The 72,089-nt window shown below is 33.3% G+C and overlaps 5 protein-coding genes, 1 long non-coding RNA gene and 1 pseudogene across 8 annotated transcripts in view; 2 read left to right on the top strand and 5 right to left on the bottom strand.

Moving 5' to 3' along the window:
- The window catches only part of LOC116004490 (protein DETOXIFICATION 29-like), a 9,744-nt gene extending 7,251 nt beyond the window's left edge, over positions 1 to 2,493 (bottom strand). The window contains exons 1-2 of the mRNA XM_031244553.1: positions 2,239 to 2,493; positions 905 to 1,446 (exon numbers count right to left, since the gene is read on the bottom strand). Coding sequence (XP_031100413.1) covers positions 905 to 1,446; positions 2,239 to 2,493 — 797 coding nt within the window. The remainder of the gene's footprint in view (positions 1 to 904; positions 1,447 to 2,238) is intronic.
- A 5,700-nt stretch (positions 2,494 to 8,193) lies between these two features.
- Positions 8,194 to 19,480, bottom strand: LOC116004488 (annotated as a pseudogene).
- A 5,247-nt stretch (positions 19,481 to 24,727) lies between these two features.
- On the bottom strand, positions 24,728 to 26,790 carry LOC116005258 (protein DETOXIFICATION 31-like). Its single transcript, XM_031245519.1, has 2 exons — positions 26,443 to 26,790; positions 24,728 to 25,006 (listed from the first exon to the last, which is right to left on the bottom strand). Exons 1-2 carry the CDS (start codon positions 26,696 to 26,698, stop codon positions 24,909 to 24,911), a joined length of 354 nt encoding a protein of 117 aa, XP_031101379.1. The 5' UTR covers positions 26,699 to 26,790; the 3' UTR covers positions 24,728 to 24,908.
- A 3,485-nt stretch (positions 26,791 to 30,275) lies between these two features.
- LOC116005257 (protein DETOXIFICATION 32-like) lies at positions 30,276 to 39,132 on the bottom strand. Of its 2 annotated transcripts, XM_031245516.1 has the most exons (8): positions 38,743 to 39,132; positions 34,488 to 35,029; positions 33,593 to 33,679; positions 32,904 to 32,960; positions 31,653 to 31,891; positions 31,451 to 31,569; positions 31,107 to 31,193; positions 30,276 to 30,594 (listed from the first exon to the last, which is right to left on the bottom strand). In XM_031245516.1, exons 1-8 carry the CDS (start codon positions 38,995 to 38,997, stop codon positions 30,517 to 30,519), a joined length of 1,464 nt encoding a protein of 487 aa, XP_031101376.1. In that variant the 5' UTR covers positions 38,998 to 39,132; the 3' UTR covers positions 30,276 to 30,516. The 2 variants fall into 2 exon arrangements, with proteins under 2 accessions (XP_031101376.1, XP_031101377.1); XM_031245517.1 differs by lacking the exon at positions 33,593 to 33,679.
- Positions 39,133 to 42,716: 3,584 nt separating this feature from the next.
- LOC116005261 lies at positions 42,717 to 44,546 on the top strand. 2 transcript variants are annotated; one of them, XR_004094920.1, is made up of 4 exons: positions 42,717 to 42,817; positions 43,684 to 43,787; positions 43,961 to 44,101; positions 44,224 to 44,546. It is a non-coding gene; the product is annotated as an uncharacterized LOC116005261 (long non-coding RNA). The 2 variants fall into 2 exon arrangements; XR_004094921.1 differs by lacking the exon at positions 42,717 to 42,817 and adding an exon at positions 42,943 to 43,089.
- A 10,469-nt stretch (positions 44,547 to 55,015) lies between these two features.
- Positions 55,016 to 56,233, top strand: LOC116004800 (putative FBD-associated F-box protein At5g53635). The gene has a single exon (XM_031244970.1). The coding sequence runs from the start codon at positions 55,016 to 55,018 to the stop codon at positions 56,231 to 56,233; it is 1,218 nt and encodes a 405-aa protein (XP_031100830.1).
- Positions 56,234 to 59,900: 3,667 nt separating this feature from the next.
- LOC116003540 (small RNA degrading nuclease 5) lies at positions 59,901 to 68,628 on the bottom strand. Its single transcript, XM_031243436.1, has 15 exons — positions 68,406 to 68,628; positions 67,933 to 68,078; positions 66,971 to 67,027; positions 66,809 to 66,874; positions 65,730 to 65,863; positions 65,542 to 65,645; positions 64,599 to 64,727; positions 64,447 to 64,517; positions 63,627 to 63,686; positions 62,889 to 62,944; positions 61,726 to 61,786; positions 61,288 to 61,555; positions 60,951 to 61,132; positions 60,548 to 60,843; positions 59,901 to 60,261 (listed from the first exon to the last, which is right to left on the bottom strand). The coding sequence occupies exons 2-15, from the start codon at positions 68,020 to 68,022 to the stop codon at positions 60,138 to 60,140; spliced, it is 1,698 nt and encodes a 565-aa protein (XP_031099296.1). The 5' UTR covers positions 68,023 to 68,078; positions 68,406 to 68,628; the 3' UTR covers positions 59,901 to 60,137.
- Between the last annotated feature and the right edge of the window lie 3,461 nt (positions 68,629 to 72,089).

The following is a 72,089-nucleotide window of genomic DNA, read 5'->3' as shown; positions in this document are numbered from 1 at the left end:
AAGAAGGAAAGACGCGATGACATTTTTGTAAATAATTTAAACATTAATTACAACTAATAACACTATAAAGTGTACTTAGCAATATCATAGAATGCATCCTGTGATACATATAGATGCAGTGAAATTGTCTAACTTTTACAATTATGATTTTTTTTTGATTTATGGTTTAGGTTTTTAAAATTGATTAAGTTCACTTTAGAGTTTAGTAGTTACGGTTTGTCTTTAGAGCACACCTAGCAATGCCTAACAAAAGTATAAAGTGCATTAAAATGTGAAAGTTAATTATATTAAGGGTTCAGATTTTAACCGTATAAAGTGTACCTAACATTATTATTAATTGTACTAAATGTGAAAAGATAATTTCGCTTAGAGTTCACCTTTTAAACTTTAACAATTTTTATTTTTTTTAAGACTTCACTTTTTACTATTTTGGAGATTAAATTTTATGGTTTAACTTTGATTATTTATTTATTTATTAACCGATGCACTGTGTGACTTGCACTCTTAAGTTCGGGTTATTTATAGAAATGTCACAACGCTTTTTTCTATAATTGTTTATGATCTGTTCGAACTTTACAAATTAACGGCTCTTATTAGTTCACAGTTCTCTCATATGCCCTAGTTCTCAGTAGAGTTTACCCCACCCAGTGGGTGTGTGGGCACGCGCAAATATAATTAAGAAATTAAAACAAGAGCCCCACCATCTCAACTGGTCACATGGATAAAGTTTTGAAGAAAAAGCAAGTGGCAAATTCTCACAAGCGTCAGTGAGTAGATCATTACCATGATTTACATTCTCTCAGATGCTTTGTCGGGCCGGGGTGTTGGGGGCACTTGGGGTTGAGAATTCAACTTTTTTGGGGGGAAAGAAATTAAAATAAGGATTAATATTAAACGAACTTACCAAAACATGACTCCTGATGCAAGAGATAGGCGAACAAAGCCCGTGAGATTCTCAAAGGCCCTTCGGGAAAATCCTTTCCAAGCATCCCCACACGCCCCGGAGAGAACATACACAAATTGCGCCACCGCCATGAACCACCACGTGGTGTTCAGAACAACCGCGCCGCCGGGGAGCCCCCACCGCAACTTGAGCATAAAAAGCCAGCTAAACAAGACGTGGCCGACAAAAGCCACGCCGGAAACACTAGCCATCACAATAATCTTGGTTTGTGATTGCAAGAACCTTTGGATAGGGAAAGTGAAAACGTAGGCGAAGAATTGTGGAATCATCCACAAGGCGAACGTGCCGGCGGCTTTGGAAATCTGTGGGTTCTGGTGAAGGAGTTTGAGAATTGGGGCGGAAAATATGTATATTGTTGTCAAGGGTATGGCTGTGGCATTCAGAATTACCCATGACCTTTGCAGGTAAACACCAAGCATTTCTAGTTTTTTTGCTCCAACAGCTTGCCCACAAAGTGTTTCTAGTGCACTTCCCATTCCATACTGTCAACATGTAATACATGATTTCGTTAAATTTTTGTGATCAAATCATTAAAGCAAACATATCATGTTAGTGGATTGGCATAAATTCTCTACCAGACCGTTTGGTTGCAATCAGGGAATTAAGGGGTTTTTGTACTTTATTAGTAGTTTGGCATAAACGTATTATGTACGGAGTATATTAGTAGAGGGGATCGTTTCAGGCAGAGTGTTGAGAAGAATCTTACAGAGTTCATTATTTTTTTATACATTGTAGATCAAACTATTATTTCATTGACCCAGAGCTTTGAGCAATATAACTGCTTTTTTGTTTAGTTATAACAAGTTAGAATCCAGGGCTGATATGAATTTGAAGTCTTATTGCATTTGTTTGGAATTGAAACAACTCTTAGAAAGAAGTTGATATCAAAAGTTTGGTCGATGATGTTGCGTCTATATATATATATATATATATATATATAAGCTAAAGACTTTGTGGTTTAGTGGCACCGGATTTACACTCCCACGTGGAAGGGAGTGGATTCCAGCTTCAGTGGAATATTATTCATACTACATTGGAATAGAGTCAGTACCACTCAAAAATATATATATATAATTTTTGTTTTTGTAGTGCGAAAGAGCTCTCAAATTCTATTCCATGACTTTTACTACATGACAAATAATAATATATTATATTTATTCAGTGGTCCCGATAAAGATGAGAACATCAAAAAATTGTGTGAGGTTATAAAAGGTGGGAGTAGATTTTAAATGTTAAAATAGTATTTTGCAATGCCAAAAATAATAGATATATACCATGATGCCGAAAGCAAAGCCACCAATAAGATTGTTTTGAACAGCAAAAGCTGCAAGTTGAATGTTTCCGACATGACCGGCAAACACCTGAGTGATGGCACCGATGGAGTATTGGGAAACAATTGTGAATATGGCCGGCGCGGCGAGATACCATAGCTTCTTCGATTCGGAATAGAATTCTCTAATGAATTCCCTCACCTTCTTAATCTCTTGGATATCACCTGCATCTGCATCAAATGAATATACAGAACTCATATTCTCGATATTTGTCTGTTTTGTCAGTTGATCATTGAATGGGTTTCTTCACAAGTAATATAGCCTATATACAAGCTTCCTCGGAAGTCCTAATCCTGGTACATAAGAGTGTGGATTATAACAAAAAATACATTTTTAATATACTAAATGTACATTATTTGTGTACTGAATGTACAAGAATTTGAATTTTTTTTTAATTGAATCTAAAATCCCTGATATTTTTTTCTGGAGTAAACGAACTGTTCAAATATATATATATATATATATATATATATATATATATATATATATATATATATATTATCTTTTAAATTGAACATATTCTAAATATTATGTTTAAAATATCACTCAAAATTTTGAGTAAATGTTATATTTAAAATGTTATATTTGAGTATATTTCGAAAAAGTTGAATTTAGAAAATAAACGTTGATAAATATGTTTTCCAAATAGAAAATAGAGAATAAAAATTAAAGTAAATGGGCTTTGCCTCGTGTAAACCCAAATGTGCAATCAGTGGCAACTCATGGAAGAAACAACCTCGGCAAAGTTGATCAGATAGTTGACTTAGTAATTAAAAGGTTCTAAGTTTGACTTTTTTTTTTTAGGATTTGTCTATTAACTTATTTTTTTGGATGACAAGGTAAACCTCACAACGCTTTCGAGTGTGAGTAAATTACACCTTGTGAATCTAGCCGGCAAATGACTACAAATAAACCAGCCTAGGTTACCCATAGCTGACCTGCTCAAACCAAGGGAGTAAGAATTCGAACTCGTGACCTTGTAGTTACAAGCATGGATCTATTGCCATCTTGGTTGGGATTATCATCTTTATTAACCTTCTTGGTTTGAGCCAATCTGCTATGGACAATTTAAGCTTGTTTACCTCGTGGTCATTTGCCAACTATAGTCATAGTCAATGTTGCAAAAATCCTGCCTATGCACCAATTAATCAGCGCCTAGGCGCTAGGCGCTGGCTGACTGCCTAGTGTATCACCATAATCGGTGGTCTAGGCGGCCGACCAGCTAGGCCGCCTAGGCCTCCTTGGCACTGACTAGGCCGCCAAAGGCACCGACTAGGTCATCTAGTTGGCCGATTAGCTATTGTTCCTTTCTTTTTTTAAATTGGGTTTTTCAATAAAAACAACATCGTTTTGAGCGAAATAACTCTAGATTTTTCAAACTCTAGATGTTTTTTAGATTCATATTTAATATTTTAGTATTAACTATTAAAAATATTATATATAGTTTATAATTATCGAGTCTTAAAATTTTTAAAAATTTGAACAAATTTTTAAAAAATAAAATAAAAAATAAAAAATATAAGGACGGCTAGGCGCCGATTAATCCCAACCTAGGCGTTCTAGCTGGCGCAAATTGTCCCTCTAAACGCCTGATGAGCGCCTAACAATTTTTTCAACCATGGTCATACGACAAACTTCATCTAAAATATATCTTGGGAGCGACCGTGAGCTTTCCCACAAATCAAAGTTGAAACCCATGGCGCCAATTTATTAATACTTTAAGTCTATAATACTTATGTACTTTGAGGTGTACCTAACAATATATTTAATTGTTTGTACTATTATTTATGTAATGTATGGTTCTCTTGCCCACACGTGAACATTGTAGTGTATGGTTCTCTATGTTAACACCCGAACGACTAATCTTAGGCAGTGTTTAGAAAGCATAAAAAAAGATTTTTGAAAAATATTTTTAAAAAATGAGTCATTTTTCAGAAAATAGGGCCATTTTCAATGTTTGAATGTATTCTGAAAAACAGTCTTTGTGTGTTTGATTCATTTTCTGGAAAATGAGTAGAATTGTATAATTATATATATTTTATTATTTTATTTAAAATATTAAAATATTTATTATAATATTAAAAATTTCTAAGCTGCACAAATCCACATGATATAGTGATTTAGCGAAAAATAATTCAAAATATTTAAAGTCGCATCAATTGACATTAAACTTTTTTCTCTCTCAAAATATTATTCGCTTGTCTAAACACATTAATTTTGAAGAATGTAATAATTTAAATATAAGAATTACAGTCAAATTAATCACCCTTTGGACATCCACAACAACGGTTTCTGAGGAGGTTTTTTTTTTTTTTTTTTTTTTTTGGCAGAAGAAAAAACTAGATTAAGGTTTTTGCACTGATGTGGGTGACGTTTTTTACCCTATAAATCAATTTTTTGTGGGCCCAAGCAGGCCGGTTTTTCTATTTGTGTGGCCCTGGTAAATAAGTGAGGCCCTATCAAAGTATAAATAAACTGCAAATTGAAGAAAAATTGCAAAGAAAAAAAATACAAAAAGCTTAAACAAATTCAAACTTTATTTATTATGAACAAAATTCTAAACATAATGCAAACTAAAATATTTTATTTAATAAGTTTATCTAAACATAACACATGTAAAACATAACCCAAGGCTGGACTAGGGGCCCCCAAAATTTTGGGGGCCCTGTGCTGTAGCCCATCTTGCACGCCCTAAAATCCAGCCCTGGGCCCAAGTTGTGGCGCACTACTGCGCCCAACATGGCGCGTGCATTGGGTCCTCTTTTCTTCTTTTTTTTTTCTTTTTTTTTTTGGGTCAGAATTGTTTTTCTTTTCTTTTTCTCTCTCTCCACTCTCCGAGTACATGGCCTGAAAAAACAAAAATAAACCAACATTGTTGAGGTTGCTCTTAATTAGAGCTTTTACATTTGAAATTCTATCATTTTCATATTCTGTTCTCGTTGCTTTAATTTGAATATTTATTTTAATTGAATCCAAAATTCCTAATTTTTTTCTGGAGTAAACGAACTGTTCCTTGTGTGTGCGCGCGTGTGTGTATGTATATATGTATATGTATGTATGTGTATATATATATATATATATATATATATATATATATATATATATATATATATATATATAATTTCAAATTTAACATATCCTAAATATTAAGTTTAAAATATCACTCAAAATTTTGAGTAAATGTTATATTTAAAATGTTATATTTGAGTATATTTCGTAAAAATTGAATTTAGAAAATAAAAATTAAAGTAAATGGGCTTGGCCATTTTCTGTGCTTGTGTAAACCCAAATGTGCAATTAGTTACAACTCAGGGAGGAAACAACCTCGACAAAGTTGATCGGACAATTGGCTTAGTAATTAAAATGTTATAAGTTTGATTTTTTTTTGGGATTTGTCTATTAACTTTTTTTTTTTGGATGACAGGGGAAACCTCACAACCCTTTCGAGCGTGAGTAAACTCCGCCTTGTGAATCTAGCCGGCAAAGGAACACAAGTAAACTAGCCTGACCTGCTCAAATTCCAAGGGGGCAAGAATTCGAACTCGTGACTTTGTAATTACAAGCATGGATCTATTGCCATCTTGGTTGGAATTATGTTCTTTATTAACCTTCTTGGTTTGAGCTAGTCTGCTATGGACAATTTAAGCTGGTTTACCTCGTGGTCATTTGCCACCGGCCGACCGGCTAGGACGCCTAAGCCCTGACTGCCTAGGCCTCCTAGGCGCCAACTAGGCCTCCTTGGCACCGACTAGGTCGCCTAGTTGACCGATTAGCTATTGTTCCCTTCTTTTTTTAGATGGGTTGTTTCAATAAAAATAACATTGTTTTGAGCGAAATAACCCTAGATTTTTCAAACACTAGATGTTTTTTAGATTCACATTTAGTATTTTCGTATTAACTATTAAAAATATTAAATATTTTATAATTATCGAGTATTAAAAATTAAAAAAAATTAAACAAATAAAAAAAGAAACACGGGCGGCTAGGTGCTAGTCGCTCCCCGAGCGCCCAATGAGCGCCTAGCAATTTTTTCAAAAATGGTCACAGAATAAACTTCATCTAAAATATATCTTCGGAGCAACTGTGAGCTTTTCCACAAATTAAAGATGAAACCCATGGCGCCAATTTATTAATACTGTAAGTCTATAACATGTAAAATAGTACCGGACTAAATTAGTCCCAGTTCAAAGGTTCTATATATAGGCTCCATGGCGAAATTAAAAGAAAGGGCCCCTATAATTTTACTGTGGACCGCGATCCACAATACATGGTAGTTCATGTATCAAAACGACGTTGATTTTATTAATGAAAAGAAACGGCAGAAACGGTTCCGTTCCGCGCCGTTAACTCTGTGTGTAACATATCTAGTTTCATTTTATATACATTGTAGTTCACTTTCAACAAAACTACAGTTTCTTTTCGATATAACTACAGTTTCATTCGACATTATAACACTCAAATATGTGAAACCGTTATTCAGTTTCCTTTCAACACAACTGTTATTGAGTATTTGAGTGGTTGTTGTGGCGTAAGCGCGGCCGACGACCCTTATACTCTTGGGAGACATGAGTGGTGGGTGTGCGACATCGTCTCTTTCAGTCTTCGTGAGTTCAGTTCTCGACTCCCAGAAATAATTAACGCTATTACTTTTTTAATATATATTCTCTTCGTCTCATTTTATGTGTCATGTTCGGCTAATGAGGCTTGATTAGAGCTATTTACAATTTATTTTTTCATAATATTAAGTTTAGAATTAATATGTAAAAATTTATATATTTAGGAACTACATTAAAAGTACTATTAAACACAAAAAATCAAATTTAAAAATTATAAAAAGATGCCAATAGAAATAAGCAAATAATAGAAAGTTAGTTTAACTAATGGATAGTAAATATGACAGATAAAATAAGACATAAGGAGTAATAAGTAATATATTTTATATATATATATATATAATATAATACTCCATATATCTTATGTCCTATGGGCCTCCTATAGAGATGGCCTGGGCAGGTGCCCACCCTGCAACCTCAGGGCCGGTCCTTGGACTAATATAGTTATGTACTTTGAGGTATACCTAACAATATATTTAATTGTTTGTACTATTATTTATGTAGTGTATGGTTCTCTTGCCCGCACGTGAACATTGTAGTGTATCACCTGAACGACTAATCTTAATAGATTACTTAAAAATTTGAAGCATCTAATATCAATAGTAATCTAAAAAAATTAGATAGATAGAAATAAAATTGGCTGTGGTGATAACACAGTGGCCTTGTTTGGTAATTAGTAAATAGTGGTTAGTGAATAACAGATTGTGTTAATAATTTTGATAAGCAAATAGTATTAGATTTGTAGAGAAATATTTAATAAACTAAACTATTTACTATTAGTAATTACATATAAAACTATTTATAATAAGGACATTCGTAATAATAGTAGTAGTACTACTATTAAATATAAAAAAGGCCACTGTGTAATAATTAGTAATTACATATAAATATTTGCCCATAAATAGTAATTACAAATAAACTGTAGGTGCGCGATATTAATACTTAAGGTGCGTCATTTTAACATTTAAGGTGCGTGTTTCTATCACTTAAGGTGCGTCATTTTTAGCTTATGCTTCTTTCTTCCAGACACGCGTTTTTTTTTTTAAAAAAAATTTCATTGATTTGAGCCGTTGATCTAGATTTGATCAACTGCTCAGATCTAACCGCACAAAAGACAAATGACCTCCGCTAGAATTAACTTTTTTTAATTTTGTCACATTACATTCATAACTTTTATTTGATTTTCACAATTAGTCATCCTTTTAAAATTTTGTTATTCTACCTTTTAATAAATATGATTAATATGTAATTCAATCATTCAATCAGAAAAATTTACAAGAGATTATGGTTCTTAATTTAGGATTGTCTTTATTGTCTCTATTGTCATGTATCCTTCAAGTACACTTCCACAATAAATTTATTACACGTACAATTCAACATGAATTGTGTTACATTATGTTTCTTGAATATGTGAATATTATGTACATTATTAAGCCCAGATTTGCAGACTAACAGTTTAATTATACCATCATGAGTTGCCAATACATGATGAGTTTCTAAATTAGCTGTATTCAACTGGCTGTGGATCAGCTTCCCATTTCTTTATCCTGTCCCCAGCAAGCAAAGCCTACATACATTTAAGCATTAATTAACCAAACCTTATGACTGTATAATGAGAATTGATTAATCAGAAGCTTATCAATTTCAATAATTGTGCTTGACATAACCCGTGACCGACCAAATCTAGCAATTGGTGGTTAAGGGATTGTTGGGCGGAGGCTGGTTTAAGGATCAAGTCCAGCCAATTGTTATATCATGGACCAGGGTCTATAGTGCACTGTGAACCCTGATACAAAAATTTTGTACCTTCAGTTAACACATTATGTACCTATAGTTAACAACTTTTGTACATGTAAACAAATAACTTGATAATTGCAGACAGATAATGTGATAACTACAGGTACAGAAACTGTCAACTGCAGGTACACAATGTGTCAACTACAGATACAAAATCTGAAAGTTTTTTTGGATTAGGGTCTACAATCCAAGGTAGACCCTAGTCCATGGTATAATTTGCCACGTTCAGCATTCTGCCTCTAAAAATTGTGGTGGCTATAAAGTTGCCTTATTTGCTGTGAGCTATAGCTTTTGGCACAGTAGATTAGTAGTAAGGAATTGAATCCTTGTAGCTGTGGAATTGTGGAAATAATTATACTGTACCTCCTTGTTCCAGTTAGTTCTGAGGACCATAACTATCAGAACAATGGTTTGAACTATTGTCCCTGTTATCATTCCATACCAAATACCCTACAATCATTCACAATATGCTTTCAGAGCTCATTGGTTAATTATGATTAACTTATTATAACCTATGGGAGAAGAAATGCATATATATATATACCTTGACACCCTTGTTAAAGACAAAGCCTAATATCAGACCAATGGGAATACCCACCAAGTAGTAGCATACAATGTTGACATATGCTACATAGCTTTGCCACCCTGCTCCAATGGCTACCCCTGCACTTCAGTGTTGGAATCAATTTCAAAATATTTCATCATAAGATTATGGGAAAATTATAATTTATGCCCCTTCATAATATGCCAATTATCAATGTCACCCCTGAATTATTAGTGGTGTAAATGTCGCCCCTCAATTTAAAAAAAGGTACATATATTGCCCCTCCTGTCGGTATGGGAGGGGCAACATTTACCATTTTTAAAAATTGAGGGTCAACCTAACCTTTACACCACTAATAATTCAGGAGTGACATTGATAATTGACATATTATGGAAGGACATAAATTACCATTTTTCTAAGATTTTGGGAGAGAGAAGAAGATGAGATGAGAGAAGAATTGTATGCATGCAAACCAGAGAGTGTTGGTTGAAGGCTGTTAAGGGTAATGGTGAATCCTAACAATGGTGTGAGATCATATACTAGCTTCTGTACTGACGAGCTTTTTGAAAACAATGGCGGATACCGGCTCCTAAGGAGAATAGGAATGAGTCCGAGAATGATTCCGGTGAATAAGGAAGTAGCTGTTGCCACAACTACAGAAAATTTTGCTGTCCGAGGATGTCCAGCGCCGAGCTCATTCGACACCCTCACGCTGCACACATTATGTTTAAAGCTTGAATTGGATTTCATTCCATAATTAAGCATTATATGTGTTTTTAAATCCTAAAATCATGGTGTGGTGTTATAGATGCTTAAATACAGCTTCAAGAAATTGTAATTTTAATAATCAAATTTTATTTCGAATATTTTGTCTAATAATATGACATGTTATAAATGATAATACGTTTTATAGTTTTGCGAATTAGCCAGAAGAGATGTCAAAGAGTCAGACTCGCAATCATTATATATCATGTATCATGGTCCACATTACAAGATAGACCACCGACATAAGGTTTATTATATTTTTAATAATAGGGATAAAGGTCAAATAAGCCTTTGAATTATTCATAAAAAATACAATTGAACACTTGAACTAGAAAAAGCTCCAATTAGACACTTGAACTTAGAAAAAAGTGTAATCTAATTAACCCGTTTGACCTGTATGTTATTGCAGATAACCTCCAAGTTAAAGGTGATTGGAATGTTACATAAATATGTTTTGATGACTTGGATGCCCAAATCACATAATAATAAATATTTTAACTGTGATTTTGAGAAAATCAATGTTTTGGTTCCTTAATTGTTTTACAAATGACAATTTAGTCCCTAATTTTCAATTTGAATGAATGTGGTCCTCCAATTATTTTAAATTTCGTCAATTAAATCCCTTTGGCACTATACCGTCACTCAGCCGTTAGTTTCCCTTATTTGAGTGGGCATTTTAGACTTTTCTCATTACCCAATTTTATCACCCTTCATTGTTAGTCTTGTCGAGTGACTCGTTGTTGTTAAGGAACCAATACAATAGCATCAAGTTCCATTACCGTCTTTGTTCGTTTTACAACCACAAGGTTGTTGGACAGTGGGTCAACACAATCGCAAAATAATCAAGAGAGAAATTGAGGTAGTAAGGTGGCAACGCTAATGCTAGAGAATTGAAAATTGAATCCCTTTCAATGTGCCCCGGAGGGGTATTTATACAAGGCTTACATGCTTTAGGAAAGGAAAGAGATATTAACAAAGTTGATCTCCATAAAGTTTCCTAAGCGATCAAATTTCTTTTCTAATGATGAAAAGGAAAATCTCAGCTCGCCCAAATTCGGTAGAAACCTCTAAGAAATATCTTTCCCCGCCTCAGGTCCAGCACCCGGTTTGCCATGCCAACCCCGACTGCCTGCAAAGTAGGTGGGTGACCAGAGTTGGCTTGGGTGCCCTAGCAAGAGACCTGACTGCCTGGTCTGCTTAGTGCCCCGTCTGCACCTTACGCGACCCGATTTGGGGGGTCCCCTCAGTCTTCTAGGTAGGCTGCGGGTCCTGAGTGTGTGGGTTCATTCCCGACTAGGTACCCTACTCGGGGGCATCCAACAATCTTGATCTAACCAAAGAAAACCCTACCTCTTGCGGTAACAACAAAAGAAGAAGAACCAACGCTAATGAATGCCTCTTTTCTCTTCTATGCACTATTGCCTTCTCCAACAACCAGCGCCACTCGAAAAAGTCGATGAACAGCGATGAGAGCCAACGCCACACGCCCGAAGTAGAAAACAACGATGGTCAGAGCTAGCACCGCCTAAAGGAAAGGAGACAACAACGATAAGCCGGGAACCCAGCCCACCTATGTTGTATCTTCTCGCGGCAATGCCAAAGCTTGTCGCCGTTGTCCTCAGTCTTGACATCGACACCCAGAATAGATGGTGTTTCGCCGAAAAAACGATGCATCGGTGGCATCAAATACCAATTCTAAGGTTGCTAGCGAGGTGCGATCGAAACCAGTGTCACCGCATCAACTGAAAAACAAAATGGAGGTAGGGTTTTTCTTCTTCTGCAGGACCCACTCTTCTTCTTCTTCAAAATAAACTACTACGCAACGAGACCCACTCGACGGGACCAACAATGAAGGTGATAAAGGGGTAATGAGAAAAGTCTAAAATGCTCACTCATATAAGGGCAACTAACGACTGAGTGCGTGATGGAATAATGCGGGAATTTAATTGACGAAATTAAAAATAATTGGAGGATCACATTCAATCAAATTGCAAATTATGGACTAAATTAACAGTTGCAAAACAATTAAGTAACCAATACAATGATTTTCCCATTAATTTGTGCCCATATAACATATTTTTTTAGCTAATTTAATTACCTTATTGCAGCACTGAATCCAACACCAAACATTAACGTCCATCCCGAAATGTTCATGCTGCAAATGAACATTGAACATTAGGATAATACTATTTACACATAAAGTTCTATAGCATAAGTTTACATATACTTCTGTCATTTCGTAACTATTAATATTTATCAAATACTTGTAAATTGATAGAGTTTATTAAGAATGAATCTATTATTGCCCTATCATATCACTAGGTTTAAAATTGTGGGCAAAATCTCCCATGAACCGCTTCACAGATTCTAATCTGTGAGATCCGTCAAATTTTCATAAGTATTACCATTTTATTTGAAAAAATATATCTAACTAAATATATTTAAAAAAAGTTCAACTATATTATTATATTATATTGTATATTTCAACATCTTTTATATTTCTCTATTTTTTTTATTTAAATTAATAATAACATAATTTATAATTTCGTGCATCATAAAGGTAAAACGGTAACTTTCATAGTATCACGGGAGATAAAATTTACTGTAAAGAAAGCATCTTTCTAGAATGGGAAAAAGCACAAAAACTCACCATATAGAAATTGCATCGACTGAAACTTCTGCGTTCTTGGTGTATCCAGCAATAAGAATAAGCGCCACAAAGTACCACATTTCTAAGCTGCACAAATCCACAAAATATTGTGATTAGTGGAAACATTCAAATCATAAAAACATAGTGAAAAATTAGGTAAATAAACTTTCTAATTATTGCAAAAATAATAATTAGGGTCCTCTAACCTTAAAAAGTTTTAATTAGACTCTTAAACTCAATTTGTTTAAAAAATTGCAATCAAGTCATTTTAATCTTATCAATAATTAAGAAGTTATAGATAAAATAAAATAATTAATAACATGACAATTTTTTCGTGGTTGCTTATTTTGTTGAAATGTCATCCACATGATATCCATTTTTGAATAATAATAATAATAATATTATTATTATTATTATTATTATTATTATTATTATTATTATTGACAAGGTTCATAAATGGTTGAGGATTTTATTAAAAAAATGTGGGGTCAATTTTATAATTATTAAAAAAATTTAATAACATGATTTATTTTATTATTATTACAAACTTGAAAGTTTAGTACAACAATGGTAAGATCTTAGCCTTCAATTCTCAAAATGGAAGGTGTAGATATGTCCATACTTTTTAAAATTATAATTATTAAAAAAATTTACGAATGGAGTTTATTTTATAATTATTGAAAATTTTTATGAATGGAGTTTATTTTATAATTATTGCAAACTTGAAAGTTTAGTAATGGTGAAATCTTTGCCTTCGATTTATCAAAATGGATAGTGTAGATGTGGGCAAATTGTTTTGTTGATTCGGGTCCATCTTGCAAGGTGGGCCCGGGTCCAAGATACACAATTACATACTGAATGTTCACAATTTAGGCTATGTTTGACAAACATAGCTGAAAAGTAACTGAAAGCTGAAAAGCTATAAGCTAATAGTTGAAATTTGAAGAGCTGTTAAGCTAGCTGCTATGTTTAAAAGTGTTTGGTAAAATTAGTTTTTTAATAAGCTGATAAATGTAAAAGGACTAAAAATGACATATTCATAAAATTTAAATAGATTTGTTTACGTATTAAAATATAAAATAAAGAAACTAATATATTTTAATAAAATATAAAGTAAGAACCTATATTTGAAAATATATAAAGTAAAAAAAAATATTTTTAGTTCATACAAAAATTAATGTTCAAACACACAAATGTCAAATTGAAATTACAACGAAATATATTGAAGAGAAAATGTCAAAATGATTTTAATTGGGAGGGATAACAGAAGTCATTTATTTAAAATAATAAGGATAAAGATGAAAAAAAAGTTAACAAGCTACTATCTTATTTTTTAAAAGTTACCTCAAAATAGGCAAAAACTTGTGTGAGACCGTCTCACCATGAGACACGTCAGGTCGGATCGGGTCAAGATGCAAATAAAATACTTACATGCACAAATATCATACTTATATGCTCAAGTGTAATACTAATCGGGAATAAAAAATTTGTTACTTATAATGGTAAATATAATATTTTTAAGGGAAAAAAATACAATACTTTTACATTTTGATTTAAAAGTATTTCATTTTTTCTCAAAAGTATTATATTTTCCCTTATAAGTAAGGGCACTTGTCAACATTACTTATTCTGAAAAATGTATTACTTTTTCTCTTATAAGTAACAAAAATTGTATTCTTGATTAGTATTATATTTGAGCATATAAGTATGACATTTGCACATATAAGTATGACATTTGCATGTTGCTTCGATCTGACCCGACCCGTCTCACGAATAAGGATACTCACACAAGTGCGACCCTTCAAAATAATATCTTATTTTAAGTTACTAGCTTATTTTGGGAACATTACCAAACAAAACTTATAACTTATTAGTAGCTTAAAATAAGATATAAGCTCCTAAATAAGTTCTGTCAAACAGAGCCTTATATACTGAATGTTCATAATTTACGTACTGAACGTTCACAATTTAAATTGTGTATCTCCAATAATTCTATTCCTTCCTATCAAACAATGTAATTTAAATTCATACTTTATTCCTACCGAATTGCAATTCTTTTCCTCCCTAATTCATTTTCCCCAACTAAACGCCCTGTTAGTGCTACAATTTCAATTTCACCGTGATTTTATTTCAATACTCTAAAAACATGTTTAATTTATAAAAGTGCACCTAACATTATTAAATAGCTTTAAATGAAATTAAATGGCATCCTTCCCCACCCTTGTTCTCATGGAGTCAAGCTGTAATTTTTTAAATAGGTTTAAATTAAAATAAATGACATATTTGAAAATTGATATATTTCATCTTTTGAAATTAAATGGCATCCTTCCCCACCCTAGTTTTAGTTCTCACTAGAGTCCTCCCGGCCTGTGGGGACTGACGGACTGTTATACCATCGACTAGGGTTCACCTTGCAAGGTGGATTTGAGTCCTAAAAGACATTAAATTGTATATTTTTAGTATTGAAATTGTGAATTTTCAGAATGTAAATTGTGTTTCTAAGTCAAAACACATAACAACTATAGAAGAGGATTCGTGAATATAAGACTGTATTAAATTTTAAAAAGATTTAATTGTGTAATTTTAATATTGAAATTGACTACAGTATTTGAAAGAAACTTGTGAATACAAAATAAGGTAATCAATAACATATATGTTAACATTGTCCATTCGTAGAATACAAATTATAAATTTTTAAAAGGTAAATTGTGAACGTTAAGTATGTAAATTGTGTATCTACATCGTTTTGGATCTGAATTCACCTTGCAAGGTGGACCCGAGTCCACAGAATAATTCGCCGCTGCCTATGGGTGTGTGCGCGCGCAAATTAAGAAATGAAAACAAGAATTAATATTAAACTTACCAAATGACTGGTCTCAGGTCCGAACTCCAATGTAAGGGCATTTACTCTTTGTATTTATGAACAGATACTATATTGTAACATAGTTAATAGTAGCGAAAAAAAAATTAAACTTACCAAAACATGACTCCTGATGCAAGAGATAGGCGAACAAAGCCCGTGAGATTCCCAAAGGCCCTTCGGGAAAACCCTTTCCAAGCATCCCCACACGCCCCGGAGAGAACATACACAAATTGCGCCACCGCCATGAACCACCACGTGGTGTTCAGCACCACCGCGCCGCCGGGGAGCCCCCACCGCAACTTGAGCATAAAAAGCCAACTAAACAAGACGTGGCCGACCAAAGCCACGCCGGAAACGCTAGCCATCACATAAATCTTGCTTTGTGATTGCAAGAACCTTTGGATAGGGAAAGTGAAAACGTAGGCGAAGAGTTGCGGAATCATCCACAAGGCGAACGTGCCGGCGGCTTTAGAAATCTGTGGGTTCTGGTGAAGAAGTTTGAGAATTGGGGTGGAGAATATGTATATTGTTGTCAAGGGTATGGCTGTGGCATTGAGAATAATCCATGACCTTTGCAGGTAAACACCAAGCATTTCTAGCTTTTGGGCTCAAAATGCTTGTCCACAAAGTGTTTCTAGTGCACTTCCCATAATCCCATTCCATACTGTCAACGTGGAATACTTGATTTGGTTAAGTTTTTGTGAATTTGACTCATTTTTTGTGGTCAAATCATTAAAACAAGCATATTATATCAGTGGATTTGCATAAATTCTCTAACACACCATTTGGTTGCAACATGGGAATTAAGAGACAGAAATAATAATAAGTACATTTGTGTCAAAACTATAATACAATGCCGTTGTTATTTGGACTTTTTTTTTTATATAACTTTGTATCACTAGAACATATTTAATAGCTCTCAAATTTACTTAACCATGCAACGCTGACCTTCATAAGGTCACATCCAAAAAAATTTCAATTCGTAAAAATAAAAATAAACAACTTAATTAAACATAATAAAATGTTAAACTTTTTAAATACTTAAATAAGAAAAAAATCTTAGAAGGGTAGTTTTGTTTACAATGGGTATATTTTTTTTAGGTCAGGAAAAAGAATGGTACTCTTGTCTCAATGGGAATTTTTTTCCTAGCGAATGCGAAATTGAAATACAAGGGATATGTGATTATAATTCAATGAAAATTAGGGAGCTTACAAAATTAATGATTTAATCCTTTTAACTCCTATATAAGCCTGGTATAAGCAGAAGAATTTTTGCAAGACATACTACCTACATTTTGTTCTCTCTCGAAACCCTGCTCATCTTTTTTTTTTTTGTTGGAATTTTTAGCATAAAATGACAATTAAAGTGACTATTTTATGGTACAAATATATGTGGGGTCTACATCTGATTTGAGTCAGGTTAAAGTGGATGTGCGCTCTTCATACTGAGACGAAGAAATTAATATATTATACGCTCAAAATGAATAATAGGTGAAAAATATTACAAATTACAAAAGGTTAAAGTGCTTTTGTAGCACTTACGATTTACGAAAGTGCTAATTTGTTAGCACTCACGAAGGTCGATTAAGCAGTCACGAATAGTGATTCATCAAGCACGGGTGGTTTCGCCGGTAGGGCCTGATTTTTAGGTGGGATACAAAAAGAGGACGGAAATTATTGTGTTACAAATATGGGCAATACTACACTGTAGGATGCATGTTGTCCTTTTTGAACATGCATCTTCAGAATGCATAGTTTTTAGGTAGGATACAAAAAGAGGACGGAAATTATTGGGATACAAATATGGGCAATACTACACTGTAGGATGCATGTTGTCCTTTTTGAACACCTATTGAAGCACAAGAGTTAGTATTGCCTCCACTGAGAAGGCTCTATTATAATGCAGTATCTCTTTTTTTTAACCTATTGAAACCTATTGAAGCACAAGAGTACAGTGGAGGCTCTATCAGTGGAGGCTCTATTATAATGCATCTCTTTTTTGGAGGCTCTATTATAATGCATCTCTTTTTTTAACCTATTGAAGCACAAGAGTATTGCCTCCACTGAGGAGGCTCTATTATAATGCAGTCTCTTTTTTTTAACCTATTGAAGCACAAGAGTTAGTATTGCCTCCACTGAGGAGGCTCTATTATAATGCAGTATCTCTTTTTTTTAACCTATTGAAGCACAAGAGTTAGTATTGCCTCCACTGTGGTTCGAACCCACCACCTCCCGTATAAAGAGAATGGTTTGATGTCACTGGACCACAAGGTCCTTGGCAAAAGAATACCATATATAAATAAAAAATAATAAATACGTAGTTATGTATTTATTTTTTGAAATATAAGGATAAAAAATACTTAAATAGTGGGTCCAAGACCAATAACCCTAATTTCATTTAAACTACAATACTGTACACATACACGTATCATACACTCATTTTCTACATTTTAACTATTTTTTTTTAGAAAAGCTAACATGCATTCGCATAATGCATTTGTTTTTAAGCAAACATGCATTCCATGAAAGTACTTTGCCCATCTTTGTTACCTTTTCAAAAGTGACCTATTTTTGTATCCCACCCAAAAAACCAGCCCAACCGTGTTTATGACTCCATCAAGCACTTTGGTGCTTTAATCTAAAGGTGGCGTCATAATTAGTACCCAATTAAAGCTTTGAAAGCTTTAGTGCTAATAGCAGCACTTACGTGAGGTGCTATGAAGCACCAAGCAAGGTGCTAATTAAGCACTTTAAATGCTATGTAATTAGCACCTTAATTACGAATGGTGGCAGCAGCACCGAATGGTGCTCTGGCCATTAGGACAAGTAAATGGTTGTCGATCATTCAGGTATTTTAAAACACGTTATTATGATCGGTATAAATTAATTGTACTTAATTTTGTAACTGTAAATATTATTTCTATAATAAGTATGACAGTTTCAAATGGTTTTATCTAATTATTAAATTGGATTTATGTGTCATTCATTAGTGCTATTTAATTCTAATCCATATATATATATATATATATATATTCCTAACAATATTTAATTTATTAACTAATTTTCAAAAATAAAATAATGAAATTTATAGATATTTACTCTCTCTCTTTCATTTAATTATTGTTTTTGTAGTGTAAAAGAGTTTTACTAAATGGACTTCCAAATTCTACCAATCTCATCATTTTGACTTCATAATATGACAAATAATGATATATTATTTTTATTCTTTGGGTCCCAATAAAGATGACTACATCAAAAATTTGTGTGAAGTAATAAAAGGTGGACAAAAGTATATTTTAAGAGTTCAATTACTCCCCCTGTCCCATTTTATCTATCCTACTTACTATTCATTGGTCAATCCAACTCTTTCTTCTTTGTTTATTTTCTTTATTATTTTTTTTACTTTTAGTGTAGTTTTTAAATATATAAATTTTGTATATTAATAAGAAATTTAATATTATAAAAAATTAAATTAAAAATAACTTCAGTCGGGCTAGTTAACTAAATCAGACACATAAAATGAGACGGATGGAATAGTATTTTTGAGTGTCAAAAATAATAGGGAGTATATTGGAACAATTTACTAATCATGTATGGACAAAAATAATGGATATATACCATGATGCCGAAGGCAAAGCCAGCAATAAGATTGTTTTCGACGGCGACAGCTGCAAGTTGAATGTTCCCGACGTGACCGGCAAACACCTGAGTGATGGCACCGATGGAGTATTGGGAAACAATTGTGAATATGGCCGGCGCGGCGAGATACCATAGCTTCTTCGATTCGGAATGGAATTCTCTAATGAATTCCGTCACCTTCTTAATCTGTTGGATATCACCTGCATCGGCATGAAATGAATATGCAGAACTCATATTTGGGTGTTTTGTTTTTTGTTTTTTCTTTTTTTTTTTTTTTTTTTTGAAGAATGGGTGTTTTGTTAATTGATCATTTAATGGGTATCTTCAAAAGTAAGGCTATATATCCCTCGCAAGTCCTAATCCTTATCCCATAGTTTGTCGTTTGAGGCTAGAATAGCAATAGTACGGACGGGACGGCTCTCGCCTAATTTTGTGGGCCAATCTCAAAATACGGAATTTATGTTCTCGAAATTTGTATTTATGATTGATTTATCCTCTTTTCGCCATAAAAAATATTCATGTACTCTCAAAATCATTCTTCCAACTTTTACTTCCACTTGTATTTAAATTTAATTGGAGGAAGAAAAAAGTTAATGGATAAATATTATGGTCCCTACTAAATAAAGCGATCAAGACATGTCATGTCATATGGAGTATAGAATGGAGTAAGATTTTGGGAGAAAAATAAAATGAAGTGATGGATTTAATTAATCCGGGGGTTCGGACTAATAAACCCGTTAAATGAACAATAATACGAACTAATAGGAAATGGTAGACAAAATGAGTGTGACAAGGTCACGGGGACCAAGTATTGTATTAGAACGTAATGAATGAGCTATTACAAGACAATGTAATGCTATTACAAGTGTAGTTTAGGACAAAGAATATAATATAGACCCTCCCTTAATGAGACAATAACACGCCTACTTATACCCTCCAAAACCCCTAACCGCCCCCTAAGATGGGGGAACGGTTATAGATCCGATTTGACCGCTCGCGCCCCGCGATCGGGCCCGTGGCTGAGCCCTCTCAGCCGAGGCCTCTGGCCGAGACCTCCTAGCCGAGGCTCTAGGCCGAGGCCTCCTAGCCGAGGCCTTGGGCCGAGATGCTAAATGAATTAGCCCGGGTCAAGCACGGGGCTCCACCCCGGGTCCCGGACCTTCTCGTGACCCTTGTCTTGCTCCCTCGGGTCGACTTGGTCCGTTCCTAATATATCCATCATGAAGTAAGATTTTGAAAGCTTATGTAATTAACTTACTGGTTGGCCATAGTAGGAGCCTGGGCCAGTCCTAGGCCTAGGCTAACACGAATTAGGACTGGCCCAGCTTAGTTAGTCTTGTGCCGGGCTGGTCCCATACCTCTTGTGGGCAAGTCCGTGTGTGTATGGGGGGGGGGGGGATGGGTTCAAGTTGAAAAGAAACTGCATATGAAACGTGTGGTTGCATCTCAGCCATTCATCAACTTATAAATAATTAAATATTATAAAATGTATAAGAGACTATATGCCTATTGTAGTTAACATATTATATACATACCTACACTTAACATATTATGTACCTTCAATTTATTTACAGGTAAATAATTTGTTAATTGATGTACATATATAATTGTAGATATAAAGTTATAAAATTGTGAACTTAGAATTTTTAAATTGTGAGCATCCGTTTGATTTAATGAAATGCATCATTTTGTTTTCAAAAAAAAATAAAATTGCTCGCATCGACCTGGGTCCACCTTACAAGCGGACTGGTCCACAGCATAATTTGCCAGAAGGCAACGGATCAGACGAATTAATTAGCTAAATAGATTTGCTGTTATTGTGCTTGCTAATTCATATTTCCATATCATCTAAAGTGCTTTTGCATTGCAATTCAAGCTTTTCACGAGTGTTATATACCTTTGTTGTTGTTGACAACTTGGATTTGATATCTTAGTAACTGTTGATTTTATATGATTCCATCTTGACTAATATTTTTTAATGAAAGTATAATATTTTTTAATAGTTAATAATTATTATATTTTAATTAAAAGGGTTGTATTTTTTTATTAAATTTTTTAAAGAACAAGTAATATTTTTTTTAGGAGAAATGTAATACTAAACACTTATTAACTCATAAAAAAATTACATTGTATATAAAAATTATTATATATTTGAGTTCCATCTTGTATGAAGATTACCACACGCGTTTTTTGTGTTTTAATACAATTGATCTTGTATGAATTGAAATTGTCTCACATGTGATAAGTAATACTTTTAATAAAAATATAATATTTTTCTATTAGTCAACGAGTATTACATTAGTATTAAAATCGTATTTTATTTTTAACAATATTAGTTATTGTTGGACCCTTGACCTGACTGCCAACAAAGGCAAGCCTAATTAAATAGATTTTTGGCTCAAGACATCAACACCGAGGGACCAAGGTCCATATAGTATTATGGACCATGAATTGAAATAACAGGGTACAAAATTCATATTTGTAAGGTATAAAATTTCATAACACAAAACATAAAAAATCACAATACAAGACACATAGATAGCATAGCATTATGGACTCAACTGGATCGAAAAGACAAGGTACAAAATTCATACTCGTAAGACAAAAAATCATAACACAAAACATATACACATGTTATATATTTACTTATTTTTTAAATCTGATTTAGGTACATAATTTTTGTTCATGGGTACAAAATTTTACAACACAAACTAAGACACAAAAATTCATAATATAAGACACAATTACTAATTTGTTCTAGGTGTATAATTCATAATCATAAGGTACAAAATTTTATAGCACAAAACACATGAACCAGGTTCATAATATAGTGTGAACCCCGGGTGCATGGTATAACGATGGATGGGATACCTACAATTGTGATAATACATATACTATCACTTCTTATTTTATTTATATATATTTTTTGAAATAATTTTATTTATATTCTTTGTTGATGTAATATGCTTTGACTAACTTAAGAAATGTAAATCAATTTTTTTTTAGGGTAAAATGTAAATCAATTCTTAATTACTGTATTTTCTTTGTTTTTCTCTCATAAAATCATGATATACATTGTGAAAGTTTTTACTTCATAAAAAAAAACTTATTATTAAATTTAAGGAAAAACAATGGCCATATTTGGTAAAATGGCGGTTAGTTGATTGGGTTTTGAGCAATATATATAATACACGGTTTTAGTTAAGTACTAAAAATCAAGAAAACATTATCAATGTTGGATTGAAGATTTATGTTTATATACTATAACCTTTGATATGGGGTTGATCGACTCTGATACCAAATCAAAAAACCGAATCGCTCTTTTGATTTTGGAAAAACTTTCTACTTTTTCTTTTACACACTCATCTGTTGGATATCACCTGCATCGGCATCAAATGAATATGCAGAACTCATATTCTCGATATTTGGGTGTTTTGTTAATTGATCATTTAATGGGTATCTTCAAAAGTAAGGCTATATATTCCTCGCAAGTCCTAATCCTTATCCCATAGTTTGAGGCGGCTAGACTAGCAATAGCACGGACGGGACGGCTCTCGCCTAATTTTGTGGGTCAATCTCATAATACAGGACAAAGAGTTAATTTCAATTTTGATCCTTAATATTATTGTGACATAATCATTTTTGGTTCTTTATTAATAAATAGTTTAAATATCCTTAAATTCAAGAACGTTTCGTTCTTTAATTATTGATGTTTTAAAAAATAAACATACTTTGTATAAAAAAATTAAAATGTCTTTGTATTTATCGATATTTCAACGATTTTGTTGATATAGGACTACAAATGGTCATACCACAATAATACTAAAGGTGCGTTTGGTTCACACATGGGAATTGGAATCGGAATGGACATCAAATACTTGGTAAGGGTAATGGGGTTTGGTGAAAGTATTTAGCATGTTTGGTAGTTGGGTGGAATGGGAATGATTATTAATAGTTGGGGAAGAAATGATGAAGGGAGATGAAACCCTTATTTAATAAGGGTATGGGTTTTGCCATTAATGGGGTATTCCAAACCCATAGTAGCATTCACAAAACCTATCAACCAAACACTAACAATCACTTTGATACCCATACCTTATGCCTAAACCCCCCAACCAAACACACCCTAAGACTAAATGAGGATGTTATAATAAAAAAGGACTAAAAATGAATTGTCACCTATAAAACTAGGACTAAAAATGAAATTAATTTATGTTCTCGAAATTTGTGTTTATGATTGATTTGTACTCTTTTCGTCATAAAAAATACTTCATGTACTCCCAAAATCATTCGTCTAATTTTTAATCTCACTTGTATTTAAATTTACTTGGAGGAAGAAAAAAATTAATGGATAAACATTATGACCCCTACTAAATAAAGCAATCAAGACATGTCATGTCATAGGGAGTATAAGATGAGTAAGATTTAGAAAGCTTATGTAAACTTACCAGTTGGCCATAGTTCGAGCCTGGGCCAATCCCAGGCCTAGGCTAACACGAATTAGGACTGGCCTAGAAATAGCTCAGTCAGTCCTGTGTCGGGCTGTCCCATACCTCTTGTGGGCAAGTCCTCATATATATATATAGAAATAATTTCAGGTGCGGCTGTGCTCTCCTGTGCGGTCACACACCACTCAATGTTACGAAATACACCACTCAATGTTAAGAAACACACCACAATGAAACACAATGAAACGCACCACAATGTTAAGAAAAACACCATAGTGCATATTTGTGTGGTGTGTTTCTTAACATTGAGTGGTGTGAACCGCACGGCCGCACGGGAGAGTACGGCCGCACCTGATCATGACTATATATATAGGGATAGTTTCAAGTGAAAAAGAAATCGCAAGTGAAACATGTGGTTGCATTTCAACCATTGATAAACTCATTTTTAAAAAAAAAATCGCCACATGCGATCCACAACAATGTACTTTGGAAGGCATAAAAATGTGCACTGGAAGGTAAAAAAAAATGTGCACTGGAGTCACAAAGATGTGAAACAATTATTGAAAAATTAAATTTAATATATGATCTTCCACACAAATCATAAACGATCATAAACAATAAACAAACAAACAATATTCAATTCAAATTAGTGACTAGTGATCAAGATTAATTGATCATTTAAAAAAATGTTGTCATCTACAATTTAAAAAAAAATGCTCTGGAATGCAAAACAATGTGCATTGTAAGGCACAACAATGTGCACTGTAAGGCACACTAATACGCTCTGAAAGAAGGAACAATGTGCAATGGTCGGAACAATACGCTCTGAAAGAAGGAACAATGTGCACTGGTCAGAGGAACAATATGCATTGTATGGCATACCAATGTGCACGGGAAGGCAAAAATAATTAACTTACACAAAATTACAATAATGTCACCGCGTTGTTTTTAAAAAATCTCTAATCTGGACCCTTGATCTGGACTCAATCTACGGATATAATTTCATCATATTTCTCACCTAAGGCAATTATTTCACATGATCCTTTATATATATATATGAGGTTGATCGACTATGATACCAAATTGAAACATGTGCTTCATCTCAACTAAAAATTTCAACAGATAATTGAATTGTAGATTTATATTTATATACTGTATACTCTAACATGCCTTACACATTTACCAGTACCAGAAACAAAGCAAAATGAACCTGCAGCATATATAATTCTTAACTAATTAAAGCAGCACATAGTAAGTACAGACAACATAATATATATGCATTCAATTGGCCAGGCTACATAAAACACTGGCTAGCTAAGAAGTGCTTTGAACTGGATGTGAATCTGATGAATCCCCTCCCCATTTCTTTATCCTTTCTCCAGCGAGCAGAGCCTGCATTTAAGAATACTACTATGAGTTTGGAACATCCCATTAATTTAAAAACTCATTCCCTTATTAAATAAGGGTTTCATTTTCCTTTCTCTTTTCTCCCAATTATTAATAATCATTCTCATTCCACCCTATTACCAAACATGCAAAATACTTTCGTCAAAATCCATTATCCTTACCAAGTATTTGATATCCATGCCGATTCCGATTTTCATGTGCGAAACCAACACACCCTAAATTATTAATTATTACTTTTTTATTACCAAAATTTAATACTTTTATTATTATGCTTTAAAAAGTTCAAGATAGGTGCTTAAACGTGGCATGCACCATAGATTCCAATTAACTAATCAACATACTTAAGCTTGCTTAGTGGTTTACGTCATGAAGCTAGGTGCTAAAGCTTTCATTATTGATATTTATATCATAAATCATCGTTTATATAATAACATAAACCCAAGTCATAATTAAAATATGTTAAATAATTCTTAACTTCTCTCTAAATTCTTTATTTAAAACGTAAATTAAATTTTCATATATATATATATATATATATATATATATATATATATATATATATATATATATATATATATATATATATATATATATATATATAATAAACATACAATAATATAAAATTATAAACATATTAATTAAATAAAAAATAATAAAATTTTAAGTAAAATAATGAGTATTTATGAAAGATTTGAAACGTACCGTAAAATTGATGAAAAATTTGCCTAGTTTAGATAGAGGAAGAAAAGTCTGTAGAGAATGTTGAAAAGTTTGGGGTTGGAGGGTTGGATTTCATCTCTTTATATTAATGAAGAAAAAATTTACAGAAATCCTATTCTAACAGAGTCTATGAAAGTTAGTAACTTTTTTAATACCAGTAGACTTTTAAATATTCAATAAATGTCTGAATCGAATACCTGGCCTGTATACTTTTAAAGTTTGGATTGGATACCTCTTTAAAAGTCTAAATTAAATACCACCAAACTTTTAAAGTTGATAAAAGTATTTTAAAAGTTTATGAAAGTCGTGATTGAATATACACCCTTAAGTCACAATTGCAGAACTATAATCATAATAATTTGTTAAATTTATAAAAAAATAATTTTTTTGTTAACTAATATGAACCGTAAGTCATGATTGAATACACTCCTTAATTTAATTACTTGGCTTGTACTTACAGTTAATTAAATTTGATAAAAATGCCAAGTACCTTGTGGTATGATAGCATCACTGTTACCATTCCAAACGGAAGGTCTCAGGTTCGAGCCCCATCCCAATCAAGGATGTTGGTATTATCATGTTGTTGAACTAGGCTCAGCTCAATAAATATCAAATTTCAAAAATTCAAAACACCATATATTACAGTTATTCCATTCCAATAACCAGTTGAAAAATGATTTGTATAATGATGGGATACATACCAAGATGGAGAAAGCAAAGCCAGAAATAAGACTGATTTGCACGGCAACAGCCTGCGAGTTGAATGTCTCCGACATGGCCGGCAAAGATCTGAGTGACGGCATTGATGGAGTGTTGGGAAACAAGATTGCATATGGCCGGAGCGGCGAGATACCATAGCTTCTTCGATTCGGAACAGAATTCCCGAAACAATATCTTCGCGTTTTTCATCTCCTGGATATCACCAGCATCTGCATCGAATGAATATGTAGAACTCATATTCTGTATTCCCTGTGTGTTGTCAATTGATTAAGATTTTATTCATAAGCAAGCTAGCTTAATTATGTATATATAAGCCTTCTAGTCCTTATGAGATCGAGGAGGTTTAAATTAGAAGCAAAGATTTTATCCATGCTGTGAGTAATATTAGCATCAATATTAATAATTGTGTTATATGTGGTTAGTGAGTTGTGTGGTGTAGAGATGTAGAATGTTTTGACTTTAGTGTATAGGAGAATTTTAGGTTTCCCCTATTGTTATAGGATTGTATTGTAACACTTTAATTTGATTGAATACACAATTTGAATTATCTCATTTGGTATCAGTTAGCGTTAGGTGTCCCTCTTTTTCCTCCACTCAACTCAATGTCGACCAATTCCTCCAAGCGTACGGTCACTGCCGCTGCCGTATCTGCTCCAGTTACCACCAAAAACTCCCTCTCCGTAGCCCACCATTTCGTTTCTATCAAACTCGCAACCAGAAACTATTTGTTTTGGCGCACCGAACTGGTCCCGTTCCTCCGCAACCAGGGTCTTCTTGGTTATGTTGATGGCGAATTTTCATGCCCTTCGGCCATCATCATCGACACTGCACCCTCCGGAAACACAGCCTTCAGTGCGATAGCCTCTACCACGACGCTGAACCCGGCGCACGCCGCCTGGATTCAACAAGATCAATCGCTCCTTTCGTTGCTCATCTTGTCCCTTTCATACGAAGTGATGTACCTCGCCATCGGCCGCAGCATCGCCCAAGAGGTTTGGGTCTCCATCATAGTTGCGTTAGGCTCCTCTACTTGTGCCCGCTGTCTCAACCTTCTCGGCCAAATCCAGTCGCTCCGCCAAGACAACAACACGCAGGCAGAATACCTGGCCAGGCGCAGCTTCTCGTCTAGAACCTTGCCTTAGCCAGCCACCCATATCCCTAGACAAACAGAATCTATACGTGTTCAGGAATCTTTGACCGAAATTCCAAGCCATAGTGGCTTCCCTCACCGTCTCTGGTACACCCGTCACCATCCCTCAACTCTCTGATTTTTTACAGGCTCAGGAATTCATATTCGCCGATGAGTTCTCGCTGGGCAATGACGCGGTAAGTGCTGGTTCTCCCACGACAATGTATGCTGGATGTGGGCGAAGACAGAATGGCGACGATGGCTATGGCGTTCGACAAGGTCCGAATGGTGGACGAGGCCGCAATCGTTAAGGTTGTGGTCGAGGCGGATAGGGGCGCGGTCGCGGCGATACTCCTCGGTGCCAAATCATCCGTTCACATGGTCACATTGTCGTGTACTATTACAAACGGTCCATCGGCCAGCCACCAGTGTAGGCCAACATGGCAGTCTCTGGCGATGATCTTGCTCTCACGGCATCCAACGCCTGGTACCCGAATACCGGGGCTTCAACACATGCAACACCCGATGTTTCTATGTTGACACAGTTTGATGAATACACAGGCGGGGATGTGCTGCAGGTTGGAAATGGTACAAGTTTGGGTATTTCCCGTGTAGGCCATGCAACTATTTCTTTCGTGTCAAAAATCTTTTATTAATTTGTTCAATATATTACATGTGCCAAATTTAACTGTTCCCCTTTTGTCTGTTCATCGTTTTACTAATGAAAACGATGTCTTCTTTGAGTTTCACAAAACTTTCTTTACTGTGAAGGATTGCACCACCAAGGTGGTTCTTCTTGAAAGACTTACCTCGGGCGGCTTATACAGGTTGACGGATCCATAGTCGCACTTCACGTTCCTGAGTGCCCGGGCTTCATCCGTGGTATGGCATCAAAGATTGGGTCACCCGCATGGTCGTGTCCTCCAGCGTGTGCTACAAAAGTGTCTAGTCACTTCAAATAAGTCTAGTTCGTTGGGAGTGTGTACGGCCTGTCAACTTGGCAAATCCACATGGTTTCCCCTAGATAGAGTAGCTACCTCTAGTAATAATGTTTTGGATTTGTTGTACACAGACATTTGGGGGCCTGCTCCCATTATTTCTGCTTCAGGTTTTCGTTATTTTGTTTTATTTGTAGATGATTACTCTCGTTTCTGCTGGTTTTATCTCTTACGGTTAAAATCAGACATCTATAAAATATTTGAATTGTTTTGTGTGATGGTAGAACGCTGGTTTTCGCGTTCTATCAAAGCCATACAGTCAGACTTATGCCATGGACCCGGGTCCACCTTGCAAAGTGGATCCAAGTCCATGCATGTTCACAATTTTAGTACTCTATGTTCACAATTTTAGAATTCTATGTTCACAATTTTTGAACTCTATATTCATAATTTTTGAACTCCACAATTTAATAATTCTATGTTCACAATTTCATAACTCTATATTCAATAATATAACACAATTTTTGAATTTATATAACAAAATTGTGAATAGTTTTAAAATTGTGAACATAGATTTGTGTCCACCTTGCACATCGAACCGGTCTACAACATAATTTGCCAAAAGGCAACGGATCAGACAAATTAATTAGTTAAATAGATTTGCTGTTATTGTGCTTGCTAATTCATATTTCCATTTTGAATCATATCATCTAAAGTGCTTTTGCATTGCAAGCTTTTTCACAAAGTGTTATATATCATTGTTGTTGTTGACAACTTGGATTTGATGTCTTAGTAACTGTTGATTTTATATGATTCCATCTTGACTAATAATTTTTAATGAAAGTATAATATTTTTGGAATAAGGTTCAAATTGGCCATTGAACGTAACCTGAAAGTGCAATTATGTCACTGAACCAAAAAAAGTGCAATTAGGCCATTGAACACTCCAAATGTATGCAATTTCACCTGATAGCAGGTTACCATCTATTTTATCATGTTACTTGCTTACATGGACAGTGAGTTGACATTTTTAAATAATTTCTCCCTTCCCCTTAATAATACCCTTGTCATCTTGATAGGAAACTCGCGGATGAATCAAATTTATTTATTTATTTATTTATTATTATTGGGATGTGGGATCATCCACATCGGAAATTAAACAAAGAACTAAAAGAAGGGGCGTTGAGAATTATCGACGTCCCTTCAGTTTCTCCTCTTGCCCATCCCACCTCGGATGGGCAAGAGAAGAGAATCCTGAGGCTTCTTTATTAAAGAAGACTAAGGCTTCTTATTAACACAATTAATTTTTTTTTAATTAAAATGGATGGTGTTTTGGGGAAGGATTTATTATTCCTTAAAACGTCAAAATCCCAAACGCGGGTAAAAGCAGTAGTTCGGAACAAATTTCTATTTCAAACCGTTGAGTTACCAAATGCCAAAATAGCGGATTCGTCAAAATTTTGGTGGATCTCCTATCTACCAAACATGACCGTTATTAGTGTCTGAGTGTGCCCTATACACTAGTTTTTAAATTTCATTTTCTACACACTAGTTTCATTTGACAAAATACATTATTTTATAAGCTTTATTTTGTAGTTTCATTTTTCATACATACTAGTTTAATTATAGTAATGTTGAAGTATTATTTTAATTACACTTCAGGTTCATTTGACAATATATTTTATTGTATGGGCTTTGAATTTTAGTTTGATTTTCTACACACTAGTATCATTATAACAACATTAAATTAAAGTATAATTTTAATTCTATTATTGTTTCATTTGACGACCATGCTCCACACAGCGTTGTGTGGACCATGATCTACTATATAAGCGTTGTGTGGACCATGTTCTACTGTATAACAACTAACACATTTACCAGTACCAGAAACAAAATAAAGCAAAATGAACCAACATAATTCTTAACTAATTAAAGCAGCATAGTAAGTATAATATGCATTCAACTGGCCAGGCTACATATATAAAACACTAAGAAGTGCTTTGAACTGGCTGTGAATCTGATGAATCCCCTCCCCATTTCTTTATCCTTTCTCCAGCAAGCAGAGCCTGCATTTAAGCATAAATCAAAGGCTCAGTGAGCTCATGGCTGTCCAATGAGAATTCAGAAAGAGTTAATTCTATTTTTGGTCTTACATTTATAGGTGACAATTCACTTTTAGTCCTTTTTTATTAAAACATCTACTTTTGGTACTAGTATTATAGTGGTATGACCAATTTTGGTCCTTTATCAACAAATCAGTGTAAATATCGTTAAATACAATGACATTTTGACATTCAATTATGAATGTTTTCAAAAAAATAAACATAAAAATATAGCAATTCAACATACTTTATATAAAAAAGATTGAAATATCTTTGTATTTAACGATATTTTAATGATTTTGTTGTTGGTGGACTAAAATTGGTCATGCAACAATAATACTAAGGCCAAATGAGGATGTTCTAATAAAAAATGACTAAAAGTGAATTGTCACCTATAAATCTAGGACCAAAAATGGAATTAACTTATTCTGAAATCAATAATTATAGCTTAGGTAAATATTGAATTGAGAATTTACCTCCTTCTTCCAGTTAGTTCTTAGGACCATAACTATAAGAACAATGGTTTGAACTGCAGTTCCTGTTAACATTCCATACCAAATACCCTACAATCATTCACAATAAGCTGTCATCATCTTATAACATTAGTTAAGTGGATAACTAGGGACAGATTTTAGCCAAAGACTTTATGGTCTAGTGGCAGGATTTACACTCCCACATGGAAGGGGAGGCGACTGTGGACTCTTTGTGCTTCAGTATGTAGGTTGAGAAAGTAGTTATGAACAGATACTACATTGTAATCGAGTCAATAGTACTCAAAAAAAAAAATATACATATTGCAAAAGCATATATATACATATACCTTGACACCCTTTCTAACGGCAAAGCCTAATACCAGGCCAATAGGAATACCCACAAAGTAGTAGCAAACTATGTTGACATATGCTACATAGCTTTGCCACCCTGCTCCAATGGCTACCCCTGCACTTTCCCAATTCAAAATAATGATTATTATAAGGTGAATAAAAGAAGAGAAGAAATGAAGATTAGAATTTTGAAGAAACCAGAGAGTGTTGGCTGAATGCTGTTAAGGATAATGGTGATTCCTAACAATGGTGTGAGATCATATACAAGTTGCTGTACTGATGAGCTTTTCGAAAACCATGGCGGATATCGGCTTCTAAGGGCAATTGGAATGAGTCCGAGGATGATTCCGATGAACAAGGAAGTGGTTGTGGCCACAACTACACAAAATTTTGCTGTTCTAGGATGTCCACCGCCTAGCTCGTTCGACACCCGAACGCTGCACATATTATGTTTGCAATAGTTATTGTGTACGGTCCAATATGCATTTTTATAATTCATATGTACATTATTTTAACATATAAAATATATTATTCTAATACATAAGGTGCATTATCTTACCCCAAAATTTTATTCATAATGTACATTATTCTAACACATAATATACATTATGCTGAATCATAAAATTCAATGATGTTGTTTTAGACCGTGGTTCATACAGCTGTGTGGACCATAATTTGGATTATGCTTGGTAAATAATAATAATCTTAGTACAACTTGGCCCATGCCACAACCAAAAATTTAAAAATTTTAAGTTTTGCCTTCATCAATTTCTTTAGTTCAATTTTATTGTATTTATCAATACTGAATTAAAATATGAATCAGGCTAGGTGAAGCCAAACCAAACAATAAAAATCTTGACCTAACTCTTAACTTAAAGATTTTAAAATTTCTTAATCAACTTCAATTCTTTAGTTCAAAGTTATTACATTTATCAATATCCGAGGCTCAAGCTAAGTCAAACGAAACAATAAATTTTTTTACATAGCCTGGCTCATTGTCCAATTTTTAAGTTTTTTTTTCTTCAATTTCTTTAATTAAGAATTATTATATTTATCAATTCAATATAAATTACTTGTTAAATATAAGGAAAAATGTAATATACTCTTGATGAAAAATGTAATATTTAGGCGTTGAAAAAGTTCAATATTAGATTGCATTGTTTATGAATGCTACGTCGGTATGCCTTTCTAATTAATAATAACCATCAATCCCCTTTTATAGTAGTTGGAGTAGCACCTCATTTTTCAACACTTCCGATTTCTAACTCATTTTTTACCTTTTAGGCATTTGAAGGTACATAATCTTGATCATGATCCATAATGCGAATGGAAACCATAATTGATATAATTTACGCAGAACGAATCTAATTCCCATCCCAAAAATAAAAAATTAATATTTTAAAAGAAATAAATTATTAGTCCATATAACATTGTTTAATTTATTGATACCTTGTGGCTGCACAGAATCCAATACCCACCATTAACGTCCATGCTGAAATGTTTAAGCTGCGAATGAACACTACTATACATTAGAATACAACAATTCCTAGTTTCAAATCGAATAACTCTCTTACACTTCAAGAAGCAAGTAAATTCTTAGTTGACTCAAACTTTTCCAAGTTAAAATGCAACCAAACATAATATATAACGTTTCACTTTCTAAATTTGCATAGAAGTTCAAACATTGTTGATTACTAAACGATCTCTGAATGTGTTATGTGTCAGAGTTGTTGATTCAAAATTATTATCATTTAGTCGAAAAATGATAAAATTATTTACTCTAAATATGTTATGTAATACTCCAACTATTAACTTTTAACTAAAATATATCACTTTTAAGTTGGAATGTAAATACTCCGTACTTTTTAAAACTAAACCCAGTCTTATTCCCTAAATTCATATACGGAGTTTTATTTTTCTATTCAGTTTCATAAGCTAAGATCTCTAAGAGAATCTTACACATATTTATACTTTTTAAAAACTTAACCAATTTTTGTTCCTCAAATCCATTTTTCAAATCAATTTCACGGGCTAATATCACTAACATAATCTTACACTGTTACACACATTTGTATTATAGCTATTTGTCAAATACTTATAGAATCATGGGTTTCTAAAACGAAAATAAAATAGCTCACCATATAGACGCTGCATCCACTGAAATTTCGGCGTTCTTAGTGTATCCAGCAATAAGAATAAGCGCCACATAATACCACATTTCTAAGCTTCACGAATCTCCAAAATATAGTAATTAGGGGAAACATTTAAGACTATGTAAAAATCATAGTAATTAATGGTTAATTCTCCTTCTATCTCAAAATTGACAAAAATTTACAGATTTAAAAGAGTAAATTTAATTTAATATAAATTAATTAATTAATTAATATGTGAAGTTGTGATTTAAGTCTCACAGGAGACAATATTAACTCTTTGTGCTTTAGTAGGTTGAAAAAGTTATTATGAACAGATACTACATTGTAACTGCGTCAGTAATATTATAAAATATTAAAATATTTTTTTTCATTTTTACATATATTAGATAGTGATCTTAATCGCATGTTAATAGGATTCCGACGACCTTCTGACCAACTTCGGGGGAGGTGATCAAAATGGTTGCCTTCTTCCTGGGAAGGCAACCAAGTATCGTCACCTTCTTCTGGAGTAGAAGGTGAACAAAATGGTCGCCTTTGTCTTGAGATGGCTACCAAAATGGTTGTCTTCTACTAGAGTTGAAAAAGACTACCCAGCATTGGTCACTTTCTTCAAAGGAAACCACACAATAGCCGTCGGTCACCAGTATTTGTCATCGGAATCTCATCAGAGTTAGTTTGAGGGTAGTCGGAACCCTAATGGCCTGTTTTTACAAGTCAATATCTGATTTTTGAATTTCAAAACCAAAATAACATTTTGATAGGCTGATCTAATGACACCTTTTGAAAATTTTAGGGTCTAATTGATTTTGAACAGTCTAACTGATTTTGAATAAAGTTTAGAGTACCCTTTTCCCAAACAAGAATTGATACTAAATCTTACCAAAGCATTACTCCGGATGCAAGAGATAGGCGAAGATATCCCTTAAGATTCCCAAAGGCCTTCCAAGAGAATCCATTCCAAGTGTTTCTACAAGCTCCGGAGAAAACGTAAACGAGCTGCACCACCGTTATGAACCACCATGTGGCATTCAGCACCGCCGCTCCACCCGGCAGCCCCCACCGCAACTTGAGCATAAAAAGCCAACTAAACAAGACATGCCCAACCAGAGCCACGGCTGAAATAGTAGCCAACACATATATCTTGCTCTGTGCTGTTAAGAACTTCTGGGTAGGAAAACAAATTATGTATGCGAAGAGTTGGGGAATCATCCACAAGGCGAACGTCCCGGCGGCTTTCGAAATTCGTGGATTTTGGTGAAGAAGTTTGAGGATTGGGGTGGAGAATATGTATAATATTGTCAAGGGTATGCCTGTGGCTATGAGAATAACCCATGATCTTTGCATGTAAATGCCAAGCATTTCTAGTCTTTTTGCTCCAAATGCTTGTCCACAAAGTGTTTGTAGTCCACTTCCCATTCCATACTGCCAAAAAGTTGGATAAATAGTGGATTATATATATTTGAAGATTTTGTGTAAATTTTTTTGAGATGAGGAATATAATACAATTAAATGTAATAACTAGTGCTTCATATTAGATGATGATTCTTTTCATTTAGTCAAAACATTTACTTTGCTCACCGTTCATAATGACCCCAGGGGCATGCTAGCTAAGGGTATCAAACCCACGACATCCCGCGTAACAACCCAAATCACCAAATTACTCTATCTCTTGTATACTAAAAGGCAAGATACTCTATTTACTCGTGCGAAAATCACTGATATCCAGGTACTGGGCGACACATGTATGACCAAGATTGAAGGCTAATCGATGCCGTACATTTATCAACCATCTGAAAGGCGATCTACACTATACAAATAGGCATCACTCCCTTCCCTTAGAAATCATCCATTGGTTCACAACCTCCCTCCTAGTCTAGTGGTCTGTGACCCTAAACTTTAACCCATATATCAAGGTTCGATACCATCAAGAAAAAGAATATGTCTCGCTCTTGCCCGTGTTCCAACCAGTTACTTTAGAAGAACCTGACTGGTCGCTATGTTGACCTAATTTTTCTCACACAAGTGTGATTCTACTTTTAATGTAGCTTCATTTTTAATTATATAAATTTATAGGGTCACACTTGCGTGAGACCGTCTCACGGATCTTTATTCGTGAGACGGGTCGGGTCGGGTCGAAGCAACATGTAAATGTCATACTTATATGCTCGAATATAATACTAATCAAGAATACAATTTTGTAACTTATAAGAGAAAAAGTATTACATTTTTCATAATAAGTAATGTTGACAAGTGTCCTTTACTTATAAGGGAATTAAAATATAATACTTTTGAGGGAAAATGTAATACTTTTAAATCGAAATGTAAAAGTATTGTATTTTCCCTTAAAAGTATTACATTTACCCTTATACGTGATAAATATTTTATTCCCGATTAGTATTACATTTAAACATATAAGTATGACATTTTGTGCGTATAAGTATTACATTTTCATCTTGATCCGACTGACCCGACCCGTCTCACGGTGAGACGGTCTCACACAAGTTTTTGCCAAATTTATATGCTAATAACAAATTAAATATTACAAAAATAAATTATAATTATCTTTATAGCTTAACTCAAATCTTGTTAATCATCAAGCACAATACATAAACAAATAGAATGAAGGGTGTATAGGACTATAGGGTGTATTTTAATTAAGAAAAATAGTTTTGAACTTAAATTAAAAAAGAAAAGAGTGAGTTACTACTTACTAGACACCAATATGGTTTTATTAAAAAGATGTGTGCATTTAATATCTAAACTTTGAGCAATGATTGATGCATGGGACTGGATGGTTTTACTAATTCGAACGTAAATTATTGGTGGGACAATCTTACACAACGTACATTCACCTTTATAATTTTAGTTATACGATTTACAACACCAAAAAAACAAAAAAAAAAAAACAAAAAGTGCAAATTGAAAAAGGAAGACTTGGGTTTGTTTAGAAATTAGGAAAATGACTTATGAAAAAGAGTTATTTTCCATAAAATATTTTCATTTCTAGTTTTTAGTTCATTTTACAAAAAATAAGCAAACAAGAAAATAGTCAAATACCCTAAACTTTTATCCAGTCAACTTCGAAGACAAAATCGACGATCAACGACGACTCGGTTGCCTTCTACGAGAGATTGAACGTGACGTTTTGTTGCTTCCATCAGAGAAGGCAACCACTGGTAGCCTTCTCCAACGGAAGGCAGCCAATTGGTCGCCTTCTCTCGTAGAAGGGGATAGCCGTCGCCGATTTTGTCTTTAGAGTTTACCGGATTGTCACCGAGGAAAAACGTCGGAGAAGATGGTTGAGGAAGAATGTTCGGAAGAAGCTAGAGAAGAGGCCTGAAAAATGACTTCTCCTCAAAAAAAGAGCAGTTATTTTCCAAAAAAAAAAAAGATAATTTTTCCTTTTGACGAGAATTGATTTTATATGATTTTAATTTTTCAAACCTTACCCTCACACTAAAAACTCAAAAATTTTCGAGTTTTCAAACTCACCCTCACCCTCACCGTCAGTGAAGTTGACTGCTGACCAACTGATCACTCTTTTCATATAATTGAGGGAAATCGTCTTATATAAAAAGAAGGTAGGGCATAATGTGATATTGATCAGAGAAAAGGGGCCCGCGAGACTGCTGCACTTGAGATAATGCTTCATTCATTTAATAATTTTTCATTTTGGGTGGCCCAAATTTTTTACGGAGTAGTTTTAATGATTGTTAGTATCACTGAAAATAATTTTTAAGAAAAATGTAATTTTTCACTCTAAATTTTTTTCCTATTATTTTTCTTTATGATGTAGCTTATAATTGTTAAGAGAATGCATATCATTTTTATACTAAAGCATTAATACTAAAGTAATATTTATCACTTTCATACAAAAAATTAATATTTTTAAAATAATAAATATTGCTTTTACAAAAAAATAAAATCAAAACTAATACTTTAAAATAATATATATCACTCTTATACCAAAAAAAAAAAAAAAAACTTAATACTTTTAAATTAATATTTATCACTTTTTCCTGCCAAAAACTAATACTTTTTTTTTTGAAAACTAATACTTTTAAAATAGCTACTTTTATACAAAAAATTAATACTTTTAATATAATACACTAGTACTTTTAAATTATTACTTATTACTTTTTTATTACCAAAATTTAATACTTTTATTATTTTTTTTTTGAAAACTTAATACTTTTATTATTATTCTTTAAAAAGTTCAAGATAGGTGCTTAAACTTGGCACCATAGAATCTTCAAAAAAAAAAAAAAAAAAAATCCTTGGCACCATAGAAGCTTGCTTAGTGGTTTACGTCTTGAAGCTAGGTGCTAAAGTTTTCATTGATATTTATATCATTTTTTTTTTTTTGCAAACATTGATATTTATATCATAAATCATGCTTTATACAATAACATAAACCCAAGTCATAATTAGAACCAGGCCCCTGTGTGAACTGCACAACTTAGTAGTAATGGTTGCACAATTAGGCATTACAAGTTGCACAATTAGACATTACAGGTTGCACAATCGTAAGTTCAAATTAATTATGAAACTGTCACCACATTTTTTTTAAATACTCTACAATGTGTTTTGATAGTCGCTTTTCAATTACACAATCAAATAGTAACAATTGTACAATATAGTATTACGAGTTGCACAAGGTAGCTCTCACGAAAAAAAAATGATTTTAATTTGATCTGACTATATATATATTAATTGAAATCTTTTAAGTGATATTTGATTTTTTTTTTAATGAATCTATATATAGGTACACTAAGTCAGTACAAATTTATTAAGTCACAATTGCTTTTTTATCGAAACATTACTATAAATTCATCAACTTATACTACTATATGTTTATCAATTTACTGCTCCTATAAACCCATCAAGTCAGTACTACATACACATTAAATCACTATTACACGTTGATTAAGTTACTATTATAAATTGATTAAGTTACTATTGCAGGTCTATTATTACTATTACAAATTAATTAAATCACTACTGTAGAGTAAAGTTATTAAGTCACAATTGAAGAACTATAACCATAATAATTTGTTAAATTTATGAAGGAAAAAAAATAATTTTTCAAAGTAATATGGCAAAAATTAGCATGTAATGAGGGGATACATACATACCAAGATGGCGAAAGCAAAGCCAGAAATAAGATTGATTTCCACGGCAACAGCTGCGAGTTGAATGTCTCCGACGTGGCCGGCAAAGATCTGAGTGACGGCACTGATGGAGTATTGGAGAACAAGATTGCATATGGCCGGAGCCGCGAGATACCATAGCTTCTTCGATTCCCAACAGAATTCCCGAAACAATTCCTTCGTGTTCTTCATCTCCTGGATATCACCGGCATCTGCATCGAATGAATATGTAGAACTCATATTCTGTATTCCCTGTGTGTGTTGTCAATTGATTAAGATTTTATTCATAAGCGACCAAGCTAGCTTAATTATGTATATATAAGCCTTCTAATCCTTATGAGATCGAGGAGGTTTAAATTAGAAGCAGAGCTTTTATCCTTGTAGCTATAGAGACAGGAGCTGTGAGATGAGACTTCCAATCCTTATATTATAGATCAAGGTTCACAGTGCAATGTGGATCTTGGTGCATTTATGTGTCTTATGTTATGAGTTTTTGTATTTTGTGTTATAAAATTCTGTACTTAAAAGTATGAATTATGTATCTGAAACAAATTAGTAATTGTGTCTTGGGTTATGAATTTATGTGTCTTCTCTTGTGAAATTATGTTCTATGAACACAAATTATGTACTTAAATAATATTTGAAAAATAAGTAAATATATAATAAGTGTATGTGCCTTGTGTCAGTATAAATTATGTACTTCATTGTTTTGATCAGTATGAATTATATACTTCATCATTTCGATCAGTATAAATTTTATACTGTGTCATTTCAATTCAAGATCCATAATCCGACCTGTTACATGATATAAATTGCCTGAGACTTCAGACTCGTCCCTGGACAATGGACATGTGCACCCATTGCCAACTCGATCATTTGCAAACAAGCCAACTTTAAAAAAAAAAAAAAAACTTGTTTGTAATGTCAATTTGTTTTGGGGAGGGAAAAACATTCAATCATTTTATATATATATATATATATATATATATATATATATATATTATTTGTTGCACAATCTACAACAACATATTGCACAACTCATATTATCTAGAATGCATGTAATAATAGTTAAAAGGATGACATCATTGTTACCGTTTTAAATGGAAAGCCTCAAGTTTGAGTCTCATCCCAATTATAGATATTGATATTATTAAGTTGAGCAGATATTATAATTTGGTTAGATTGTAGTATTTAATTAAAAACAAAAAAAAAAGTAGTACTCCGTAATACTTAAAGATAAAGTTGTAAATTTTTAATTAGCTAATGTTATGCGTTTATTGTGCTCGCTAAAGTAGCTTTCTCATATCATATCATACTTCATATTTTAAACAGCTTTAGACTTGCGTGCTAGCTTTTTCAAAACCTATTGTGGAAAACTTGAATTTGATAGATGAATGTTCATTATTATATTGTTGACCCCTTGACCTGATTGCCTACAAAGGTGAGTCTAAAGAGATTTTTGGGTAAAGATGTCAGCAACAAGTTATACCGAATACATCATCTTGATGTCGTAAGGGGAGGAGAAACCGATAAAGTATTTATGCATTATCACTTTTTACTCCGTATTTTATTTATTTTATTTTTACTTCATATAGACTTTTTTTTTTTTTGAATAAACTTCATATAGACTTATTAATAGAACAATCTCAATCGATTAAGTTTTTTCTCCAATCTTACTTAATTTCAAAAGTTTTTTTCCTCAGCAATTTTAAGTTTTTACCAATGTTTTATTCACCTGATGGATTTTAATAACCCGGGTGATCCGAATTACAAAACGCGATAAGATTAAAGGGGTTGATAGGATAGGATAAAACAATGAACGAAGTAATAATAGGACAAAAGGTGAATAATCTCGAAGATTAAGCTTGTACTAAGTCAATAAGCAGTGCTATTACAAGAGTAGATTCAGGTAATAAAAAGACAAAATGTATTTAGGACAAAGTAGATGTCTTAATGAGACAAGACGGACTGCTTTTATACTTAATTTAGGCCTAACCACTCGGAGAGATTGGAGGGGAAGCCCTCTAACGGCTGAGGATCGCGTCTCACGCTGGGAAGACCGCATCAACCGGGACCCGAGGCCTCGGCCGAGCACGGAGCTCGACCGAGATGACCCCTGGGGTCAGCCCATGAGGTCGGCCGAACGACCTCACGGGGTCGGCTTGGGCCCGAGGCGGCCCAATTGGGTGAGCTCGTCCTCGGTTGGGCCCGGATCGGCCCACTTACTCCTACTCCAGGTTGACCCACAAAGAGCTCGGTATGATTTATCCATCACCACCAATCCACCATTTTACTCTACTATATTTTAATTATTTCTTTGTTTATTATAATTTTAAATTTATAATTTTAATTACAATTAATTATTTACACATCACCTAATATGATGGATGCGGACATAAAGTAGTCTGAACAAGCTTACACCAATTTCCTCTCTACAGTTTCTTGACCAAAGGATGACTCTAGAAAGTCATTTTAAAACAACAAAATCAAATTAATTTAAACAATTGTCTTAATTTTTTTGAAAACAATTATCTTAATTAATATAAGGAAAAATCATTGTTTTGTTCTCTTAATTATTTTATAATTGTTAATTTAGTCCTTAATTTTTAATTTGGTCGAATTGACCCTCCAATTATTTTAAATCTGGTCAATTAAGTCCCCTAAACACTATTATGTCAGTCAATCGCTAGTTACCAAAATAATGGTTACGAGATTTAATTGATGAAATTTAATACAATTGGAGGGTCAATTCGACTAAATTAAAAATTATGGACTCAATTGACAGTCACAAAACAAATGAGGGACCAAAATAATGATTTTTCCTTAATATAATTAGCATAGGGGGTCTATTTGGAAACTTAAAAAATGGCGTTTAAAGTTACTTTTAAAAATTTTCAATATTTGACTATGTATAGGAAATGAAGTTAACAAAAATACTCATTTTAATAAAAAAAAATATTTATTTTGAATAAATAGTATCAAAACTCTATGTTCAATAACACAATTTTTGAATCTATATAACAAAACTGTGAATATTATGTAATGTAATTTTGTATATTGAGATCTAAAATTGTGAGCATAAATCCGAGTTCACCTTGTAAGGTGAACCCGTATTCATAGCATAATTTGCCCTCTCCCTCTCCCTCTCTATGATTGTCAAATGAGCGGGCCAATTAGCTATCTTCCCAACTATTATTTGGATTGAACCGAGGTCAATTAAAACTTGGGTTCGAGCTAGCTAAACAAAACAATGAAAATATAGGTTCGACTGGGTCTATACTCTACAGCACAAATTTATTTGTTTAAAAAGTTATCTTCTTGTTTATGTTTTCTCAATTTCTTTAGTTCGTTCAGGTTATGTTCGCAAATTTTAGTGTGGACTACGGTCCACAATACATAGTAGTCTAGGCATTAAATTTTTTTTTTTGGGTAAATTTACAGGGTTGACCCTCCGTCCGTTTAACGGACCGGGGTGGCATGGGAGTTGGCCCAAGGGGAATCGTCACTTGCGGGAGTTGAACCCGGGTTCTCCCAAAATTCCTCTTCACAAAGAGCTCACTTGCCACTTGAGCTACCTCATTGGGTTAGTCTAGGCATTAAATGGTATTATTTCTTTTAATGAAAAGAAATGGTACATATTTTGCGTCGTTCCGTAAAAAGTAACTCTATGTATATAACATATTTAATTTCATTTTATATACACTATAGTTTCATTTTAGCATAACTACAATTTCTTTTCGATATAATTACAGTTATAAGCAAAATGTAAGGTCTTATTCATCACTTGAAATATATCAAACTCGTAAGGATCACATTACAACATGAGGCTCATCAATGCTTAAAAATTTTAGTAAAGAAAAACACAGATGTCAATTTTATAATTATTAAAAAGTTATAGGTTTTCAATATTTATAGGAAGAATACATTTTTTTCCCTTTATTTTATAGCAACCCTCAACTGTTGATCTTTTCATATGAATATATGATTGGATCATATATGCTTGACTTTTTATATAGGAGCATGTTCTCATCTGAACTGGTTCTTGTTCTTCTTCATTGAGGTATGCATTCTTGATTTCTATTCCCAGTTCATGTTTTAATTTTATTATTACTGTACTCTGAATACGCTCCACCACCTGTTTGATAAATTGCTTCATCGATAATTCAATGGTGTTTAACAGGAAAACATAAAAAGAAAGATTTGATACCGATTCGGGAACAAAAATGGTGGACTATTTCTCAATATAATGCTGCCTGACCCACTTATTCATCATATTCTTTCCTTCCTTCCATTCCAAGATATCGTCCGTACTTGTACTTTATCCAAGGATTGGTATCAAATTTGGCTCTCTAACCCCGATGTTGAGTTTCGTTTCCATTACTATCAATGCCTTGATAGGAAGACTTGTATACAAAATTTGAGCCTAAGTATTTGTTTGCCTGATATTGAGATATTGTTGATGCATTGCTGTGGGGCATTTTCTCTCCGTTTCGTGCAAATCTAAGTTAAAGTATTTTAAAGTCATCAGGGCGATGAGCTTGAAAAAGTTGAAATTTGATGCACCAAATCTTCACACACTTTCATATAGCAGTTCAAACAAAGCATGTGCTACTTAGATGTCCATTTGGCCTAGTGTGAAAATGTTGGAATTGGGTCATGTTATGGTGATGCAATTGGAATATTTGTTTGTCTAAATTCCTTTGTATTTGAAGTATATTGATGTTAACCCATGAGCCATCAGAAAAATTCCAGATTTCAAGTACAAGTATTAAGAAATTGGTTTTGGGTTCTTTCCTCAAGTTCCCTGATGCAAACTTACACACTTTAATGTTTTCCTCAATTAGGCCTTTGAGTTCTGAACTCAAGTTTAGCTCCTAGAATGTTTCAAAATTGGATGATATTGAATTATTGACATGATCTTTTCAGTTGACAACTCTCCTGCAGCATGTGAGGCTGGATAAGAGGAATTCCTTGTGAAATTGCATAACTATGAGGATGAGGATCTGAAAGTGGTTATTTTTAATGATGATGTTAGTAATTTCCATTTTTTTTGCTTAGATCACTTCTTAACCATATACTTCCAATTATATGCGTTGCATTCTCTTGATATAGTTTCTTGAAGTTCTAATTTGCATTTTGTTTATTTGTGCAAAACTTCATTATGATTAAGAAATTGCATGTTGTCTCATTTTCTTTTCTCCAGAATTTGGTAAAAAGTTCAGAGGTGAGAAACATTATCATTTTATCCAGGGATGAAGCATGCCTTGATCAGATGCTTGGGAAACTAAATATTAGAGTTGCTTCTAAATACATGATGTGTTCTCCTCCTCCTGAGAGTGCTGAGGTATTCCTTTTTCAACATTCACAAACTATATGCAAATATCTCTTAAGTTTTAAAAGAAAAGATTTTTAATGCTGCAGACTGCAGTGTTGTGCCCAGTTGCTAATTTTGTTTAACTAATGCAGTGCTTCTGTAAGAAACTTGGCGATCACTCAATTATAAAAGACTACTATCGCCTTCTGGAGTTGGTATCTCTTGAAGGGTGGATGAGTTGATCTATGAATGAACTCTCGAGAGAATTTTTGACGTCTAATTCCAGAGGTTGAACCATCATGCTGTAATCATCTTGCATAAGAGGGATCTATGGGATATACTAAGAAGATCGATCGGGTAAAATCATGTTTTAGTTAAAATTGGTTTCTGCAAACTACCCTAAACTATCGTCGGTTCTATCATGTAATAGATTGATGTTTGCCTGATTTTTGTTTATGTGATGATATGTTGCACATCTGTCTGATGGAATGCACATACTATCCCTCCCCTATCCCTAAACTATCATTGTGGGTTCTATCCTACAATAGATGTTTGCCAGAAGTTGTTTACATGATGATTGCTGCACATCTTGTTGATGGAGTGCACATACTAAACTAATAGAGCCTGTCAGTCCTAAAAATACTCAGTGCCTTCACACTAGCTAATCTTAGCCAAAATCTAAAGAGCTTTTACTTTTGAAATTCCTCCTCAACTCTGTTGTTGCTTTAGTGGGACCTTAACACTCCCTTGCCTCATCTCTGCCACCTTGCTGATACTTCCAAAAGATCAAGTCTCTAATTTTTACCTATTTCTTGAATTTTTTTTTTTGGGCTTGTTGTAGGGCTTTTTGAATATCTATACAACACATGAACACAGTATATCACAATAAGATGAATAAATGAAAAAAAAAAAAAAAAAAAAAANAAAAAAAAAAAAAAAAAAAAAAACAACTAAGGTTTGCGATTTACTTTTTTCTTCCAAAAATTCCTTAGAGAACAAGGACTTCTACGAGATTCCAATGTAGGGCTTCAACTTGCCTGTCACCACTGGTCTACCAACACACACTGATACTCTATCTTTGTGACAAATACCATCGAACCACTAGGAATGAGCCATTGGAGAAGATATTTGAGAACCAAAAAACTCTCAGAGAAGAGATTCGAGAATTGAGAGTCTCAGAGGGTGAGACTTTGACTGTTTGCGATGATTGAGAACTGAGAAGAGAATAGAGAAGAAGCGTAGTTGCAAATGAATTGAAGGAAATTGTCTAGGGCGTCTGCAGTATGCTTATAACATAGATAATATACTCGACTGTTTAAGTGAGACCACCCCTTCCCATGAGTCCGTGTGGAAAAATCATTTCCATTGATCTTTGAATAATGGATTGCTATGATTTAATGTGTTTTTAATTAATTTTTTTTGGGTTATTAATCCGGGGTTGTTTGGTAATTTTGGTGTACGTGCATTTAAACATTATTTAATATTATTTTACGATAGTGCACATGATTTTAGGGATATATTTTAAGGGTAATGTAGAATTTGTTCATTGATTACAAGAAGCACGTGGTTCTTCAATGTGCACTTCTGTGTGCAACTACATACACTAATGTGTGCAACAGTGTGCACTTCTGTGTGTAACTATGTACACTACTGTGTGCAACAGTGTATATCCTTGCCTGCAACGTTACACATTGATGTGTGAAATATTGTACAATTCCATGTACAACTATTAACACTGTTGCGTGCAACAAGGTACACTTGTGTGTGCAACAACGCACAATTCTGTGTGCAACAGTATATAATTATGTGAACAAGCTTACTCAGGACGGCAACAAGTCCAGATAAGGACGCACCACAAGCTTGGATCCATCACAAACCCAAAAAAAAAAAAACAAAAAAAACAAAAAAAAAACAAAAAACAATCACCGTATTTTAGCAACGAAGAGTAAGGAAAATGCCAAGCAAATTAATTAAAATTTTACAAAACTTGGGATTAGTTAGCAATTAACATCCATAATTTACCTCTATTCTTGATTAATTAATCATCCAAAAACATTTCAAAAACAAGGAATAAATTTTTAAAAATATTTTATTTTAAGCCATTGATCTTCACATTTTAATGAATTGGATTTGTCCACACGGACTCATGGGAAGGGGTGAACTCATATGATCGTGTGTGTGTGTGTATATATAATTAAAACGACGTCGTATAGACCTATCCTAATTTAACCCTAATTATTTTTTGTTATTTGGGCGGGTCGAATATCAAATTATACCCCATACCCGAATTAGTCAAATTGGCATGTTATTCAGTTTGGGTTAAATATCCATACTTCGGATACAATTATCCATGCCGAGAATGGTTTTAGTTTTGGGGTCGGGCAGAAATTTCGGGTGGTTCGGATATTACGCTGGCCTACACGGATACAAGTAACATCGATTCCTATCACAAGCAATTTTATTTCCCTTTTCTTCCTCTTTCTTCCTCTTTCTTCTTCACTTTTTCTTTTTTCTTCATCGATCTACACCGTATAACAGATTGGTGCCGAGTCCTGTGCATCATTCAGCTTCACGCCCCATCCTCTTCCCTTGCCTCACCGAAGTCACCGTTGTCCGATCCCTTGCCTCACCGAAGTCACCGTTGTCCGATCCCTTGCCTCACCGCCCTTAAGCGAAAGCTTCCAGTCGCCGATCACGCACCAGCCGCACCCATCCGGTAACGCCACTTTGAGCTCCGTCGTTTGGTTTTGCTCTTCGCTCTTTTTTCTTCGATTTTTGCAGTTCTCAACTCTAGCGATGGAGATGCCGATCGGATTTACAAGTCAGTTCAGCTTTGATTTTCTTTTTCTCGCCTTCTCGCTTTATTTTTCTAATTATATTTGATTTTATACTGATTAACTTAATTAAATTTGTAGTTGAAAATTTTATAGGAACCCTAGTTGAATAGATCTGAAATTGGAGTTGAACATATATGAAATTGATTTTTTTTTATGCAATTTTGCTCATTTTCTGAAATATGATCCAAATAAACTAATATAGTTTTTTGAAATGCGACCAAACACTACAAAGGAAAATATTTTCTGAAAAATGACTCGTTTTCCAGAAGTCATTTTCCAGTGTATTTGTCCTTATATTTTTCTTCTTTGAAAGTAATTGAGATATTTAGCTTTAATTTATATGTTTTTCTTGTTAGCAATAGTTTCTTTTTAACTGTTTGAAGGTTAATTTTCATATCTTAAATATGAACAATATTTTTTTTCAAATATTCTTATAATATTATAAAAAATCCATTCCGTGCAATGTACGTGTGAAAATACTAGAAGGAACAAAAAATATTTATCCTTTGTGTGGATAACATATTTTTTAAAATGAAATTTGAATATCTCGAATTTGAGGAAAATGGTTTCTTTACTCTTTTTGGCATTTTTATTCCGTAACGTTTGTGAAAGAATGTTCAACATATTCGGACAAAACTACCCTCATATATCTTTGTTAAATATATATGCATAAACAACTTAGCTCTAGTCGCTTCATTTTCTCTCTACTTGTCTCTTTTACCAAGTTACCTGATATCTTCCAATTTCTCCATTGAAATTAGTCTAATAGGTAGACAGTCTCCCAATCTCATCGATCAACGCTACAATTCTGTTGCTAGAACTTCGCAAGTCACAACACAAGAAATATCTTCTTGCTTCTTACCGTTTTGGTAATTTCACGTTTCTCTTTATTTATTTATGTGATTTGTGCTTGATTTTTATAATTTTTGTTATTATTTTAATATTGAGCTATCTGTTAGTATTTGTGCTTGAAAACTAATTCGATTTTGCTACAATGAAAATTGATTTGTTCTTATTTTTTCTTATTATTTGCTCAAATTTGATTGCAAGCCTACCTCGACCTCAAAGAATATAATTGATAACCTGAGGGGGTGATTTAGATTGTATTTGGAAATCTGAAAAATGATTTCTAGAAATCATTTTGCGGGTTTCTAGGGTTTGGAAAGGGAGGGAAAATGATGGTGGAAATTGATTTCTAGTCAAAGGAAAAACAATCTAATTTTTCAAAAAGTGACTCTCTTTTTTTTTTTTCGGCGGAAGTCATTTTTTCCGGAAATCTCAAATTTCATCATCTTCATTGGATTCCACCGAGAACTAGAAAAAAGCCCATTATTCTTCATCGGGAATTTCATGTATGAAAAATGAACCTTTAATAATCTAAAAAGAGTTAATTCCATTTTTTATCCAAGATTTATAGGTGACAATTCACTTTTAGTCTTCTTTTTTTTTTTTCAAAACATCCTCCTTTGGTCCTAGTATTATTGAGGCATGACTATTTTTTGTCCTCTATCAACAAAACAGTTTAAATGCGTTAAATACAAAGACATTTCGGTCTTCAATTATGAATTTTTTCAAAAAGATAAGCATAAAAAAATATAACCGGTCAACGCACTTTGTATTAAAAAGATCGAAATATCTTTGTACTTAATGGCATTTCAACGATCATGCCATAATAGTACAGGACCAAAGGAGACGTTCCGATATATATTTTTTTAAAAAAAAAGAGACTAAAAGTTTAGTGTCACCTATAAATTTAGGACAAAAAACGGAATTAACTCATCATTCTAAAAATGTATCTTCTATCAATAGTCTGATCTACCTTACCAAGTAAACCATATATAGTTCATGGTATAATGATTGCTTTCGATTGCTCATCATTTCTTCTGTGAGGGTAATGAAAAAAAAAAAAAAAAAACTGGAACCTTCACTTTGTCTCATGTCCCATTTTACTTGTCATGTTTATTATTTATTGGTCAAATCAACTCTTTTTTCTTTTGTATTCTTATCTATTAAAGGTTCATCTGTTATCATCGTTCTCTTCGGAAGAGCTTGCACCTTCAGCACCAACATACTCTGAAAATATAATGTTTCTTGGTTCTTGGTGTTCCTCATTACTGAGGTATGTATATATGTGTTCTTGATTTGTATTTCCAGTTCATGTTTTAGTTCTGTTTGATAAATTGTTTCAATTATTCATCAATGTTAATGTTGTACGTAGGTTTAACAGGAAAAATAATAAAAAGAAAGATTTGATAGCAGGCGATACGACGTCGTCGGGAACAAATAAGGTGGACTATTTCTCAAAGCTGCCTGACCCGATTATTCATCATATTTTCTCCTTCCTTCCTATCGATGATATTGCCCGTACGAGTATTTTATCCAAGGAATGGTATCGCATTTGGCTCTCTTACCCCACCGTTGAGTATCATTTTGATTTCTGTATTACTAAAAGGGTAGGCTACTATGGGTTGTGATGTACTAAGAAGCTAGATTGGGTATGTAGCATCATATCATGTTTTAATTAGTTAAGATATATCATGGTTGTATTGTATTGATGGATTGTATGTGGATGATACAAATGGATTATTGTGATGACTATTAACTTGTTTGTGGTAAATTTTACCGTGGACCGTGATCTATGTATTAGCGTGGACTATTGAAATATGTATCAATTTAATTAAACTTCAGTTTCATTTGACAATATTGTTATATTTTTTAGTTTTGTTTTTTCTCCACACTCGTTTCATTATAATAATATTAAAGTATCATTTTGATTATATAATAGTTTCATTTGATAATATCCATTATTGTTTGAGTTCTACTTTTTTTTTAATTTTTTCACACACACTAGTTTAATTATAGTAATGTTGAAGTATTTATTTTATCTAGTATTTTTGTCCGTGCGTTGCACGAAATGGATTTGTTATAATATTTTAAGAATATTTGGATCGATATAAAATTATATAAATTATAACATTAAATATTATATATAGCATAATTGATGAAATTGGTTGGATCGATTATGTTTTTTGATGTTTTCCTGGCTTGAATTAGAGCAAATAATTGTCCAATTACATATGCGATGCACGGATAAATTTTTTATTATATATTTACATAATAGAAATAAAGATGAAATTATAAAAAATTCTAATATTGAGCGAGGCTCAAACCCACTGTCTCTTCCCATTTAAGAGTACAACAAGGTCTTGGCATAGATGTGTAAAATATTGTACAATTCCATGTACATCTGTTAACGTTGTTGTATGCAACAAGGTACACTTGTGTGTGCAACAACACACAATAATGTGTGCAACAATATACAATTATGTGAACGAGCTTACTGAGTCCAGAAAAGAACGCACCCACATGCTTGGATCCACCACAATCCCCAAAAAAAAAAACAAAAAAAAAAAAAAAAAAAACAATCACAGTATTTTAGAAAGGGAAAATGACATCTTTAGTCCCTGAGTTATAGGGGTAGTGTAGACTCAGTCCCTGAGTTATGGCTGTATGCGAGTTTAGTCCCTCAGTTATTCGCGAAGTGGCGAGTTTAGTCCCTGGGCATTAAATTTGACGAAAAAATTAAAAAATAATCAAAATTTGAGGGGTAAAATAGGAAATTCACATTTTATTATTCTTCTTATATCAAAACCACTTTTACAACATTATTGTTCACTTCTTAGCCTAATTATTTTCAAGATTTTTCATTTTTAAAAGTATTTTAATAACTTTCAAATGACTTGTTAGGAACCTGACTCTCGTATAACACACTTAAAACTTAGCACAAATAAAGAAATGCATTATCATTGTATTTAGGTGTATGAAACACATTATCCTAACAAGTTTTTATTTGTTTACTAAGCAACAAATGTAATAAAATTAAAACTTTAGACTATCCTATCTCCAAAGTTTTAATTTTATTACATTTGTTGCTTAGTAAAAAAATAAAAACTTGTTAGAATAGTGTGTTTCATACACCTAAATACAATGATAATGCATTTCTTTATTTGTGCTAAGTTTCAAGTGTGTTATACGAGAGTCAGGTTTCTAACAAGTCATTTGAAAGTTATTAAAATACTTTTAAAAATGAAAAATCTTGAAAATAATTAGGCTAAGAAGTGAACAATAATGTTGTAATAGTGGTTTTGATATAAGAAGAATAATAAAATGTGAATTTCCTATTTTACCACTCAAATTTTGATTATTTTTTAATTTTTTCGTCAAATTTAATGCCCAGGGACTAAACTCGCCACTTCGCGAATAACTGAGGGACTAAACTCGCATACAGCCATAACTCAGGGACTGAGTCTACACTACCCCTATAACTCAGGGACTAAAGATGCTATTTTCCCTTTTAGAAACGAACAATTAGGAGAAGGCCTAGCGAATTAATTAAAATCCCACAAAATTTGGGATTAGTTACCAATTAACATTCCTAGTTTACCCCTAATCTTGGTTTTTTTTTTTTTTGAATACTATTGACTCTGTTACAATATAGTATATGTTCATACATACTTTCTCAACCTACTGAAGCTGTGACTTCTCACTTGAGAGGGCCACAGCTATGCCGCTTGACCACAAGGCGTTTGGCAATCTTGATTAATTAATCATCCAAAAACATGCAAAAAAAAACAAGGAATAAAATTTTAAAAAATATTTTATTTTAAGCCATTGATCTTCACATTTTAATGGATTGGATTTATCCACAACTCATATGATCATGTGTGTGTGTGTGTGTGTGTGTGTATATATATATATATATATATATATATATATATATATAATTAAAACGACGATGTATAGACCTATCCTAATCAAACCCTAATTATTTTCGGTTATTCGGGCGGGTTGAATTTCAAATTATACCTCCTACCCGAATTAGTCAATTTGGCTTGTTATTCAGTTTGGGTCGGATATCCATACTTCTGATACAATTATCCATGCCGAGAATGGTTTTGGTTTTTGGGTCTGGCAGAAATTTCGGGTGGTTCGGATATTACACAGGCCTACACGGATAATTGGTCAATTATTGCTCAAATTCAAGTAACGATAACATCAAAAAACATAATCGATCTAACTCATTTCTTAGTATTAATTAACGTGCAACGCACGTGTGAAAATACTAAATGAAAAATAATATTTATCCTTTGTTTGGATAATAGATTTTCTTTTTAAATGAAATTCTAATATTGAGGAAAATTGTTTTTTTGAATATCTCGAATTTAAGGAAAATGGGTTCATTACTCTTTTTGATTTTTTTTCGTAACGTTTGTGAACAAATGTTCAACATATTTGGACAAAACTACCTCATATATTTTTCTTAAATGCATTTGCATAAACAACTTAGCCCTACTTTCTCTCTACTTACCTCTTTTACCAAGTTACATATCTCCCACTTTCTCCATTGAAATTAGTCTAACAGGTAGACAGTCTCTCGATCTCTTCGATCAATGCTACAGTTCCATTGCTAAAACTTCGCAAGTCACAACACAAGAAATATCTTGTTGTTTCTTACCATTTTGGTGATTTCATGTTTCTCTTTATTTGTTTGTGAGATTTGTGCTTGATTTTTATAATTTTTGTTGTTATTTTAATATTGAGTAGTATTTGTGCTTGAAAACTAATTCGGTTTTGCTACTATGAAAATTTGATTTTTTCTTTTTTTTTTCTTATTATTTGCTCAAATTTGATTGCAAGCTTTGACCTCAAAAAATATAATTGATAACCTGAGGGTGGTGATTTAGGTTGTGTATGGAAATCCATAAAATGATTTCTGGAAATCATTTTTATGGGTTTTTAGTGTTTGGCAAGGGAGGAAAAATGATTGCGAAAATTGATTTTCGGTCAAAGGAAAAATAACCAATTTTTTTTGAAAAATGACTTCCCTTTTTTTGTTTTTTAGGAAGTCATTTTCCAGAAAATTCAAAATTTATATTCTTTGTTTGTTTCCATTGGGAACCATAAACAAGCCCATTATTCTCCATCTTCTTCGTTGATTTAAGGCTTCAAAAACCAGAAATCTGGTTTTCGACTTGGGAAACCAGAAATCTTGTTTCGAGCTTCGAAAACTAGTGTTTTTTTTAACCATTGCTCTTTTTTAAAATAAAAAATTATAAATAATATTGATTTTTTAAATACAATTTTGCTAATGTTCTGGAAAATTATCTAAATACACTAAGATACTTTTTAGAAATGCAACCAAACACAAGAAAGGAAAAAATATTTTTCGAAAAATGACTCATTTTTTGAAAATCATTTTCCATAAGTCATTTTCCAGTGTATTTGTACTTATATTTTTCTTCTTTGAAAGTAATTGAAATGTTTAGCTTTAATTTATATGTGTTTCTTGGTAGCAATAGTTTTTTATTTTTATTTTAACTATTTGAAGGTTAATTTTCATATCTTAAATAATATTACATAGTTACTTAAAAGAGTTAATTCCAACAATGGTCCCCGACTATGTTGATTTTCCAAAATTAGTCATCGCCTTTTAATTTGGACGAAAAAGACACTTGACTATTGAATTTGTTCCGGCATTAGTCCTTCCGTTTATGGTCAATTAGTGAGGCGTTATGTGTGGGGGTAAATGGGTCTTTGTGGAGAAACTGAGAGGAGATCAACAAATTCCCGTTTGTGGGCCTCGACCCGAACTCCATCATATACCTCAGACTCACCCCCATCTGCTTCATGCCGTCCCATCGCTGCACCTCCTCTATCAACCCCTTGCAGATCAACGATCCGTGCACCTTCTTCGTCGCCATAGAAGAAGCTCGTCGCAATAGAAGGTTTTAATTTATTCTCTTTTGTCTCTTTGTCTGTGCTTTTTATTCTCTCTCTAATCTCTTGAATTGGTTGGATAATCACGGAGCACGAAAGGAAACAAGAACATGATTTGGAAAAACTCGCAGACCTCACGGCCGTGAGGCCTGCGCTGCCTCTTATTTAAGTCGCGATTTTCTGCAACTTTAGGTGGTTCCCAACCCTAGTTAGTTTTAGGTTATTTTTCCTCTTCTCTTCAAATTTCCCTAGCACGGATTAGCATAATTTTACATTAGATTATTTACTTCCAAGCCTTTAATCGCATATTGGATTGGTTTTCTACCAAGATTTCTTCTTCATTGGTAAAGATTTCTCTCTTCCTTATTTACTTTCATCTTAGTTTTCTTGCAATGTTTATGGTTATTTATTATAGCTTTGTTTTGTTTACCATTATGAAGTGTGAGTAGTTAGCTTTTGGGTTGGATTAGGGTCCTATTTCTATTCTTGATGCTAGGTTTATGATTATTGCATAAAGATGATGAATTGTTCTCCTAGGGTTTATGTTTGAATTGGGTTATGAATTCCTCTTGTTGGTAATTGTTACGCAACTTTTAGTGATTTGCTTTGGAGAGGCTTTTATCACAACAACGAAAGTTGGATGAAAGACTCAAGCCTAACCAATATCAAACCCAATTTTCATACTATGAGAATAGGGGTAATTTGGGAACTTATAATGCTGGTGTGTTTCAAGGGTTAGGATTGATGCATCACGAAAGTGGTAAAATCCTAGTCTAATTTTTGTTTATTGATTGCGAAAGTAGCTTGAACTTGAATTCTTATGTGCATTGTTAATAATCCCTTGGTTAATTGTTTTCCCCTAATTCAGAAACAATTAGGGTCGGACCCGAGTCCATATTCACAATTTTAAAACTCTATATTCACAATTTTAAATCTCAATATACAAAACTATATTACTTAATATTGACAATTTTTGAACTCTATATTCACAATTTTGTTATATAGATTTAAAAATTGTATTATATTGTTGAATATAGAGTTTTGTAATTATAAATATAGAGTTCTAAAATTGTGAACATAAAGTTCTCTTTTTTTTTTGAGTTCTACTGACTCGGTTACAATGTAGTATCTGTTCTAAAATTATGAATAATGGTGCAAGATGGACCCGAGTTCATAGCATAACAACGGTTTTATATTTGATATCATGTTTTCCTTTTGGTACAATTGAAATAAATATGGCAAATTTTAATGTGGAGCATGGTCTAGTAATGTGGTTCATGAAATAAGTATCAATACATCAATGTTGTTTAACAGGAAAAAATAAACAGAAATGTCTGATACCAATACGTCGGGAACAGAAATGGTGGACTATTTCTCAATGCTGCCTCACCCGCTTATTCATCATATTCTTTCCTTCCTTCCTTTCGATGATGTCGCCCGTACTTGTACTTTATCTGAGGATTGGCATCGCATTTGGCTCTCTTACCCCAATGTTGAGTTTCATTTTGATTTCTGTGCTTATAAAGGGCAGGACTTCTTTGATCATATTGAAAATTCCTTAGCTGAATGCATTGTTAGGAAGGCTTGTATACAAAATTTCAGCCTGAGTATTTGTTTTCCTGAAATTGAGATATTGACACCAAATCTGGACCGTTGGTTAAATCTTGCTATGAAGAAGAATATTTCCGAGTTAAGGCTTAGCATTGGTAGATTTTATGGCTATATCTACTCTTCTCTGGTTTTGTATTCTATTCCTGGGAAAGTCTTAGTTGCCAATACACTTGAGGTTCTAGATTTACATCAGTGTAATTTGAAGGAAGATCGTTTTGGTTACATAAACCTCCCCCGTCTTGGAAAGCTTTCTCTTAATAAATGTCAATTTGTGGGTGAAAGTTTGCTACAGAAGATTGTGAGTGCTTGTCCTATTGTAGAGCACATTTCAATTGTAAGATGCATTGGTGTGGGGCATTTTCTCTTCGTTTCCTGCAAACCTGAGTTGAAGTATTTTAAAGTAGACAGATGTGAACCCGAGCTGGAGAAAATTGAAATTGATGCACCAAATCTGCACACACTTTCATATAACAGTTCATACAAAGTTTGTGCTATTGAGATGTCCATTTGGTCTAGTGTGAAAGAATTGGAATTGGGTCATGCTATGGTGATGCAATTAGAATATTTGTTGTCTAAATTCCTTTGTATTGAAGTATTGAAGTTAAGCCACGGGCCGTCAGACAAAATCAAGATTTCAAGTCAAAGTATTACGGTTTTGGTTTTTGGTTTTTTCTTCCAGTTCCCAGGTGCAACAATTGAAGCTCCAGCTTTACATACTTTAGAGTTTTCCTCAACTATGTCTTTGAGTTCTGAACTCAAGTTTAGCTCCTGGAATGTTCCAAAATTGGATGATATTGATATGATCTTTTCAGTTGACAACTTTTCCAAAGCATGTGAGGCTGGATTGAAGGAATTCCTTATGAAATTGCATAACTATGAGGATATGAAAGTGGTTATCGTTAACAATGATGTTAGTAATTTTCATTTTCTTGCTTAGTTCACTTCTCAACCATATACTTCCAATTAGATGTTGCAGTCTATTGATAGTTTCTTGAAGTTCTGATTTACATTTTGTTATTTATGCATAACTTCGTTATGATTGAGAAATTGCATGCGGTCTCCTTTTCATTTCTCCGGAATATGGTAAAAAGTATAAACATTCTCATTACATCAAGGGATGAAACACGCCTTGTTCAGATGCTTGGGAAACAAGTTATTAAAGTTGCTGCTACTATATACATGATGTGTTCTTCTCCTGAGAGTGCTGAGGTATTCCTCTTTCAACATTCACAAACTATATGCAAATATCTCTTAAGTTTTCAAAGAAAACATTTATAATGCTGATTTTGTTTAACTAATGCAGTCCTTCTATAAGAAACTTGGCAATCACTCAATTATAAAAGACAATTATCGCCTTCTGGAGTTTGTATCTCCTGAAAAAGTGGAACAACAAATGAACTCAGCCTTGATAGAATTTGTGAAGTGTAATTCCAGAGTATTCAACCATCATGCTGCAATCATCTTGCATAAAAGGACTCTAGCGGATTTAATAAGAAGATTGGGTAGACGTTTTGCTTTCTACAATCGACACTAAGCTATCATTTTGGGTTCTATCACATAAAACTGTGGTAGACTAGTTTTGGAGTGGATTTTGCAATTTACCCTCCCCTATCCCTAAACTATCATGGTGGGTTCTATTCTATACTAGATGTTTGCCAGATTTTTGTTTACATGATTGTTGCGCATCTTGTTGATGGAGTGCACATCATTTGCATCAATAGACTTTTTTTTATTTTTTGTGGGGTCCAATATAAGGTGGATGATACAGAAGGAGAGAGAATGCATTTTAATCTTCAACAAGTTAATGGTTTTTTGTGGGTCTCAAGGAGAGAGAAAAATTAGAGGATGTGCGCATTTCGTGCCCGTTTCGCGCACAACAGCGTTCAGCTACCGGGCGCATACAGTACATGCACCGACGTGTTTGGCACTTTTTCTTTCTTTTTTGAATTGTCTCGGAATGTTTTTTTCCTTTCTTTTCTCTCTTTTTTCTCCTCTCTTTCATACTTGGCTTCTTAGATATTGTGAAAAAAATAATTAGTGTGAATGCTCTAATATCCAGTCCTATATATACTTTTAGTCTTTCAGTGCATTCACCAAATCTTAGCCAAAATCTAAGAACTTTTACTTTGGAAGGATCTGTAGACGGCAATGATTCCTTCTCCAAATGTGAAGTGCAGTAGGTATTGATTTTGAGCAAAGAAGCATTTATGGACCTGTTTGGTAAATAATTAGTCTATCAGCTAATTTTGGCATATTTTATCATGTTTAGTGTACAAGTTTATATAGCAAAGTTGGTGATAATTACGAAAATGTTACAACATTTTTTTTTTTAATTTGATCTAATCCGTCCAATTTTTTCAAATGTAAAGCTAAGATTAGTTTTTATTTTTCACTTAAGGGCTTGTTCTCATTTGATCCAATATCATATATATATATATATATATATATATATATATTACTCCTTAATTCTGATCGTCGAAGATTTAATTGGGTTAAACCATCAAAATTGATGACCTAATTAAGCACAAAAAGTAATTTATGACTATATGGAGAAAAATAAATGACTAAATTAGGTATTAACTAATTAGATATGTATACTGTAATGGTTAAACAATAAGGATTAAAATGAGTAGAACTACATAATTAGTGATTAAAACAGAAGTTATTTCTCAAAATTTCGAAGGTGGTTAGGGGGTAGTGCATGCGGACTGGGAATTGTGATGAATATAGAATCAAAAGTATTAGAATGAATTATATTTCCTAGATTATTAGAATAGTAGCTAGACTATTTAAGGGGTCCGAACCCAAAGCAGTTTTGTATTTCTTTTTCCCCACATTTTATTTTCCTTTTTCGGGTGACTAAGGAAGCTTATACCCACTATATGAGGGCAGTAGTTATACGGTGGACTATGGTCACAAAACGACACTGTTTCATTAAGTAGGAGAAATAGTTGTTGTAAGTCGTAACGGAGCTCCGTAAATGATACTACAGTTCATCTCAAAAGATATTGCCTCACATTTGTTTTTATATTATCAAAATGAAACTGTAGTTATATCGAAATGAAACTGTAGTTGTGTTGAAAGGTAACTGCAATTGTGTTGAAAGGTAACTGTTGTATATAAACTGAAAGTGAACGGTGCGGGGCCGTTTCAGCCGTTTATTTTTATTAATCAAAACGACGTTGTTTTGATGCATGGTCCACAATCCATTGTGGACCGCGGGCCACAGTAAAATTTGCGACCTGAGGGTGTATATAAGGGTAAATATGTCTTGTGACTCTAGCTGACAAAGGATCATAATGAGGTAAATCGACATAAGTTGTCTATAGTTGACCGGTTCAAATCAAGAATGCTTAATAGGCCATTGTTTTTTAGTACTATTGACTCTGTTACAATGTAGTATCTGTTCATAAAAAATAGGCCATTGTTGTTTGGCAGTCGTTATACCATGGACCACAGCCCACAATGCATTGTGGACCGTAGTCACTAATACTACAAGTCATTTCAAAAGATAGTGCCTTACATTTGTTTTTATATTATCGAATGAAACTGTAGTTATATTCAAATGTAACTGTAGTTGTGTTGAAATGTAACTGCAGTGTATATAAACTGATACTGAATAACAGTTTTACATTTGTGTTTTATATTATCGAATGAAACTGTAGTTATATCGAAATGTAACTGTAGTTGTGTTGAAATGTAACTGCAGTGTATATGAACTGATACTGAATAACAGTTTCACATTTATGTTTTTATATTATCAAATGAAACTGTAGTTATATCGAAATGTAACTGCAGTTGTGTTGAAATGTAATTGCAGTTGTATTGAAATGTAACTGCAGTGTATATGAACTGAAAGTGAATGGCGCGGAACGGAGGTGGTTTCATCTGTTTGTTTTCATTAATCAAAACGACATCGTTTTGATGCGCGGTCCACGATATAATTTGCGGTTGTTTGGAGAGTTACTCCTAAATGTATTATTCGTTATTTATCTTTGTACTTCATTAGGTTGAAAAAGTAACTATGAACAGATACTACATTGTAACGGAATCAGTAGTACTCAAAAATGCAATGGCGAGTTGATGGCCTACTATGAAAATGGGAAAAAGTTACTTTTGTTCTCTAAGATATATAGTAGTGTTTTGTATTACAAAATTCTTAATTATCTTTTTAAAAAATATATACTCCGTATATATTATGATTCATAAAATTCTGACTCTTGTGCTTCAATAGGTTGAGAAAGTAGTTATGACCAGATACTGCATTGTAATAGAGTTAATAGTATTCAAAAAAAAAATGGTTCATAAAAATAACTACTCCGTATTTTTATTCTCCCAAAAATAACTATTTATAGCACAAGTATGGACTTTTAAAATTCTTAGTTAATCGAAAACGTGATTGCAATATCATCACGTTTTTATGAACATTCTTTAATTATCTATTTCTAATACTGTAATTTTTAAGATGTTTTTTTTTTATTACTTAATTGGTGGTAATTGACTAATTGATACGACGAGAACCATTACTAGAGAAGCACGTAAGTGAAAAAAGAAACATTTGTAAACTTAAAGATAAAAATAAAAAATAAAAATAAAAAAAGTAGTTTAATGCAAATGTTAATGTTAATTTGAGAAAATTAAAACATACGGAGTATTAAATATACAACATTTTCCCAGTCTACAAAAAATTCCAATTTCCTACTAGGCAGTTACAGGCCTCATTTACAGATTCAAATGCTAATCCTCCTAATATTTCTTCATGTATCGTTACCATCTCCAAAACTTGTTTGCTATACAATGTGTAGACTGTAGAGCTATCCATCCATCATAATGATGTTTAATTAATGTTTCACACCTACAAAGCACAATCCCACTTCAGCTTGGGCCTGCAGATCTTCCAGCACTTTAACAACTTTCTCCCGGGACATCGCAGTTTCAGTTTCTTCCGACAGGGTTTTCCTCACTCTTCGCATGCATGCAAGCACAAAAAGGGCAATAAATCAGCAAATTTCATTAACACGCGTACCACCATTTCAAACAACGAAAACGCACCTTATAAATCTGCCTACCAAAAAAGGTTTTGGTGGCAGCCTATGCTCCAACCCAAGATATCACACCATATATCTTAAATTAAATGCTAATACTCAGAAACGCAGATTGAATATTTTGGGTTGGAGTAATACAAAACACATTCAAAAATATCTCCGTAACGTGACTTCATAAGATAAATCATTGCAGTGTCTGAACTTACCTTTGAACTATTGCGGTGTCTCCATGACCAGTGCAAATAACAAGCATGGCATTTGGAGGTAGATTGGAATAGAGCTTTCTAACCCTATCATCCATACGATTAAGAATGTTCTTCAATTCAGGTGTTATCTCATATTTGATGTTTTTTCTGTTTGAAGACTTGTTCTCACATGTTAGCATTGCTATCATCTGTGCTAACTTTCTATTTAGCTTCTCAGCATCATCTGCTTCCTTCTTGAAGTAGGAATACAATTCTGAAAATTGGGTCCAAATAAAATGGACCTTGTCATTTCTCGCCTACAAAGACAACAAAGTAATATAATAATTAGCTAGCTATTAAATAATGTAGTCTACATCCTTAACCTTATTGTTAAAAACACGAGATACAAGCCTCCTCTCCCTACCTCTTTATTGGCTTTTGCAAGAGCTTCATCATCAGATGATACTGCAATTGAGTGGGATGACTCGGAGGCATATCTTTTCACTATGTACATATTATCAATTATGGAGGATGTTTTCCCAGAGTCGCTCAAAACTGTGAGGAGTTTCTTTCGCAGGAGTGGTTGAGGCGAGCCAAAATCAGGTCCTAGTTTCAGAAATTCAAAATAAATAAAGAAATTTCAGAATCTTCTAAAAGTTAAGGCGAAAGTATTGTAATAATTATGTAAGCCCTTCAACACTATGATGAATTTTTGATTGCAGAAGTTTGTGTATTGCACACAAAGAAGATAACAGACTTACCATTTCGAATCTTTAGTATGGCCAGCTCCATTGCAGCTCTTGCGTCTTCAATGCTATCATGCCCATTTCCAGAATCTTGGATCTGCCTCCCAAGAAATCTCCTGCTTAGAACACGAAGTGCAGTTTTGAATGATCTTCCCTTTGGGTGTTTGTACAGTATGGCAGTGTCAATCACCAAATTGTGAATGATCTTTAGAGCTGACAAATCATTCTCTAAGGAGTGTCCAATCAGAACAGTTTCTTTAAAGACCAGTTGTAGAAAATCCTCCTGAAGAAACGTGCAACAGTTAAAACCATAGAGGAGAAATATATAAGGTGAGAATTTAGTATACCAAGCAGACTAGAAGTCAGAGAAGTCCACAAGTATGTAAACGCTTCTTTTCCAATGAGGAATGAAGAAATTATACAGCAGAAGGCCCTGATAATAAAATTATGAACCTGAATATCTTTAAGAGTGGTAGTCACACCATTCAACATCTCACGCGTGATTCCACTGTACCTGAAAGAAAAAATCAGAATTGCCAAAATATGGCCATCATGCTATAAATACAATGTCACTACTAATAAGATGGGCAATATAGATTCTAATTCCATTTATGCAATTGCATCTTCACTTGTAGCCAGAGGTGGCAAAAGTGTAGAACTTCATTCATGTCACATAAGAACATTTATAAAAAAGATGTATCTAAGATGAACAAACAATCTCTAGAGTTGAACAGTTATATCCAGAATGCTCTCCAAGCAAATGCCCTTGATTAATTTATGAATTAGGAATTTCCATGCAATGATAATAGTATACCCTACAAGCATCAGCAAGGGCTCTCCTTATCTCTATACCAAAGTAACATATTTGCTGATACTAAAATTCTTTTAGATAAAAATGACTTTTTTCAACAAGGCCAAATCTGAGCCCTCAATGTCAAGGGTAAATCCAGAAATAATCAATTAAATTTAAATGCATAATAGGACATTAGATAATGTTTACTTAATCTGTGGGTTCTCCCACTCATGACTATTTTTTGAGGATGGGAGTACTATCATCAAATTTTTCTGCTGCATTAAGTTACAGACTTATAGCCTTATAGAAGGAAAGAATCCATAATATTCTCAAAATCAGAATAACATACGCATTATATTATTGAAGCAACTAATTGAATGCAGCAGAATGCCCCAACTATAGTTATGATTCATGTCAGCCTCTGTTTTATCAAAACGGTATTTAGTACAAAAGAGATGCAAAAATGAACAATTAACTAATAAAGAAATATCAATATTAAAGGTCATATGAGAGAGACTGTTTTAATTTCACTTTCATTGCAAGGAATGAAAAGAATTTCGCTTGTCTACAGTTCCTTATGTTGACATCATTCTTAATATATATGGAGAATTCCTTATGAAAAGATAATTTCTAGTAGTACTGTAGTAGGGATAAAATTTACTCTGTACATCTTCATTCCCCATGCATTTAGCTTCAATAATTTTAATTGGAATTTATATGAGTTAAATCCAGGTCCATATCCCCCATGTCCATCCCACGCCCCAAATCTCAAACATAAAGAGATATATAAATGGTCTAAAAGAAAGAGTTATCAAGAGCATACCTTGTGTTATAATCAATAATCTCATTAAGTGGCTTAACCAGTTTATCTAATACAACCTGCAATTTTTTTTAAATAAAATTACCCTTGATCAGAAAAAACTCAAGTATAAACTAAATGTATGAAATAAGCAAAAACTTGTCCAGAAATATTGCAAAAATCCCATACATAAGCTAGTATGACAGGGCCACATCACAATTTGCGAGATAGGCAGTTAAGCAGATCTCTTATATATGATATGTAATGTTGAAGCATGTAAAGTCAAGCTTAACAATGCCCCAAGTCAAAGAGAGAATAAAAATGGAATAGGAAGACCCCCTTCCATCCCAGATTGAATGTCTAGTTTTGCTTTTTAAATTGCCCAAAATAATGTCTGCTTCCCTTGAAGCAAAAAAATAAAAAATAAAAAATAAAAAACCTCCATGGTTTTACATGTAGAAGTTTATAAGACACATTATTACAGTTTCCAACTTTATTGAACTAATAACGTGTCTTTCAAATTCACCTAACAAATTACCAAGTCAAATCCTTTAACTTGATATTCGCATAGACATGTAAAGTCAAAACAAAACATTCAAAATGGATAAAGAAAAATATAATCAGTGTATGGAACTCTGAATACAATGGAATTGATTAAAAGACGGATACACATCAAAGAAACAGTTAAATAATATGAACAATTTACCATACTGAACAAGTACCTCACATAGGAAGATAAGTAAAGACATGGATGGTGAATACCTGCCCTTGAAAATTTACAAGTGTGACTCTGGTGAGCTCAAATCCTTCATTTGTAATACACTAGCCATGTAAAAACATTTAAAAGAAACAAAAATAAATAACGAAAGTAAGAATCATATAACCAATGATGATGAATATAAATAAATAAAAATTGTATCCCTCCACCCTACCACCTCCCAACCAAAAAAAGAAAAAAGGATCCAGACAACGGAAAAGAAAAACTATAAAGTAATATGAAGCTTGTTTAACTCATTACTATTATTAGCCAAGCATTTGAAAAATAATTAATAGTACAAAGGCCTTCTTCCAAACTAGAGAGCCTATAAGACTTGTGCATTTTAGTGAAATAGATTCAAGGTACATCACTTGTGCATTACTGCATTTAGTGCCTATATGGCTATATACATATGTTTATAAAACTATTTTAATATATGATTTCAAAAACCAATTGTTGAACCAATGAACCAACTAATCAACTATTGAACTGGTTGAACCATAAATTTTACTAAGTATTATTCATTGGTCATGCTATGATTTGCACCATAACCACCATTCACTGGTAAGAACTCATTGTTAAGAAAATGCATATTTCCTCTAGCTGGCATTTTGATGAAATTAGGATTGGGAATGTGACTAGCTCCAAATGGTTTAATGTGACTGGATCAGAAAAGTGTAAATATGTGCAGATGCAGTGACTCAACAAGATAACATCAAAACACAGAAGCAAAACCATAGTTGTATAGTATAGTCATATTTCAAGAAGAAAAGGCAAGCTTAGGAGTTAGGGCAACAAAACTGATGAATTAGATCAGTAATTTACCATCTCACAATCAAGTGCTAAAATCTCATATGGATGAGTTCCTGAAGGAGCAGGAAGTGTTGAGAGATATTCTGTTGAGAGAAAAGGGTAAGAACTAAATACTCAACAAAATCAATGGAAATACTCTACAAAGAATTCAATGTAGAGATCACCTGGATGGTCACAACAGTATCCATTATCTTCCAGTTCCTTAGCAGTAAGAGTGTAATAACTAATGGGGAATGGCATGCTTTTCTTAAGGTCAAGAAAAGTTGTAATCTCTGAGCCAGAATTTGTAGGCCCTGCATGAATGAAAGAGCATGTACCTTGTGAAAGGTCTGGTGAGACATTAAGAAAACAGATTTTGCTTTTCCCGAACACATTGGTTATTTATAGAATGCACAATTGTGATGGTCAATGAGTGAGGTGATGACCAATCAGGCAACCAATATTAGTTCAATGTTCAAACCAATAACCTCGTAAATTAAAACTTAAAAGGTCAGAGCAAATATTCAAATTGTTGGTCACAGACACTGAATTGATCTCCCGATACTCATTGGTTTCTTAGTTAACAAATATAACCTCATGAAAAAAGTAAAAAAAAAAAAAAAAACAACCGATATAATTCCAATAATGATACCAGACCTATGAAAATTTGAAACTTGACAAGCCATATGTCAATAAGTTGATACACAAAAGGCTCAACATGCCAAGACAATGGATTCTAACTATCACATTACTTTTCATGAATCTATCACAGTTATTTGCGGACCATTTTTAGTTAAACAGCTCAACTAATCAAACAAAGAAGATGTTGATAAAGTACAGGTTCTTTCACTTAATGCCTTCTTGTTGCTCTCCATACTTTAGCATATAGAAATGTCTCTTACTGAAACATCCGTTACATCCCTTTTCCACAAGCAATTATTATCTGCATGTCTACAGCATCTTTCAAACATCCCTACTTTCTTTCTTATTTTTTCATGTTGATACTCAGACCTCAGTTACTCACAGCATAGTTTAAAATGTGTATTCATGCTAAATTGAGAAACATGTTATAAAATGTAGTAACAAATAACTTTGGAAGAAAAAGGATGATCATTTTATAAAGCAGACCTTGTTCAGACGTTTGAGCAATTGTTTGTTCAGCACCATCCCTTTTTCTTTTCATTTTGTAGGTAAGAAGTGCATCTATAGTTTGTGTTCCATCTGATACACAACTAACATAAAGCAAAAACAATGCATAAACAATATTGGCAATAATTACAAGAAATTGTCTCAAGGTTATTATATTGACCACCAACCTGAGAGCTAAAACTGCTCTTGGAATGCCACAACATTGTTTAAAACTTTTGAGAATTTTAGACTGGGACAAGTAAAGTGCAGCATCAAGGCCAGGAACATACAGCATAACCACTTTAGGAATCAAGGGCTTGTTCTACAGAGAGTGAAAATAAGATAGAGTGAGAGATACAGCTAGAGCTTTTAATTTCTAAGAAACGATATCTCATTCTGTGGCAAATTTACAAGGAACTATAAACAGGTAGCATTTGGACACTACACCAAGCCTAACCTTCGTATTTTTATATGTTAAAGCATATTCATATATATAATGCCTTGGCCTACTAACTGTAAAACAAATTCATATGAATATGTACTACACGCTAATTATAACTCATACGAATATGTACTACACACTAATTTTATACAAAATATGCATGTACATAAATCTTCTGGATTAAATCTCACTTTATGAGTGCATATCCTATCATATTACAAGATACACGGAAAGCATGTTTGCGCCCTTAAAAACTTCTACAAATCTGTTTTATTGGAGAAGGAAAGTTACATGGTATGGGACATGCAGTTACTACTTACTACTAAACAATGATTAAGAAAAGGATGGTGATTGCAGAAAATTTGTAGCCATGTTTTGCCCCAAAAACTATATAAACTTCATTGTTCTTTTCTTAGAGTTCAACTAAGACGTAGACTCGTAGAGCAAGACTACAAAATACTCCCCATCCACAAAAGCTAATATCTGGCTATCCGCACATTCTATAGATATGAAAAGGCAATAGTGGCAAGTTCACATATTATGTACCATATAAACACTGAACTTTGCCAAAGAACACAGAAAAAAGAAATTCTTTATTCCAACACATGAACATCTAGACTTTTACAATTAACATAGTAAACTTGTAAAGAGCTGGTACTATCCTTCACAAAATACCTCATTCCTCAAGCCTTTTACAATTAACATAGTATGCTTTCCATTATGATTCAGGCATGTTTAAAGAAAAGCGGGCACATGCATATGTGCATACATGTAGACATATATCAAAGGAACAATGCTTAAAGGGAAGCAGTGCAGTTTCATTACCTTGATAAAAACCCATGATGGCATGAATCCTTCAGCAAGCACCCAGGTGGCCAATCCTTGCACATCCTAGGTGAGCATATGAAACCCAATTAAACTCAAGTTCTAAAAGAAATGGAAAACATATTTCAAGCTTTGGCAAGGCCATGAAAAGTGAAAGCATACTTGCAAATTCAATGTTGAGTTGGCTTCTGGTTGCTTGAAAACAACTTCTGCTCTTGCCTGCATAACAGAGTTGGACTAAGTACCAATGCTACTTATTTAGACAAAACAAGACCAATCAAACAGGTTCTAGCATGTTCATGAACAAATTTAGTTTAGAAAAGTCAGAATATCTCTTGTTGCATAACAGCATAAAGAGATCCGTGGATCATATTATCAGTTTAAGCAGTAATTAATCCCTCCCGCTTCAAGAAATGAATGAGTTACTATTGATATTTGTACTTTTACAAAGAAAAGACCAATTACTATCACTAGGAATTCAAGGCCACCAGAAAATTTGCACTACATCAATGTCATTTTTCCTATAAATGGAGGGGAAAAAAGATAACCAAGAAAAAAGCAAGAGCATTTAAAGCTCTAATCCGTTTTGATATGCACAGTAGTTCTACACCAAAAGGACACCAAAGAATGTCATCTATTTACCGCAATATAGAAGGCTACCACCATGTTATACACTTAACACTTCCCAGTATTCTTTAAAACTCTAAACGTTCAAGCTCAACATTTTAAGGCAAAAAATTATCTATATGGAACGCCATGGTTATTGTCTTCTTATACACCTTCCAATCTTCATTAGAACTGTAACCTTTCCAAAGCACTAAACTTTTAATCTAAAAACTACACAAACCATTTCCAAACAATCTTAATTCCTCATGTTACTACTGCTAACGATCACTTTATGCAAAAGAACTCCAATGTAATTCATACTAAACCCATAAACCTATGAATTTCACCTACTGTGCACCAAAAGCAAACTTAATAAAAGAGGTATTTCGCTAATTCCAACAATGTTTACGAGTTCAAAATCATATGATTGAAGATTGAAACCCCAAACAAAATAAATTTTTTAAAAAAAAAAATCCACAAAGGTAAACAGCAGTGTTGAAGAGAAACGAGTGCAAAACCTGCGGCCCATAAATATCAAAGAAGGCTTTATCGTCATTGCTGGAATTTTCTTCGACGGAATCTCTGGTTCGGTTGTTGGATGAATTCATCTCACTATCATTTATATAAATTTCATTCACACTTCGAATAGAAATTTCTTTTATACCTAAAAATAAAATAAGAGTATAAAAAACACGTAATTGTCAAATATGAATTAAATACACATTTATAGTAATTCACTGATTCAACATACAAATTACAGATTTACAAGATATTTAAAGATAAATTAATGGTTTACAGTTTACACTTTAGAAATTAAAGAGTAAAGAATATTAATCTCCTATCATACAAATTACAGATTACAGAATACACATTCAAAATTTCAAGCATTCAAAATTAAAAGCAAGACTCCGGTATCCACAGGCGGTTTAGCCAGCCAAAAAAAAAAAAAAAAACACTTAAGTAAATGGAATCATGGAAGTCTGGAACTTACCCACTGGCCACTGCTGTCGCTGCCTAACTGGAGCAATGGAGACGGGCAGACGGCACGCCAGCGAAACTGCGATGGGCGATGACGTCACGGACTCACGGCGGTGTAGCGGCGGGCGGCGTCACGGACTCGCGGAGAGCGGTGAGCGGCTGAAGCGAGAAGCGATTGTGGCTCTCGGGCTCTGTGGACTGCGGGCGTGAAGCGGGAAGAGTGGAAGACAGTTGGGTCAGCCCGCTTCAACCCTGCACCCTATAGGCCGGCCCAATTAGCCCTAAATACTTATCGAGTTATTTTTTAATTTTAACCAATCATTATTCCACGGACCATGGTCCACACAAATAATGTATATTCAGTAGACAAATAAATATATATTATTTGTATATATAAAATATATTATTTGTAAAGAAAAACGAAACCCTAATGTTGCCTCCCTTTTCTCTCTAAAACAAAAGCTTTTCCCTGCTGCTCAACTTCGGCTTTCACCTCCGGCTGGAGCTCTAATTGAGCTTTGAGCCGGCGGTTTTGGTCACCTTCCATGTTTGTTCTCGCTCTTCTTCTGCCCCAACCACCGTCGCAGTTCCGTCCGCCTTCGACCACCGCCACAGATCTTCTTCTTCCGTTTTCTCTCCCTTTGAATAAAATAACAGTAGGTAGGTATTGGGGTTTGTGTTGTTAGTCTTGAACTCCCAACCATACTTTGACTTTACCCACTTTTTTTTTCTCTATTATTGTGTTTTCCTCTCGTTAGTTTCACGAGCATTTTTCCTCTCGTTACTTTCACGAGCTTTTCATTTTCATTAGCATAAATCGTTTAGTTTGGTTTCGACAAGTGTTGATCTTATCCTGGGCGAGCAAAAAAGAATGATGACGAAGACCCAGATTTTTGAAGAAGCTTTAATTTCCCTGAAGGAACATACCTTCATAGTTATGAAACAGTTTGCGATTCAAGTTTTCTATAGCATAGTTAGAAAAGTTGTTTCTATGTCTAAATGTAAGGAATGGTTTACCATTTCATTGATAATTGATGTAAACGTTTTATGTTATGAATTAATAGAATAGCTACGTTTATCTTCAAAAAAAAATATTATTTGTAAGTACATGAAATTTTTATATATTATCAAATAATGTATATTCAGTATACAAATAACGTACTTTTAGTATTTTAAAATGACTCAACTTATATTCATTTTTAATGTACCTAAAGGCCCGAAGTATTACGTAGTATTTATTAATTTATTTAGGTATGAACCCGACTCGACCCAGATGTACCTAGGTAGTCCAGATGTTAAGGAGTAGCTTCAAACATCGTCACGCGTTGTCAATATCGGATTGAGAGTTTCACCAAGATGTAGCAGCTATCTTTATTATTTCCTTTATCTCATTTTACGTGTCTGATTGATTCATTTAACGAGTCTTGACTAACTATATTTTTAATTCATTTTTTATAATATTAAGTTTAGTATGAATATACAAAATTTATATATTTATAAACTATATTAAAAGTACTCTTGAAACACTAAAGATCATATTAATACAAAAATATTTTTAAAAAAGCAAATAGGAAAGAATTAATTTGACAAAAAAAAATACCCCGTAGTAAATAGACAAGTGAATATTATTATATATTTAATTATAAGGAAGAATTGTTGGTACTTTTAATTACTAAATACTGTATTTGACTTTAATTTAAACTGATAAATCAAACATTCTCCAAACATTTTTCAAGTAAGATGTAACACAAATGACACAATCCTATGAATAGAAAAAGTTTTCAAAAAAAAAAATGAATAGAAAAAGTTGAAATGAGAAAGAGAAAAAGTAGGAGAAAGCAAACAAAAATTGAGTAGGGGCGGGGAGAGAGAAAAAAAAGAGAGAAGAGAATTAAAATACAAGTGGGCAAACAAGGAATCTCCATAAAGTCAACATTGTCAAATCTTTGTATTTAACCTTAGCTTTACGTACCAATTATCAATCCCGACTTTATTCTACCCGCGGTCAGGGGGGCACGGGCACATTCACGTCCCAAACCTCTTCTTTAATTTAAACACCGCTTTCTCACGCTTTCCTCGGGTTCCTTCTTCCTAATTTTTTCCCCTTTTTTCATTTTTTTTTTTGAGTACTACTGACTTTGTTACAATTTAGTATCTGTTCATACCTACTTTCTCAACTTACTGAAACACAAAGAACAAAACATCCCCAATGGAATATTTTGAATACCGATTCATTGCTAAAAAAAATCTCTCCTATTTTTGAATTAGCGAAGCAAGAACTTTATGTAAGAGTCGAAACTCCAAAGAGAGAATTGGGAATTTTTCTTTCCTCCCTTACGAATGACTCCAGAGAATTGGGAACTTTATGAAATTGGCTGATATTATGACGATACTAGGTAGCATCGAAATGATAATTTTACAATGTAGTGAACCCACTCCCATCATCAATGTGGGAGTGTAAATCATGACACCGGGTGCCATTAAATCACAAGGTCTTTCGGCCCTTTTTTCATTTTATTAATTTCCTTTCACAAAATAATCCATTTCTAACATCCCACTACCACTCTTCATTTATTATCACCCTCTTGCATTGCTAGCCACAACCCTTTAGAATATTTGTTTAGTTGGATTTGGTGTGTTGGGCTCTGTGTTTGTGTGTCTACATATATATGGAATTGTATTGTTATGTGAAAATATAGTGTAATTTATTTATTATCAGATACACTTAGTTGAATTTATATTTATGTTTCATCATATACATTTTGTAGTGTAGTATACGAATTAAGTACTTTAAAATTTAAGAAATTCATCAAAATACTATTGCAATTTTTCTTTACTTAAGTTACTTTAAAGTCTTTGATCTTCTTAGATCGGCGGTTAGAATGAGTTTTTATTTTTAAGCACAAAATCTCACTTAAGCACGTGTTAATCAAAATTTTTAAAGGAATTACATATTTTCATTCTTTTCAATCACTTATATGTCTAAAATCTTCCCATTTTAAGGAGACATCAGGAATAATTTCGCTATATAAATGTGTCAAAAAATGTTTCAAAGCTACAAATAATATGTTATATGGTAAAGTATATGAAATAATCAATTATTGATATTTTTTCTTTTGGGTTTAAGGGTGATGACACCAAACAAATGTTTTTGGTCCCTCAAACTAATAATTGGTAGCAAATAAAAAACATCTATTACAATGCAGTATTGAAGCACAAGAGTCAGTCAGTGTTGACTCTAATGAGCTTCTAATGAGGCTCGAACCCACCACGTGACTCTAATGAGGCTCGAACCCACCACCTCCCGTATAAAGAGAAAGGTTTGATGCCACTGGACTATAAGGTCCTTGGCCACTTTAATGTTAACTTAGAAATCAAAAGTGGATACACTATACAATTGAGGGTAAGTGCATTATTATTATGTATTATTATTATTATTATTATTATTTTAGTGTAAATCACGAGGTGTTTTGGATCTATTTATGTCCGTCTTAAGATCCAGCTTCACTTGACTAATCCATGTTCGTTCCAAGAGGCCGGTATGAGATCAAGCTGACCCAAGGAGTAATTTGTCACTTGTGAAAATCAAACCCGGATTATTCCAAGGAATATAAGTAGTGCATTAAATTTCTATAGTTGAGTGAAAAAGTGTTACTTTTTAAATATAATTTTGTATCAGTTGTTTCTATATGTTTCT

The sequence above is a fragment of the Ipomoea triloba genome, chromosome 14 (genome assembly GCF_003576645.1).
Source record: "Ipomoea triloba cultivar NCNSP0323 chromosome 14, ASM357664v1".
NCBI lineage: Eukaryota > Viridiplantae > Streptophyta > Magnoliopsida > Solanales > Convolvulaceae > Ipomoea > Ipomoea triloba.
Note: the sequence above shows the minus strand (reverse complement) of the source record. Positions and strands in the feature narration are given on the sequence as shown.

Excerpts from the sequence above, each read along its gene's own strand:
- LOC116005257 (XM_031245516.1), bottom strand. The coding sequence starts at position 38,997 with ATGAGTTCTACATATTCATTCGATGCAGATGCCGGTGATATCCAGGAG. Across the intron at positions 35,030-38,742 it reads GCTTTGCTTTCGCCATCTTG|TATGGAATGGGAAGTGGACT; the intron begins GTATGTATGTAT and ends ACTTTTTGGCAG. Across the intron at positions 31,194-31,450 it reads CCGTTAGAAAGGGTGTCAAG|GGTATTTGGTATGGAATGTT; the intron begins GTATATGTATAT and ends GAATGATTGTAG.
- LOC116005258 (XM_031245519.1), bottom strand. The coding sequence starts at position 26,698 with ATGAGTTCTACATATTCATTCGATGCAGATGCTGGTGATATCCAGGAG. Across the intron at positions 25,007-26,442 it reads GCTTTGCTTTCTCCATCTTG|GCTCTGCTCGCTGGAGAAAG; the intron begins GTATGTATCCCA and ends TCTTAAATGCAG.
- LOC116004800 (XM_031244970.1), top strand. The coding sequence starts at position 55,016 with ATGTCTGATACCAATACGTCGGGAACAGAAATGGTGGACTATTTCTCA.
- LOC116003540 (XM_031243436.1), bottom strand. The coding sequence starts at position 68,022 with ATGAATTCATCCAACAACCGAACCAGAGATTCCGTCGAAGAAAATTCC. Across the intron at positions 61,787-62,888 it reads ATTATTGATTATAACACAAG|GTACAGTGGAATCACGCGTG; the intron begins GTATGCTCTTGA and ends TTTTTCTTTCAG. Across the intron at positions 61,556-61,725 it reads CCACTCTTAAAGATATTCAG|GAGGATTTTCTACAACTGGT; the intron begins GTTCATAATTTT and ends ACGTTTCTTCAG.